The sequence below is a fragment of the Chenopodium quinoa genome, unplaced genomic scaffold (genome assembly GCF_001683475.1).
Source record: "Chenopodium quinoa cultivar QQ74 unplaced genomic scaffold, ASM168347v1, whole genome shotgun sequence".
Lineage (NCBI taxonomy): Eukaryota > Viridiplantae > Streptophyta > Magnoliopsida > Caryophyllales > Amaranthaceae > Chenopodium > Chenopodium quinoa.
In genome coordinates, this window is record NW_018743575.1 from 23592 (window position 1) to 95680 (window position 72089).

Below are 72089 nucleotides of genomic sequence, written 5' to 3' on the forward strand. Positions count from 1 at the left end.
ACTTCATAAACATGCTTAATAAGGTTTATTATTGCAGTAGATTAGTGATGCAACCATACATATAATCTACCGTTAACATGTCATAATTAATCAAGGATTAAAGATTTAAAATTTTTCGTCAAAAACGAAAAACCCCTCGAAAAACATGTTTTTAGGTGGATTTTGGCTTCTGGACAGTCCTCAAAGAGAGACAAAAACGATTTAGAACATCGATTCCACCCAAAAATCACTATTTTTTGAGTCGAAATCTGGGTTCGTTGGCCAAAATTAGTGTAAATAAGAGATTAAAATTAATTAAAACGAGCTTCTAATCTAATTAGAAAGCAAGACTAGAAATTTAAATCCATTTTAAATCACCTCAATTAATTATTAGTTACAATAAATAAAATGAGCACGGCTCCGATACCGCTGTTGGGTTTCGTAGTATCCGACACTACGCGGAATGAAATCCTAAGACCCGCACACTAACTAATGTAACTAAACATGCAATCACATAATTAGACAACAAAAGAGAGAGAAAGAGAAAAGACGATCTTACCTTCGACGCGTGCTTCGCTCGCTTACGAGCTCTTACTTGAAAGCTCTAGCTTCGCAAGTGAGTAAGCCTCCGACGGCTCGCACCCTCGACTTGACCCGAGAGGTCTCTACCCCGAAGGTTAGTCGGGGCTAGACCAAGGAAATACTAGAGTATTACGAACTTAAAGGTTTTCTCACTTACAAGGAGATTGCCTTATTGAGTTCAACTCAAGTGCTTCCTCCCAAACCCAAAACATGGGTATTTATAGAGAAGGGAGTCTTGTTTTGTAATCCCCCGTATTTTTAAATATTTTGTAAATGAAATTTTATTTTATTTATAATATTTATTTGTATTTTTCTAGAATTTAATTTTAAAAGTTTTAAATTATTAATTTGGGTCAAAAATTACTTTAGGCTAAATTATTTTATGAACATATATCCTACAATCAATTATCATAAAAACAAAGACTAACCCATTTGTTTATTTAATTGGCCAATTATTTTCATGAGGCCCAATTCCACCATACAATTCTCTCCTATAAATACCACATGAATCCCCAAATTTTGCCACACAAAAAAGTTAGTCTTATTTTCTTGCTCATTTATTTCTTATTATTTTCATTAAGCTTATGTAATTGATTTTTGGGTTTTGGTTTTTATTGCTTGAAATTAGTTTATTTAGTATCAAAATCATGTTTTTGATGTTTTAAACTAATAATTTCATATTATAATTGTTGTTTTAATATTCATATTTTGTAATTTTAAACCTAGGGTTTTAATTTAGTTAAATTAAGATTTTCGAGTTCTAATGAACAATTAATTTGGGGCTTTTGTTCCTATTGAATTTCTAATGATTATTTAAGCATAAAAACAAATTTTCAGTTTTCTGTAATCAACTTTGATCTCCGCTCTTAACTTTTTTTAATCACGTTTAGATTCTAACTCGGCTAATTTTACAAAAAAAAATAGTGTTTTCGTGTGTAAACGACGTTGTAATCAAAACTTACTACCTTTGGTAGTAAATACCACCCTCGCGTGGCCAATTTCAGCCTGTAAATATGATTTTCGGGCAGTTTTTTATTTGTAACGAAGGTTTAATGTTTAAAATAAATTTTCAGATTATTAAAGTTTTAATCTTGGGTTTAAATTGTATTGATTTCATGTGTTTCAAGTCTCTAATTTCATTAAACAAAGGTTGTGGTTATTTTATGATTATAAAGTTTGGAACTTTAAAGTTTAATTGCAAGAATAAATTTTCACATTTTTTGTTATTGTTTTTGGAGTCTTTAATTACATTAAATTGAGGAATTTTTGGGTTTAAAGTCTACTAACTTTCTCTATAATGTATGTAGTGATAATGATTTCTATAATTTCAAGATTTCATGAGTAAAATAAATATTCAGATTTTTTATAAAGCTCTAAACTAGCTGTAATTTTATGAATAAGTATGTATTTTAAGGTTTTTATGAAGGAAATTTAAAGAACTATATATATATGCTTTTGATTTTAATTAAAAGGAAGGTTTTAAAGAGTTGTTTAATTGAATTTTGAAGGTTTTATTGTAAGTTAGTATTGCTGTAAATTATATTGCTTGGGTATTGATTGAATTATTATTGCTTGGTTTAGGAGAGGACTTTGTAGAAGGCGATTTCTAGTTCCTAAAGTGGCCAACAAACTCGTTTACTCAAGGTACGTACAAGGATAAGAAAACCTTGACTTTAGGAGCATGTTTAAGGACTTGGAAAACTTAGAATCATGTTAGGAAACTTGTAGATTGGATGAAAATTGTTTGGTAGTGAGTTTGATTGATGATTAATGTGATGATTGGTTTGATTCATGTATGATAAATGCGTATTGATTTTTCTTGTAAGTATTATTTATGCAATAACTTGAAAGATGAGCTTAGAGGCAAAGGTACATGGATATATGGAATGAATTATTTTATTAATCGTTCATTATTATTGAAATGGAATGAGTAAAGGAAAAATTAAAGTCTTACAAGACGAGGTCAAGGATTTGACGTGCCTTATGCACTTAAGGTGTTTATACACCGAGGTAGTTAAAGGATTAAATAATAACTATTAATTGTCACTAATAAATCAAGAATTGAATTGGAAATTTGAATTGGTTGAATGATTAATGTTTGATTGGTTGTATTATTTTGCATTAGAGTCATCACCAAGTTTAAACTAGTAAATCACGTAAAGTGCAAGAAGGATGAGCAATAAAACTCTAGATTTGTGCAAATTTAGAGTATTGACAAATAGGGGTTGGGGTTCACGGGGTATTAGCCGTGTATTTTCTAGAGGTCGTCTGATCTACGAGTCACTTGTTTTCAAATACTTTTTAAAACTATAAGGATTTAGATGAGATCTCATACTAGCTATGGCGACGGAGTCGCGCCCGTCTGCCACTAGATGTTTATTAATGTTTCCGAAAGGAGGCATAGGGTTTTTCTTAATTGATGTTCTGAAATGGAGCATGGGGAGACAACCTGGTCTATTGCTTAATCCAATCAATGAATGAAATGAATTATTATTTAATTATTGAAGTCTTAGTAATGTTAATAGTTTAGGCATGTGTTAGAGTCAATAAAAAAATTGTGCGTGCTGATTGATTTTTAGTAACATGCTAGGGACTCTTTGATATATTTCGCACCTTGTATGTACTCAGCGTTGGTGATTGCGTGCTTTTGTGTGTCTTTTTCTTGGTCATGGCCTTTGCCTTTCAATGACCCTGTAATGATCCAATTTTTACACTTGTAATATTGGGGAGCAGATTAATCACAGGTTTTCACATAATCAGAACTTGCATGAAGGTGGTGGGATTTTGAGTGGAGTGTTGGATATTTCCACAATTTATTTCGTTTCATAAGTTTGGATTTAATTAAACTCTGGTTTGATTTATTTACTACTTTTATTGGGTTTTGAATAAGGGTCTTAATGGTTCCAACTTGTAAGACTAAATTTGGTTTTGAGTATTGGTTTTGAAACTTATTGATAATTGAGTTAATTTTTCCGCTGCTAAATTCTGAACTAGCCTTAACGTTTAAACACGTGGCGATAGCACGTCAGTAATTCTCTTGCAGATTGTTAAAGGTATTTACAGGTTTTTAAAGAGAGAATTATTGGGGTGTTACAAAGTGGTATTTGGGAGCTTAGGTTAGATTTAATTACCACTAAAGCCAATTAGTATGTCTTAGGCGCCTAACTAATCGATAAAGGATTTTGTGTTTAAAAGTCAAAAGTGATTTTAAATTTAATAGTGTTTGAACTAATTGTTTTAAATGTTTATAAAATAACTTTGAAGCTTGAATTTTTTATTTGGTGGGATTTGGGTAGAATTAGAAAGGGCATGCATGCATATTGATTACCTTGCATTTATTTAATTATTTTGCAAGTTGCTTAGTTAATAAATTGTGTGTTGGTGTTCTAATTGAATTTTTTTTTCATGATGTGTTCATGTTATGCTTTTCGAATGCTTGTTATGTTGGGATAACGTAGAGAGATGGATAAAAACCCAGTGAAGGTGACTCAGCATAATCAGGAAGTAAAAATCGATTACACCACAGACTCTTGGGATGAGTGGACCTTACATCCAAACCCAATTTACAAAGTTGTTATTGAGGATTCCGAAGATGAGAATGACCCTATTTTTTATGTTAATACTTATGAGGAAGAGAACTCTAATGTGGTCCCTTAAAGATTATGCTTATTAGAATAGAGTTAGTATTAGCTAGTAAGGTATTTGCTATCAATAATGGTTATTAGAACCTCATTTTAGTTTTCCATTGACTATTGGATTTTAATAAGCAGCTAGAGCTACAGAGTTATGGATTGGGATTAATATTTTTATTTGAGTTATAATAAGAGCTGTTATTTTATTTTGAGGATTCCATTTCTGATTATATTTTGATTCAAGACCAATATAAGTTTTTGTGATTACATATAATTTTGAGGGAAACTTCTTTGTTTATGATTAAGTAGAGTAAGAGTGGCGCGGGATGGGAATCATTTTCTTAACATTATTCGATTCTGCGTGTGGATTGTGATTATATTCGTTTGATTTTGCTTGGGACAAGGGGGTGCAAAGACCAAAGTACCCTTTTGAACCAATTTATGTGATAAAATGTAATATTGTGATAGAATGAATATATATGCATGATGTTTGAATTATGTTTAAGTTGGAGTGAATGTTTACCTTCTTTTAGGCGTGAACTAGAATGGAAAATAATGCTGCTTTAGCTGAAGCCATCCGCATGTTGGCTGAGAACTTGAATCAGAACCGAGCACACCAACCCGATCCCCAAGCTGAAATGTTTAAGAAGTTGGCTCAAGTTAGGCCACCAATTTTCAAGGGAGGTGCCAATCCTACTTTCTTGGAAAACTGGATTCGAGAGTTCAATAAGTTATTTGTGGCACTGAATTGTCCTGAGGGTATGAAAGTTGACCAAGCTGCTATGTACCTTAAGGATAAGGCTGATATCTGGTGGAGAGATAATGCTGAAATAGTTAAGGCTAAACCAAATTTTGGGTGGGAAGAGTTTAAGACTGCATTAAGAGACAAGTTTTACCCCCCCCCCTATTTCTGAAAAAGCAGAGGCTCGGGAGTTTATAAACTTAGAGATGGGCCGAATGTCAATTTTAGAGTACTATAATAAGTTTATGACCCTTGCTAGGTTTGCCCTTAAGGTCGTCCCGACTGAGGAACTCTGGGAAAGTTTTTAAGACCCTAGATAAGGTATATGAGAGAGCTGCACACATGTGTCATCTGAACTCTAGGGATGTGGGAGAGAATGCTAAGGTTGGGGAGAAAAGGAAGGACTATGAGAATTCTGAAAACCAAGGTAACTTTAAGAGGTTTAGGAATGGGAACTCATCTGAGAGGGGTAACCAGAATGTTAGCAATTCTTCTAATGATAGTAATGGGGAGAGGAAATTCTTTTGCAAGTGGTGTAGTAAGAACCACCCTAGGAGAGACTGTGATGGGAATTTAGTGACTTGCAGGTTTTGTAATAAGAAAGGGCATAAGGAGTATGAGTGTTACACCAAACAGAACCAACAAGGAAATGGTGGGAATGGTGGAAATAACGAATAGAGGTCTAGTAATTCCTATAACCAGGGAGGAAAGAGTAATGGGCAGAGTAGTCAGAATGGGAAATCTGGGATTGGTAACAATAATGGAAATAATGGTAATCAGGGAAGGAACAACACTCCCGGGTGTTTGTCCGTAATGGGCAAAGGAGAGGCTGAGAGGTCCTCAAATGTGATTACTGGTACTTTTTCTTTTCACTTAACTCTTTTCTTAAGGTGAGTTACGGGGGCGTAACTCTTTTCTTTAAGAGGGGTAGAATGCGATATAACTTCACGCTTTTTACCTCATTTATGCCATTTATTGCTTAAGTTTGCATGAGTTTGCTTGTAATTGAACATTATTGTTGTGTTTACATGCTATTAAAGTATGTACACTTTGGCCAAGTACGAATTTATCGAGTATATGTTCAGTTTTTTGAGTATACATGTTGAGAAGCAAGCAATTTACTGCAATACAAAACACAAAAGTTTGAATAACTTTGAGAAATTATGGATTTTGGGTTAAGTTCCGGGGAGAAAACTTCTTTTAAAAGGGGTAGATTATAATCTCCCGTATTTTTAAATATTCTATAAATGAAATTTTATTTTATTTATTTGTATTTTTCCAGAATTTAATTTTAAAATTTTCAAATTATTAATTTGGGTCAAAATTTATTTTAGGTTAAATTATTTTATGAACCTATATCCTACAATCCATTATCATAAAAACTAAAGCTAACCCATTTGTTTATTTTAATTACCCCATTATTTTCATGAGGCACAATTCTACCCTACAATTTTCTCCTATAAATACCCCATGAATCCCCAAATTTTCCCACACAAAAAAGATAGTCTTATTTTCTTCCTCCTTTATTTCTTATTATTTTCATAAAGCTTATGTAATTGATTTTTGGGTTTTGGTTTTTATTGCTTGAAATTAGTTTATTTAGTATCAAAATCATGTTTTTGATGTTTAAACTAATAATTTCAGATTATAATTGTTGTTTTAATTTTCAGATTTAATTTTGTAGTTTTAAACCTAGGGTTTTAATTTAGTTAAATTGGGATTTTAGGGTTCTAATGATTAATTAATTTGAGGCTTTTGTTCCTATTGAATTTCTAATGATTAATTAAGCATAAAAATAAATTTTCAGTTTTCCGTAATCAACTTTGATCTTCGTTTTTAATTTTTTTTTTTATCACATTTAGATTCTAACTTGTCCAATTTTTACAAAAAAAAAATAGTGCTTTTCGTGTGTAAACGACGTTGTAATCAAAACTTACTACCTTTGGTAGTAAGCACCACCCTCTCGTGGCCAATTTCAGCCTGTAAATAAGATCTTCGGGCAGTTTTTATTTGTAACGAAGGTTTAATGTTAAAATAAATTTTCAAATTATTAAAGTTTTAATCTTGGGTTTAAATTGTATTGATTTCATGTGTTTCAAGTCTCTAATTTCATTAAACAAAGGTTGTGGTTTTTTTATGATTATAAAGTTTGGAACTTTAAAGTTTAATTGCAAGAATAAATTTTCAGATTTTTTGTTATTGTTTTTGGAGTCTTTAATTACATTGGATTGAGGAATTTTTGGGTTTAAAATCTACTAACTTTCTCTATAATGTATGTAGTGATAAAGATTTATGAATAAGTATGTATTTTAAGGTTTTTATGTAGGAAACTTAAAGAACTATATATAAGCTATTGATTTTAATCAAAGGGAAGGTTTTAAAGAGTTGTTTAATTGAATTTTGAAGGTTTTAAAGCAAGTTAGTATTTATGTAATTATATTGCTTGGGTATTGATTGAATTATTATTGCTTGGTATAGGAGAGGACTTTGTAGAAGGCGATTTCTAGTTCCTAAAGTGGCCAACCAACTTGTTTACTCAAGGTACGTACAAGGATACGAAAACCTTGACTTTAGGAGGATATTTAAGGACTTGGAAAATTTAAACTTGTAGATTGGATGAAAATTATTTGGTAGTGAGTTTGATTGATGATTAATGTGATGATTGGTTTGATTCATGTATGATAAATGCATATTGATTTTCTTGTAAGTATTATTTATGCAATAACTTGCAAGATGAGCTTAGAGGCAAAGGTAGGATATATGGAATGAATTATTTTATTACTCGTTCATTATCATTGAAATGGAATGAGTAAGGGAAGAATTAAAGTCTTACAAGACGAGGTCGAGGATTTGAGGTGCCTTATGCACTTAAGGTGTTTATACACCGAGCTAGTTAAAGGATTCAATAAAAAAAATATTGATTGTCAACTAATAAATCAAAAATTGAATTGGAAATTTGAATTGCTTGAATGATTAATGTTTGATTGGTCGTATTATTTTGCATTAGAGTCATCACCAAGTTTAAACTAGTAAATCACGTAAAGTGCAAGAAGGATGAGCAATAAAACTCTGGATTTGTGCACTTCTACAGTATTGACAAACAGGGGTTGGGGTTCACGGGGTATTAGCCATGTACTTTCTAGAGGCCGTCTAATCTACGAGTCTCTTGTTTTCAAATACATTTTAAAACTATAAGGAGTTAGATGAGATCTCATACTAGCTATGGCCACGGAGTCGCGCCCGTCTTCCATTGGATGTATTAATGTTTCCGAAAGGAGGCATAGGGTTTTTCTTTTATTGATGTTCTGAAATGGAGCATGGGGAGACAACCTAGTCTATTACTTAATCCAATCAATGAATGAAATAAATTATTAATTAATTAGTGAAGTCTTAGTAATGTTAATAGTTGAGGCATGTGTTAGAGTCAATAATTAAATTGTGTGTGCTGATTGATTTTTAGTAACATGCTAGGGACTCTTTGATATATTTCGTAGCTTGTATGTACTCAGCGTTGGTGATTGCGTCCTTTATGTGTCTTTTCCTTGGTCATGGCCTTCGCCTTTCAATGACCCTGTAATGATCCAATTTTTACACTTGTAATATTGGGGAGCAGATTAATCACAGGTTTTCACATAATCAGAACTTGCATTAAGGTGGTGGGATTTTGAGTGGAGTGTTGGATATTTATACAGTTTATTTCGTTTCATAAGTTTGGATTTAATTAAACTCTGGTTTGGTTTATTTACTACTTTTATTGTGTTTTGAATAAGGGCCTTAATGGTTCCAACTTGTAAGACTAAATTTGGTTTTGATTATTGGTTTTGAAACTTATTGATAACTGAGTTAGTTTTTGTGCTGCTAAATTATGAACTAGCCTTAACGTTTTTGAACATGTGGCGGTAGCACGTCAGTAATTCTCTTGCAGATTGTTAAAGGTATTTACAGGTTTTTAAAGAGAGAATTATTGGGGTGTTACATGATTTCCCATTTCCCATCAACGTGGGAGAATTGCATTTTGCTCAATTTATTTTAATCCAAGAACAAATTAAAATGCAAATGAATCAACAAGCGCCAAGTGGCAAATGGTGAGCAAGGGTAGGTGAGGACCACTAAGGAGGGGGGACCAAACACCACTTGCTCCCAAGCAAGCCACCAAGAACGGTCCCCACTTTGAACGGATGCTAGCCCACGCACAGCTGGCTGGCAGCCTACCTTGGCTACCAAGGCTGCCCAGCTGGCGTCTAGCACCAAGGCTGGGCTGGTTGGCTAGCTCGCACTCGCATGCGCGCATCAAGCAAGCCACGCACGCAATGCGGGCTGCTGCTGCTGCGATGTGTGTATTGTGATGGGCGATGCCCAGCTACGAGTGGCTGGGTAAGAGGCCCAGCATGCTAGCATGCTTGCGGCCATGAGCACCAGCCCCGCAAGCATGCTCGGCCAGTAAGCCTAGCACGCATATGCATTCTTGGCTTGCGGCATGCCTTGCGATGCGGTTGATGGCCTAGGCTAGCCTAGCACCCGCATGGCTAGGCCAATGTGAGGCTACGACTTAGCTCGTACTTGTCGCTTGCTTGATTTCTCGTCTCGTCAAATCCTAAATCGACTCGACTTATGACGCTTGGTTTCGACGCTCTAAGCTCGATATCCGACGTCTTTGTTCGTAATACTCTAATGACTCATCTAATCCTTCGGATTGATTCATCGTCTCGGATCGATTACTCGATTGGGGTGCGACTTGAAGGGTTCAATCAAGATTAAGCTGTAATATTAATTATACATTAATATTACTGATCGGAAGCGGCCCCCACCTAGGTATTTCGATCACTTGACCTCACTGAGTGATTAGCTTTCTAATAATTTCGAACCCTCTATCGGAATAATACAATTGTTGGAAGGACACCATTCCTTTCACATGATTCATGAATTTATTTCTCACCCATTTATTATTGGTGTTGAGTCAAGAAGTTAGTTTATTTATTTATTCACTCATGTAAGTTGAGTTTGGTCAAGGAAGCTTAGTAGTGCATCTTATGCACCAAGGTATTAATCGTGCAATTTTGTTCACAAAATTAGGCAAGGAACCTTAATTAAAATAAATAGTATGTGCTCACTAATTAATTCAAGAATGAATTGGAAGTTTGTATTGAATGTTGTTGTGTTTATTCTTGATTGATTGGTTGGAGTCATCATATGTTAAATTGGTAAATCACGTAAAGTGTAACAGGATATGCACAAAAACTCTTGGAACGTATATACCTTGAGTATGAACATATGTGGGGAGTTATGGGGTTTTATATAACTATAGCTTCTACAGGGGTACAAGACGTTGTACTTTCTTTTACTATTAATGCGCTGGAATTCCGTCACAAGGTGATATAGTAGGTGTCAATTGGGGTAGCTCCCTGATTGGAAGCTCAATATTTAAATGGGCTATTTTCAAGGAAGGAAACCCGTTCGATGCGTAATCCAAAATTATTATTAATAATTAATATCGCTAGTTATGAGTCAAAATGTTTTAATTATTACATTTATTTTGATGCTAGGATATTCATGTTAATAGTAGGTGTCAATTGGGGTAGCTCCCTGATTGGAAGCTCAATATTTAAATGGGCTATTTTCAAGGAAGGAAACCCGTTCGATGCGTAACCCAAAATTATTATTAATAATTAATATTGCTAGTTATGAGTCAAAGGTAAGTTGACTTGTGATTTTATGGCAAGCATGTTTTAATTATTAAATTTATTTTGATGTTAGGATATTCATGTTAGTGTGGTGCATATGTACTCAGCTTTGCTGATTCGTACTTTGTTGTTTGTGTTTGGGTTTCCTTTTGGATTGACCCTACTATGACCCATTTATATGGTGAGTAGAAGGTTGAATAAAGAGGAAGTAACAGGTACTTGAAGCATGAAGAGCATGATGGGATAGAGTGCAGAGCGTTACTTGTTATGTTTCTTAGTTTTGATATTTTTGAATTATTATTTATTGTTTATGGACTAACAATATTATGTTTATTTTTAATTGGTTTTTAAGAAGGGTCATGTTTGAATTGGTTCCAACTTGTGAATGTTTTATTCTACATTTGTTTTGAGGTAGTGAACTCAAGTTTTATTTTTAAAAGTTGGTTTTTGTTTTTAGACTTCCGCTGTGTGACTTTGAAAATTTGCCTTAGCTGTTATCACAGTTGCGGTAATATTTTAGTTATTTCCTAAAAAGGGTTTTATTTTGAGTAAAATGAGTATTTTATAAGAAGGAAATTTCCATGGTATTAAAACAAACCACTTCCTTCGTCGGCTGCCACCTTCTCCGGCCAGCCTTGATGCCAACCACCAGCAGCAGCCAACTGCCGGCGTGCTGCTGCCCCTTACTGTTGCTGCCCCTTACCGAGCCTCTCCTTCCTCCTCTTCTCGGTTTTCTACTTCTTCTTCTCTTCTCCTAATTAATTATAGTATTATTATTTTTATGGTTTTAAAAAAAATTATTATAGGTGTATTAAATTAAACAAAATCATTTTATTATTCATGTTTATAAAAAGGAATTTGATAAGGTTCATCTACATATAATTAGGGGTTTTTATTTTAATTGTTGTGATTATTTGATGACCTTATATTATTAATTAAGGTTATATTTAATTATAGGGTGGTTTTAACAAGATTTCTTAAGGTTCTTTGTGTATTTGCTAAGCGAAGATCAAGGTACGTTTAAGTGGCTAGATACCTTCAAAAATTGATTGGATTGAATAATCATGTTTGTGTGATTTTAATGATAATTGAATTAAATTGTTTTGAATTATGATTTATAAAATAACCTTGAGAATTCATGTGTTTAATAACTATGTTTGAGAATGGATTTTTATATCTCGTTTTTGAATGGTTTGGAATTATTTACCATATTTAAAAGGTTTGCTTTTGAAAACATGTTAAATTAAATAAAGAGGAGTTTTGAGTTGATTTATTATAAGGGATTGAATTATTGAGGAATTATTGTATTATTGAATTATTACTAAAGCTTTACAAGCATGATTATCTTAATCCCACTATGCGGATTTGGTTGATAAGACTTTGGACTTTGTATGACCGAGTCTTTCCTCAAGGATAGCATTTTCTACATAAAGAAACTAACTTGGAGGGTGTGCACACTTAGGAGAGGAATTGATTTTAATAATCGTTATTATTAAATTATTGAGTTATTGGATTTATTTTGAGAATCTTGAGAATTGGTTTTGAATTATGAGGTTTAAGTTATTGAAATAAATATTAGAATTTCATGATTGGTTTTAAAAGCATGTTTGAGTTTACTTATCTTGCACTTGAATGTTGTAATACCCCGTATTTTTGAAACGTATTTTCTAATTAATTAATTAATTATTATTTTCTAATAAGGTTATTTATTTTAGTAATTTATTTGACTATTTGAATTTTGGGGCCAAAATGATATTTGAATTTTGGCGCCAAAAGTATTTTAAAACTTAATTATTATTTTTGGATTTTGGATAAGATTTATTATCCATTTGTTTTATTTTAAAAACTGGATTATTTATATATATATTGGATATTTTAATTAAGCAAAATTATATTTTAATTATTAATTAAGAGGTCCGAAAATTTCTAAGTGATTGGCTAATAATTTTGGATTTTCCTAGCATGGAAAATCTGATTTTCTTAGTTAATTTATTTAGTGAATAATTGGTATTCTCTTAATTAATTATTTTACACAATATATATTATTTAAACAATCATTTTTAATCCCTTAAATCTAGCAAAATAATTTCCTAAATTCTATATAAGGGGTCCAAAAATTTGAGCTATGGAATATCAAAATTTTTGGGCATCTTGGTTGATTTTTGGGTGATTTATTTTGGTAATTTGTATTTTTTAATTATCTCCCCTAAATCTAATTATTTTTTCCTTAATTCTTATTTGCCATCTCCTAAATATTTGATCATCTTATTTTTCCTACCTTATATCATCCTTGATTATTCTCCAAACAAAGCCACTTGCCATATTATTTTTCATGACAACATACTTTCCATAAATTAATTATTTCTTACTCACCTTAATATTAAACTTTCCATAATTCTTTAGCTCTCTTTTCCAATTAATTTCCTTAATTATTTTTACCATAATTATTCCTATATTCTCCTACCATAATTCTTGCATGAACTAGCCTATAAATACCCCTTGAATCATAGCTAAACACACACACCAAATTCTCTAATTTCTCTCTAATTCTCTTATCTTCTTCTTGTTTCCTTGCACCACCACGACCACAATCACCACCTCCACCGCCGGCTGCCACTTATCGTCGAAGCCGTCCACCACCGTCGACCACAGCTGCCACCCCTTGCTGCCACTTCTCTTCTCCTTTTTCCTTGGTTTTCTATCTCTTCTTCTTCTCTTCTCTTAATTAATTAATTATTATTATTGTGGGGGTTTTATAAAAATTATTATGAGTGTTTTATTTAAATAAAATCAGATTTTTATTCAAGTTTATGAAAAATAATTTATAAGGTTCATGTACATATAGTTGGGGGTTTTGTTTTAATTGTTGTGATCATTTTTTAGCCTTATATCAATTAAGGTTATATTTATTTGTAGGGTGTGTTTGATCAAAGTTCTTGAAGTTCCTTTTTGTGTTGCTAGCAAGGATCAAAGGTACATTTAGGTGGCTAGATACCTTTGAAATTGATTGGATCGATTTAATGAGCATGTTTTATATAATTTTTATGATAATTGAATTAAATTGAATTGAATTATGATTTATGAAATAAAAGCATGTTTAAAGAATTGGATTTAATAAATAAATTGAGGATTGATTTTTATATCATGTATTGAATGATTAAATTATTTATCATGTTTTAAAAGGTTTGAGTTTGAAAGCATGTTGAATTAAATAAAAAGGGGTTATAAATTGTTTTATCATAAAGATTGGAATTATTAATCTAAAGAGGAGATATTAAATTATTTATTAAAAGCTTTACAGCCATGAATATTACATTAACCCCACTATGCAGAGTCATTGAAGACTATGGACTTTGTATGACCTAGTCTTCCCTCAAGAATAGCCATTCAACATAAAGATACTAGCTTGGGGTGTGCACACTTAGAGAGGAATTGGGTTTTTGAAAAGAATTGATTTTAATAATCACTATTATTGAATTATTGAGTTATTAGAATTATATTTGAGTATATTGAGAATTGAATTTTAAATCATGAGTTTGGAATTATCGAATTAATTATTGGAATTGGTTTTAAAAGCATGTTTGCTAATAAGTTGAATTTACTTGTCTTGCACTTTTCGTACTTAGCATATTTTGCTAATTTGTATTTCCTATTTGTTTTGTTTTGCCCTGTTTACCTTAATGGTAAGCAGTGTTGACTATTTTCAAGTGGAGTCAATAAGTGAGCATTTGGGAGTCCTAGAATGTTCTTCACCTAGTTTAGGAATGTTGGTCCTTGTTTCTATTTTGAGTACTCATAACAATGGTTACTATTTTTATTAAGTATTAATAAAGAAAGAGTTTGAATTTCCACTGCGAAGTTGTAGTTTTAACTAGAAGTTTGAGTAGCCTTGCATAATCATGCGGCGGTAATACGCCCAAGTCTATCTCTACGGTATAATTATACATATTATACTAGTATTTCCGTAGAGGGAGATTTGTGGGTGTTACAAATGTGCTTGGCATATTTTACTAATTTGTATTTGTTTTGGTTTTGGTTCGCCCTATTTACCTTAATGGTAAGCAGTGTTGACTATTTTCAGGTGGAGTTAATAAATGAGCATTAGAGAGTCCCGGGATTTGCTTCACCTAGTTTTAGGAATGTTAGTTTTGTTTTTATTTTTGAGTACTCATAACAATGGTTACTATTTTTACTAAGTATTAATAAAGGAAGAGTTTGAGATTTCGCTGCAAAGTTTTGGTTTGATTTAGTGGTTTTGAGTAGCCGTGCATAATCACGTGGCGGTAATACGCCTTAGTCTAACTCTACGGTATAATTATACGTATTATACTAGTATTTTCGTAGAGGGAGATTTGGGGGTGTTACAACAATGCTCGACCGAGTTTGAGCAATGGCTTGATGAATGTGTTGGATGTTTGATGATGACGCTGAGGGGGGAGAGTCGGGATCCATTAAGAGAGATGTGGTTTGAGAAAGGGGGCAGGATAAATTCAGAATGATTGAGAAAGGGATTAGGGTAAGGAGAAGAAGGGGCGATGGACGGTGTAGATGAAATATGACTTTTTGGAGGGCCGGGAATTAAAGCTAGTTGGGTGGAGGAGAATGCAACACGTCATTCGTGTCTTGAGAAGAGGAAACAAGGGTTTGACTTGTTTAAAAATTAAATAGGCGGGAATTGGAATCAGATTTTTTTAGTGAAGGATTTTGTGTTAACTTTTGGAGAGAATGGGCCTTCTTTTTTCTGTTGACTGAGGTCCAGCTGTCAAGGCCCTGGTTGGATAGTTCTGGAGAAGTGGAAGCCGCCGCTTTAGGGCGGGGCTTCGATTAGACATGGCTCTTATAATTTGAAATTTCATGGCCAATTGAACAACATTTGGAGCAAATCAGGGGGAGATCTTCCCAGATTAATGGTTGGTACAAATGACCAATCTGTACAAAGGCTTCCAAGGCATGGTTAAAGGAAGGGGGTTGATCAGAAGAGCAGAAGGAAGTTGAGATTTGAGAGGTGGAGCTATGGGAGTTCAAAAGGGCAGCTTTGAAGGATGGAGATGAAGGTGGTGAAACAGGGGGGAGGGGGATCAGGGGGTTTTCTTTCTCTACCTCATTCTCTCATATTCTTTTCCCTTTGATTATTAACCCCAACCAAATGACCTAGAGGATGTTTGTTTAGGGTGATAAACATGGTAGGATAAGGATAAAAGATGAGGATAGAAGAAAAGTAGGGTTTGTTTAGAGGGATGGAGGTTAGAAAAGGATAGGGGATAGGGATAAAAACATCCAATTACCTCTCCATTTCTATAACTAAGGGGTGGTATAAGGGGAAGAGATAAGAAATGGGTTGAAAAGTACAATTACACTTAATGAAATTGAAAGGGTAAAGAGAAGGGTAGAAGTTAGTAAAGGTATTTTTATAATTTTATTATTTATCCATAATTTATTTCTCATACTTATCAAACATGGGATAAGAATTATTTATCCTTGTCCACCTATCAATTCCCTATCTTTATCCTCCATCCTTATCCATCTTATCACTATCCTTCCAACCAAACGCCCCGTTAGTGTATTACCTATTTGACATTTCATGACCAAACTAAGGAATAATCGAGGGTTGACCAAAGCACATCTATGAAGGAAAGCACCAATTTTGTTTTGGAGCCAAAATAAGACAAAATCACAAAAGAAATCACCATTTCCGCAATTACGCTCATCACCATTAAATTGAACCCGACAAAATTCCCACCTAAATTCTTCAATTCTTCAAAAATGTCTATACATAAACTTGTACAACAAAATTTGCTCTTCAATTGACATATCCCATTTCCAATACAAAATATGGCAACTTCATCATTCAAATCTTCCTCAAAACGACCCACTACTTCATCTTCAACCTCTTCAACTTCCATCAATAAGCAGCCATTGCAGCAGCATTCAAGAAAGCCACAAACTTCGACCCAGAAAGCCCTTCCTCGAAGATCGAGAAGTGTGAGCTCATTTCCGAGGACCCAATTGGATATAACCTCGGAATTCCAGAACAAAAGGGACAATCCTCTCTTCTGGGTAGATGGGTCACCCAATAATTCCGAGGAAGATATTGATATGGTGAAGTTGTCCAATTTTGAGATCCCTAAAATTGTTGGGGTTGATAATTTACATAATTTGAAGGGTGATTTTGATGGTGGTGGAGATAGCAGGAGAGGGAGGTCAGCTTTGAGGAACTCCAGCGGCGAGCCGAAGTTCTCTAATGGTGATTTTGGTGGAGGTAGGAAGGATGTTGGCCGGAGCTTGTCTAGAGTTGATACTGGACGGCGGCGGCGGTCTCCGTCTCGAGGGCACTATGGTAATTCTGAGGTTGGTGACACATTTTATATCTCTTTTATTTAATTTTTTCATATTGATTATGAGAATTTTTTGTACCTGTGGTTAATTATGATGTTTTGAGCAATTTAGATGAATTAGTGTTGTAGACTTGTGTTGTATTGTAGGAATTTATGTAATGTAGACACTCTATTTTCGGCTTTTTGACCGGAGTTATGATGTAGTATTACCATGTACTTGTTGAGGGATTGTTATGAATTAGGTGATGGAAGGAGTTTCATCTGTATAATTTTATGATGGATGATGAATTGGATTGTGCAAGGAATCTTGGTTTTGTTGCTAATTTAGAATATTCAATTTTGGGTGTATTGATTCTTGAATTTTGTATGAGTAGCTAGTAGCTATTGTGGTTAATGGTTGATGCCTGGTGGTAGAAGATGAGAAAATTGTGTAATGTCAAGTTGTGTATAAGGCATTAAGCAATTGATTGTATGAAGCTTGATTTCTACTTTGCACCTCACATGTTATGCCAAGATGGGAATTGGGATAGTGCTGTCTGCATGTGTTCGCGAGAGCGGACAGTTAGGACACAATAGATCTTATAGTTTACCTAAATTTCTTATGGAGTTAAGTTGGGGAACACTTGAATCTTGTTTGAGGGTTAGGGGCTTTAACACATCTCTAATTCTTACAATTCTTTTCTCCACTGCCAAATCTGGATATATCTGTATTTTAGCTGTGACCCACAAGGTTCTTGTTCTGTTAATCAATGTAATAGTATAAGACAGTATTACACATAGTTGGATAAGTTTGTGTGGAGCTGAATTTTGCAAAAGAAGAGTTTGCTTCATTTTCCTGTTTTCCACTTGATCCATAGCTCTTCAATTGAAATGTTAAATAATTTTTTGAGCTTCACATGTCTCGAACGTTGCTAGCATATATGCCTGAAAATTTAGTTTTCTCTTTGAATTTCAAATGCATAATGTTGTATATTTGTTTATTTGTTCAGTTTGAAAAGGAGCAGGAAAGTGAATTGTTGAATTCTAGAAGCAGAAGTAATATCAGTTCTAAAGCAAATCGTGCTTTGGTTGATAAAAAGAGCAATCTGGCTAGAAGTGCTTCTGATTTCTCTGAATTACTGAAAGGCCGGAATACTTGGTCAAGTCAGCATCCTGCCTCTGAGACTTCAGATGATTCTGCCATTAATCTGGTATTATTTTCTTATACTCTTAGCTATTCATTTCATAACATATATTTTTTTTTTTTTATTTTGTTCTATTAAAGGACAAATCTCATCAGTCTCCTGTGATTGTTTTCTTGAATAGTCTGGCTCTCTAATACCTCATTGGGATGATGAAAGATCAACAAGTTCAATCTCAGAAGCTGAAGAAAAGACCATTAATGCAGTTTCAGAGGAGAAGGTTGGTTTCTTGATATTTATTTCCGTTGAATATTAGACCCTAAGTCCCTAAAATTTGGCTCCTTCCATTCCAGATAACTCCCTTAAAAGACAATAGTCGCACTACTGGTGGAATTTTTGAAACTGTTCGTTCAGAAGTTAGACGGGTTATCTCTGACTTGCAGAGTGACTTAAAACATGTGAGTGTCTCTAGATTATATTTTTAATGTTTTTTCTTTCCATTTTACTTTGCTTTTGCCTCAAGTTATTTTACAATCCAATTGCCTCCTTACTTTCAATGATTAGCCAACTTTAATTACATTACTAACCAGCTGATAAGTATGATCGATTGGAAAATCTGAAGCCAGCTGTACTCTACCAAACAACTACCTGGAATGTGCTCTGTTGTGCAATATGGGGATTAGAATGGGAAAGTTGCAGTGTTGTATAGAATTTCAAATTGTGAGGCAGGTTTGATTTGTTCTGCTGGCCATAGTTGCATAATATACCTTGTCCAATAATAAATTTTCTTCTGGGCTCCAAAGTCTTATTAACCGAACTGATTGTAATAAATTTAATTTGTACCATAGATATAGTGGTATACGTTATAGAATCCATAAACAAGAAAAAGAACTAGTAAGTTTTGTAGTAGAAATTTCTGAAAATACATTATGGCTACTCCATCTTGCTATATTGATCTCAGTGGATCGTTGATTTCTAATGAATGTCATATATATGCAAACTTTTTGACAACCCTGCATCCTTGTCTTAAATGAACTGAATAGGCAAGATCACCGTAATGTGTGTTTTAAAACAGACGTTCTCAACACATTGTTTGCTGACGTCTTAGTGAATAATGCCAACTTTAAGATGCCATGCTTTATGAATTGTTGAGGTCATCTTTAGTAGCAATTTTATTTTTCATTCTTCAATGCAATGCGATTAGAAATTATGAGTTTGCTTGTTTTGCTCATAAAATCATGTGCAACTATTATAGAATGGATTGAACAAGGTTGTCTTTTGACCTGTGCAAGGATTTAACTGAGTAAAGGAGGTAGCTGTAACTAATTGTCCCAAGCCTCCTATCCTACAGACGTATGCAAGATTTGTTCCCAAATAATATAGGAAAGTTTAATGAAGATCTGTTCGGAAGTAGCTGAGGTGGCAGTTTTTTAAGAATGCAGAGCTGAGATATAGTGAATGGAATAAAAGAGATAGCACTAGAGAAAGAATGGAGGTTGTTTGTGTGATGTAATTTCTTTGCTTGGGAGAGAATATAAGCCTCTCGAGTGCTTAGAGCCCCTGTAATCTTCCTTAGTGGATAATTATCAATTATATATCCTCTTCTCTTAACTCTTCCTAACTGATATTATTGTTAATTACTGGTTGCTGGATCCGATTCATTACTGTAATATTTAATATTATGATGAAGTTGAGCATTTGATCTTATATCAATTCTAACCTTTTTCATCTAATACCAAACTACCAGTGTCAAAACTTTTGACAAGACTCCCCTGCTTCAACACTTTGCTTTGTTCTACCACATTAGATTTCTTAGACACTCGTAGGCTAATAACACTCTTTAAATGGGCATGTACAACCTTTTCAGCCTTAATGATTTGTGCTTTGTTCAAAGGGCATGTCCACCCATTTCAGGTTCTACCATTTGTTTTGTTCATAGTGCTAATTTCTCTACATTTATGGTGGGAAGAGGTTGATTAATTTCTTGGAACTTCTAATTCTTGAAGGATCTATCGGATTAGGGAGTTAGGGACTGGTTGAGCTTCCTAGCCGACAAGTGTCCTTAAGATGATTTCCTTAATAGATGCTTTGGCAGGCGAGTTTCATTGGTAGATTTTTTTTCTTGTAAAATACTGCAAGGAATCAGCCCAGGCCCATAATCACTTATGCTCGCAGGAAGGCCAAAAAGAACTCCCCAGCAACTTTATGCTGAGGTGGAATTCTGTTATGAGGTTGTTAGTGGGTTTTGGGGTAATGTAGTAATTTTGGGAATTAGTTTGTTATTCCTTCTTAGCTGTAAAAGTTTGTTAGGGAAGGGATTATAAAGAGGAAGATGGTAGGAGGTGAGGGATAGGCAGAAAATTGTAGTAACAAGTTTTGGAGAGCTTCCTTCCTCTCGAAAGAAGGAGAGTTGTATTGTTGATTTCACTGATTAGCAATACATCATACCATTAGCTGGCCTCTTCCCTCTACTGTGCTTGTGAATTTGCTCTGTTTTGTTTCCAGGTCCTAGCAAATACTTCCTCCGTTTTTTTTAGTTGACATGCTTTGACTTTTTGCACTATTCACAAGCTATATTTTTACTAGCTTTGTGATTTATAGCTACGATATAACATTATCATGTGGGATCTTGTTGAATCGTATTAATATAAATTTTATTAATATCCACTTTTTATAATTTTACAATGTTGATAATTGGAGATGTTAATTGTTAAAATTGAGCGTTGGCAAATGTGATAATAGAAACGTGTCATCTAAAAAAACAGAGGAAGTATCAAATTAACTTTTGGTATTTTTTTACTTTTCGTTGTTGGCCAAACTTAAGACTTAAAATGAATCGACCCCCATATCACCTTGGTGCTGCTGATTTCCAGCAATAAATTCTCTATGGGATGAGGGCCTGAGGCCTGAGCTGTATAGATACAACAGTAAACTTTAAATAAAAATAAAATCAAAGAAGGAGAGTGGTTGGGAGATCTATATCTTATGGAAAGCCTCTGATCCACATATACTCTTTTCATGGACGAAGGATGAGCTACTGGATCCATATTGTCACTGAAGAGTACACAAAAAAAGTGCCTTTTGCAGTACTGGTAAATAGACTTGGTTTCTATAAAAATTTGAATTGTTCTGATAAATCATGGCACTATAACAAAACTAGCGGTCAATATCACGTTGCAAGACATGTAATAGGCCATTGGATGGACTAAGTAAAGACCATCAATTGGCATTTCCTTCTAAAAGCTCTTATAATGAGATGCAGAGCTGCCTTTTAAAGAGTGAACTTGAAATTGATATGTAAATTAGGATTACATGATTCGGTGGTAACCATTTTCTTAAGCAATCTTGTGCCAAGCAATCATACACCTGTCACATGCTAAACTACTAAAAAAATTTGTAGGTCAAATTAAGGAGTGATTCTGATGTAACTGATAGCGGCATCAATTCTGATGTTATTCATGAACTGGAGGATCCTAATGCAGTTGAACTAGTAGAAGATTTTAGAGAGGAATTTGCTAGGGAGCTGGAAGAGGTAATTTATCTTTCATTTTGTTGGAAACTGATCTTTGTCGGTCTCATTTCCTTTGGACTGGTTGACTACATGATTTTAAAATACAGTTTAAACAGATATCTAAGCAGCTGCTACAAGTTTTGTATTGTTTTCCTCCTTTTGTGTTCCTTTTCCTTTCCTTATTTCCTTGTAGACAATTTCCAAACTATTAGAGGAGGAATGCATTATATTGCTGGCAATCCGGCCTGGTACTTGGGGCTTTCTTGAATAAATTATTAAAGATCTTTGTAAGGAAAAAGATTCTGTCAGATAGCTGAACACTTGTTTCTTTTAAGAATTTTGCTTGTTTGGGCTCCCGTAGTTGTTATAGACCTCCTTTCTCATTAGTGCCATTACCATGTAGTTTCATGTGAAGTAGAAGTTGTACACAATAAATATCTCTGCAACTCTGACTAAAGGTTTCTCCATGATGTCTGGAGGTTCACCACTTTACCTTTCCTCAGAAAAGAATTCGAAAAATTTGTAAAATTAATGTCAGGTTTACAAGTACTTTTGTTTACAGAGTGAATCTTTGCCACGACATGCAAGGGGGAGAGATAATAAGATGTCATGTATATTCTTTTGAATCTCTTTTTAAATCAAACAAATGCTTTGTTTTTGATTCCAGCTATGCTTTTATATCCAAAAAAAAAAAAAAAAAATCCCCCTCTGGTCCACTCTGGTATATTTTATGTCCTTTTGGCACCCTTGGAGCATACTCATATAGTCATATGTAACAAAACCTACACCAACATTATTCTTTTAATTCACCTCAATGGTTTTTGGTCCACTTCTTTTGTCATCATATACTGTGATGATATGTTTGGCGTTGATGAATGAGTGATAATGTTACATGCTGTGTCATGAGACAATTGTCATCCTGATGTCATAGCTATCTTTCTGTCATGAAGTAAATGTGTTCTTTTGAATGTCTTTCTTGCTTCAGTGTGAAGAACGTACCAGGAAACTTCGAGCAGAATTAGCTGTTGAAGAGCATCGTGAGAGTGAATTATTTAAAATTCTTAACGACACTGTTCCTGAGCCAAAGACTCCTGTTGTGCAGAAAACTCGTGCAGTAAGAAAGGTGATACTCTATTTTATATTGTTACTGGGTAGTGATGGCGCCTAGGTTGTGTTTAGTATCATGGACTGGTGACAAATAGAGTTGGAGGATGTCCATATTACTATTCTTTTTACCTATTGATTGTTCTGTATCTTAGTCCTAGCGAGTTGGATTAGTCATGCAGCATTTTTCACTAGCTGTGAGTTTCTCTTAAATCTCTACTAAGGGTCTAATCCACTCTACATCGATTAGGTTGGTTAGTTTGTTGGAATAATATCTTGCATCTGAAAGCTTCTGTAAAGTGCTTGAGATATGTTTATAAAAATCCTCATAGCCTCTTTTATTGATGAGTCTTTTACTTCATTATTACTAAATCTGCTACCTTGAATTCATTCTTGAATGGCTAATGTATCTTCCTTGATCCTTCCTATGGTTCTGCTAAATTTCATGATATTAAATTTGTGCAGGCTAGTTTTGAAAGGAAGAAAATGTCTAGGCACCTTGAAGAAGATGCACTGGCTTTTTTTGATGAATGTGCTTCAATATCAACATTTGATCAGTCGGACTTTTCATCTATAGAGGATATACCCTCCATGGTTAGTGTAGATGGCCCAGGCAGTGAAAGAGTAGGTTTACCTGGAGTTCCAAGCAGATTTAGTGATGCTTACTCCTTTGAGACCCAGGTCTGTTCCTTACATTGACTGTTATCCTTTGTGTGTTTTCTTGCCATATTATTTGATACTGGCCTTTACTTCTATATCATAATCTATCCTAATACTGTTAAAATTCATGCCTCTGTTAGACTGGTTTTTCTGCTCTTTATTGCTGCATTTTTGCACACATCAAATGGGTTCATGGCTTAGTTGTAGTTGTGACTTGTGAGTATGACTATAGTTTTGCCTCTTTGAATTGCATGTGTTTTTCCTGCAACGAGTGGTACTGTTTTTAGAGGGGGGGGGGGGGAATCATATTTGGGATTATAGTTCTTATTAACATGGCCATCCTAGTGAGAAATTTTAAGCAAAGTTGCACATAAATTTGTCGACTTTACCTTAATTTATGGACAAATTCTGGATGGATCATCAGCGTTTAGCTGTATGCTTCAATGAAGTTTTGATAGAGCTATTGCACTCATGCATGATTGTACTTAATGAAATCTTCTTTCTAGCATGTAGGAGTAGCTACATAACCTCAATTAAGTCCTAATAGTCAGGCAATGACTTAATGTCTTAATTGTGATGGATGGTATATATGCCTCCTGTTTAGCATGGAATCTGATTTGTCTTCAGACAGTATCTATCTGCCTGAAAATATTTGAATAATAAAACTGTCTGTTTGATAAATCCTTAATGTTCGTTGTTCCTGTTGATATGCAGAGAACTCCATTTGTGGAATGTCACGAGGGTTCTCCACTTAAAAATATTCATAATAGTTCATTGTCAAAATCTCCCTCCATTTCACTTGAAGAAGACATAAGAAACTATGTCAAAAGTTTTTCCAAGGATAGTGGAGGAGAAACCAGCAACTCTGATAACACTAGAACTAGTACTCGAAGAATCGAAGACTACAATTGTGAAGTACCTGCAGAGAAACTTTTGCTGGACCGAGTAACGTTTAGGAGCAGAATAGAATCTGGGGGAATGTTATTATGTGGTGGAGGTGCTGGTTTTTCAGTGGCTCCCTTTTCTTCAGTTTTATGGTAAATAGCTCTGCAAATCTGCAATTTTTTTGTGTACAGATTTCCAAAAACTTCTGAAGAACTTGTATACACGGTAAGCCTTCTGCAATGAAATATAGAAATCATTTATGAAAACTCCGGTGCAATTTTGAAATCAATCCTCATTCTATCTTAGTTATGTTCCTATATATCTCCCCATTAAACTGAGGCACATATGGTGCAAGCGAAGTGATGTCATCAGGTTAACACAGAAACTCATATCGGATACAAGTACTTAGATATAAAATGACGAATCCGAGTAACATGGCGAAGTTTGTTTATTGTTTGTCAATGGGAAAAGGGAATTTAGGTGCAGTGTAAGAATCCAAATTCCATACAGCATGAAATTGGGCCAGAAAAAGAGGGCAAAAGTGAATACAAAAGAGCCCAAATGAAATGGTAATGTTTTTGCATGCCCTGTAAATCTGGGTTTGTTTTGTTATAAGTGAAGTGGGTGATGAGAGTTTCTGTACAAGTTTGCTGGCATAATTGAAAGTCATAAGCAAATTGCCAAATCTCTTTTTCACTCTTCAGATTTGATCTCACACGTGTTCTCTCTTTCACCTGCTTTTTCATGTTTTTTGGGCAACAAATATTACCCTCCACAATGTAACTGACATTTCCAGCTCCCCTTAACCCACAATTTAAAAACAAAAACTAAAAATTGTTTTCTGCTTAAAAAAATCTACTCTCTCCTAAAGCTGTCAAAAGCTGACCCGACTCGAAATATCAATTTGAATCTGATTATTAATCGACTCGTTTGAACCCGGAAAAATGGTGACCCGAATTTGATATGACCCGACCTGAAACCAACCCTAGACCCGAGTTAACCCGAGAATTTAATACCCGAACCTGAACATGAACCGACCTGGAGATGACCCAACCCGAATATGACCCGTAAATTATTGACCTGAACCGAACCCGACCTGAACCGAGATTGACCCAAACTCGTTTTAACTCGTCAAAACCCGAATTTAACTCGACCTATTACTAACCCGACCGAACTCAACCAACCCTATTACTAACCCGACCCGAATTCAACCCAACCCGAATTTAACCCGATATGTTACTAACCTGACCCGAATTTAACCCGACCTGTTACTAACCCAACTCGAATTTAACCCGACCTGTTACTAACTCGACCGAATTTAACTCGACCGGTTACTAACCTGACCTGAATTTTACCCGACCTATTATCAACCCGACCCGAAATTCAACCCGGTTTGTTACTAACCCGACCTGAAATCAACACGGCTTGTTATTGACCAGACCTAAATTCAACCCAAATTGATCCTGACCCGATTTCAAATCACCTTAAAGTCAATTTAGACCACCTTATTAATATTGATCAAAGTATAGTTATATAGTTACGTTGTCACTTGAGTTAATTGTGTGCTTGTGCAAACGAGTTACTATGATAAGTTCAATAGTGAATAGTTCAAAACATACGACTCCTTACATAGACTAATTGTAGCTATTTGCTCATTTCTAATTATTAGAATATATTTAGCATATATACTTCCTCTGTTTTTTTTTGCTTGACCCGCTTTGACTTTTACACTATTCACCACCCATCTTTTGACCGTCTTTTGTGAATAATATGTAAGGAAAAACATATTCATATATGATCTTTTTAAATTCGTCTCAATAAGTACTATCATAATATATAACTTTTATAATTTTTACTTATGGAGGATAAAGTTATTGTTTGTTAAAGTTTTGCACTGGCAAGCGTGATAAAAGAAACTGGTCATGTAAAAACGAACGGAAGAAGTATATAATAATAAGAGAATATATGCTAAATATATTCTAAGCTACTCGTAAAGTCGTAATTTCGTAAGCCTAAAACTACTCTATCTTAATATTGATCAAAGCATTTTGTCTTGGATGCAGGGAGACCAAGTCGGTCCAGGCTAGCAAAAGAAAGAAGCATCATCCCCAAAATAAAGAGTTAGATATAGTATATATTTGTTGCTTGGTCAAAGGAGATAATTAACTTCCTAATTATGGGCTATAGTTCCCTAGTATGTTGCCAGATATATTGTTATATAGTCAAAGCCAAAGGAAATAATTAGCTTGATAAAAATGATAATTATTTATTTATAGTCAAAGGAACCCGAACATGACCCGACTTGAAAATGACCCGACCTGATTGTAACCCGTAAATTATTGACTTGAACCGAACCCGACTTGTATCCGAGAATGACCTGACCTGATTATAATCCGCAAATTATTGACTTGAACCGAACCCGACTCAAACCCGAGAATGACCCAAAATGATTATAACCCGCAAATTATTGACTTGAACCGAACCCGACTCGAACTTGAGAATGACCCTAACCTGTTTTAACCCGTGAAAATCCGAATTAAACCCGACCCATTATTCACCCAACGCGAATGTAACCCGACCTAAACCCGACCCAAACCTGACTCGCTTACTCGAATTGACAGCTCTACTCCCTCTGTCCCTTATTTATATGCCTACTTCTCATTTTACACAGGAATTAAGGAACTTAAAAGGCATGGTTGAGAAGTACAAATATGCATGTGGGGTTAGAGAGTGATAAAGAGAAAGAAAAGGTAGTTGGTAATTATTGTAGAGATAGAGAGGAAAAGTATTGGAAAATGATGTTAAAAATACAAAAAAAAAAAAAAAAAAAAGTTAATGACAACTTGTCAAAAAGAAGAAACATTATCAAAAACATATATTTTTAAAATAGAAAATAAACATGTAAATAAGGGATGGAGGGAGTATCAATTTTTGTGTAAACTCAAAATTTTCATAATTTTGCACTTATTATTGTTTTTATTATATACTAGTATGAAGCTAAAGTTATCTTTTAGAGAAATTTTTTTGGTAGGAAGTTAGAAATTTTTTTAATTTTTTTATTTGGGTGTAGAAAAGTTAGAATGATGCAAATAACATAAACCTTTTTTTTTTTCTTAAAAAATCTTGATCCAATTTTGTTATTTGTTTATTTATTTATATGTGAAAGAAACAAAATGCATCATAAGCAGTTAAGTACTGTTGACTTATAGTTTCATTCAAACTAAATAGGTCATTACTCCGTAATATTTTCCAACATAACACTGTTATTTTATACTTTTATATTCCTATCATTTTCAAAGGTTTGATTCACTTAAATTTAGAATATTTAGATTTATACAAACTTAGCGAGATCCTATTTGATATATTTTTTTTATAAAATATAAATGATAATGTATGATTGAAATTATCTTTTTTTTTTTTTTTTTTTTACCACGTAAATAGTACTATGATTTAAATCTTAGGAACTAAGATAGTATAGGGAAGAAAATAAGGTTGACGATATGAATTATTTATACTTCGTGTGTGTGTGTGTATATATATATATATATATATATATATATATATATATATATATATATATATATATATATATATATATATATATATATATATATATATATATATATATATATACTTCCTCTGTTTTGTATACTTGAGAAAGCCAATAAAAAACGTAGGGAAATTCTCTTTGGTAGTAGCACTGTAGTTGTTTTTAATTTTCTCACTGATAAATTGTAAAAATTCTTATTATTCATGGTAAACTCTAATTTGTTATACTAATTCAATGGTGACATTAATGTTGTATGCAATTATGAGTCTAACTCTAGTTAAATTTTTAAAACATGATTAGTTTTTAAAATTTTTAATTATTAAATTATTTTATAAATAAATTAAGAAAAAAAATCGAACCAACCCAGCCCAAACCCTACCGGCGGCAGCCCCCCTCCCTCTCCCCTGCCAGTGCTCGTCCCCTACTGTCCGACCATCCCCAAACCCTGCGTCGGCCTCCCAGAGGCAACCTCACTCCCTCCTTCCCACACCTCAACTCTCAAGTCTCAACCCCTCACCCCGATTCACATCATCCTCTTCCTTCACCAATTTCTCTGGAAAATTATCACCATTAGCATGAATTCAACTTCAAAATGGTGATATTCAAGCTCGCGAAACCTCTTGAAATAATTAAATCGGCCGAAAATTGAACGCGAAACCCTAATTTCTGCTTGGGCTTGAGTGAGAGCTATTGAATCGGAAGTAAATGAAAGTAAACGCGAAACCTCTTGTAGTAATTGAATCGGCCGGAAACGAAAGTAATTGGATCGTCGATAGGGCTTGGGCGAGACAGCGGTGATGCGTTGACACGTAGGTTGAGGCTTGGGACTGGTTGAGGTTCGTCGCTTCAGCGAGGTTTCAAGACTAAGGTGAGGAAAGGTGGCTAGGACGGGGGAGGAGTACGGGGCAGGATCGAAAAAAGACGCCGACGATTGAAGGTAAAGGTCGAGGGCGAGGAAGGTGGTTGCCTGATTGATGTTGCTGGCTGTTGTCGGTTGAGGGGGAAGGGGAGGCCGGCGCGCCGGCGTGGGTGGGGGCGGAGAGTGGTGGGTTGATGGCTGGTTGGTGGGGGAAGAGTGGCTTTTTTTGTTTAAAAAAAATTATTTCTTTTTTTGTAAAGTAAAAAAATAATAATAAAATAAATAAATAAACTAACTCTAGTTAAATATTTAACTACAATTTATCATTAATGTCATGGTTAGCTTAATATAAAAAATTCAGGTTTACCAAAGATAATAAATTTTTTCACAATTCACCACTGAAAAAATTAAAAACTACAGTGTTACCAAAGAGAATTTCTCAAAAAATTAAATGTATGGATTAACCGAATAAGTATAAAGTTTAAACGTTAATAACACTTTCTTCTTATCAATGATATAATTTCAATTAAATCATTCATTTACCTAATCTAATACAAGTATTTTTTTTTAATAGAAGAAAATAGTACTAACAAATATATATATATATATATATATATATATATATATATATATATATATATATATATATATATATATATATATATATATATATATATATATATATTAGAAAAATATATTAAAACAGAGGAAGTATGTATAATCTAATCTAATATATATAAATAAAGTAGGCATATTTGGAGAGCATTAGGAGCGCCATGTAAGAAATATACTTATTTCGACCAATAAGAAGAAAAATTTGTATTTTATTCTTGAATTAAAAAACTACGTCGCCACCTAGATAAAAGTAACGAATTAGATTTGATATATCTAAAATTTTAATGCTAGATTATAATCCACGAATTAAATTATTTTAATGAAAAAAATAAAGTAAAAATATAGGAAAAGATAAATTTATTTATTCAATACTACGAGTATAAGAAATCCAAAAAAAATATACTAAAAAATATTTAAATGATAAACTCTTATAATAAAGTTTGATACCTATCATTATAACATATATTTATTTGTAATTATTAGTTACATTGTATTTATTTAGGATACTTAACGATTATTTGTTTATGTAATGACATACGATCAGATGTTGTATACTTAATATATGGATGACTTTGGTTATTTTTGGAGATGATGAAAAAATTCCAATGCATAGATTTGATTTTATATCACAACAATTTTTCATTTATAGGTAAATATATTGATTTATTTTATATAAATGTAAAAATTTAACACAAATTCTCTAAAAAGACGGGTGCACGTTAATTTATTATAAAACGAGTTAAAGTTGTGTTAAAAGCACTTAAAGTTACCCTTTATACTACAAAAGTTATTATTTTTCTATTAATAAATTTTATCTTACAAAAAACTTGTAATGTATTAGATTAATCATATTAGTTTTTATAGTATTTAATCACGAATTTATAAGAAATTACAAATTAAAATAAAATTCAAACCAACGATAAATTAAAAGTTACCATAAAAATAGTTAAAGTTATGCTCAAACTGACCGTTTTACAATAAACTTAATGTACACTCGTTGTACACAAGAATTATTCAAGATTTAATTTATATCAATTTCAGTTTGGCTAACATTTCACGGTTCAATTTATCCATTGATGTAGTAGGTTGGTTGTGGACGAGGTTGGTGATTCTATCGAAATAAAAGATATGGTAAATTTAAATTATTAAAAATTTATCATTTCACATTCAAGATTATATATAACGAAAAAAAATATCATATTTACCATTTATTTATATTTAATAAATTCATTATAAATTATAGTAAAAAAAATAAATATTAAAATTTTAATTTTGTCTGAAATAAATACAATAAATCAAATAATTAAAAATCTTAGATGAAAAAACCGTACATCGCACGGGTTTCCATCTAGTTCATATATATAGAAGAAAAAATAACGTTGATGATTTCATTTATTTTTATATCTTTAAAATATAAATAAAAAAAAAACCAAAAGTGTTTTATTATTTGTATTTTCGAAAGGGGTAAAAAAAAAAAAGGCTTAAAAGAGAGATCCAAAAGTTACACACTGTATATAGCAAATCCTGATTGGTAGCATGGCTGAAACAACTTGGAGCCATTAAGCCAAGTGTTTGGCTTGACTACACCTAATTCTAAAACCCATTACATTTAATTTTATAAAATTAAAATTTAATTAAAAAACTCAATACTCTAGTTAAAAAAAAAACCCTTAAACTCAACCATAGTTAAAAAACCCCTTCAGCAGAAACATCAGGAGAAAGAAAAGAACAAGTCTCAAAGTCTGTTTTACACAATCTTTCTTTTCTCTCTCACTTCACTCTCCCATCCACCTTACCTTGTTTTGGTAAACAAACCACCCTTTTCTTCACCAAATTTCTCTTGCTAATTTATCACATTCAAACCCATACCATACATTACTCTATTTGTTTCACTTATTCTTTGTTGTTGCGAAACAGCGGAGGAGGAGGATGAAGACTAAGAGGTGTCATTCACAATCCCAGCCTCCGCCTCCGCTTCCGCGCCGTCGCTGTCGTGTTTCTTCTCCAATTACTAGTAATGCTGCTATTGCTGCTGACTCCTCTAATGGGTCGCCTTCGTCTCCGTCGTCTTCTTCGTCGTCGTCTTCGTCTTCCTGTATAGTTGATTATCATAATCATAATGATGGTGATAATGATAAAAATAAAAATGACCAAATTAAAATTGATGACGACGAGAAGCCGGCTAAGCCTAAACGAACTAGAAGAAAGAGAGCACCAATTAATCCTAAAACTGAGAAATGTACCAATCGTCGTAGCTCCATTTACAGAGGTGTTACAAGGTAATTTAATTTAATTTACAATGATTTTTTTTTAATTTCCACTTGTCAATTTTAATTTTTTTTTTGTTGATTTGTGAAAATTTAATAAGAAATTAGAGTTGATCAAATGCTGATTGAATTTAATTTGAATTTTATGTCTATTAATTAATTTGCATGTCTTGGCAATTCGGTTAGTTTTAATTTTTGTTTAATTTTTGGGTGAAATTTGCAGACATAGATGGACAGGAAGATTTGAAGCACATTTATGGGATAAAAGTTCTTGGAATAGCCTTCAAAACAAAAAAGGAAGACAAGGTAATTTCTGAAAATCTCTTTATTTAATTAAAAAAGATATTTAATTATTTATTTTTGTTAAAAAAAATTAAATGGTGAGTATTCTCATGGAGATCCGTAATCTCGGTTAATTAATATTTTGATTACTGTATGGTTGGTGATAATGATACTGTAATACTCCTACTTAATAATTAATTAATAAATTTAAATTTGTCCTATTATTATTGATTTATTTCATTATTTTTTTAATTTTTTAATTTTATTTATGGAGTATTCGTATAACGTTATTTGGAGTTTGTTCTGCCAACTTGCTGACTGCGTGCGTTTTCTTTGTCTTTCTGACTATCTCACTCAACGTTCATCTTCCGCTTCCTGTTCAAAGTTTATTTGGGTAAGTCCAATTCATTCGTTTTTTTTTTTTTTTTTTTTTTTTTTTTTTAAAAAATTTAATCTCATCCTCAAAAATGAGAGCAACAATTTCGTAAATAAATCAATAATAAATTCTAGTCAGCATGACTTTCGATGCATGGGTTAATAAGTTGTTGATTTATTTACAAAATTGCCCATCTCCGACATAAATTAGGATTTTCTAAAACAAATGCATCATAAATAGCCGACTCAAAGATTATATATTTGTCCGTCTCTAAAAATTATTCCTGTTTGAACGGTAATTGTGACAAAAAAAAGGTCAAAACACGAAGAACTTTAGAGACGGGGGATTAATGTCGTAACAATCTTGAAATTGTTTTGTTTTGGGGTGATTATTTAAATGCAGGAGCATATGATAGTGAAGTAGATGCAGCTAGGACATACGATCTAGCGGCACTTAAGTATTGGGGACCAGAGACGACATTAAATTTTCCAGTGAGTAACCTAAGTTTGTGAGCAATTATAAGTAAAACTATATTATAATTTTTATATCCCAAAGTCTTGTCAAAATGAAATGCAGCGGTGTTTTATTGCTAATCTAATTTTGCGACTTGCACCACTTTCTTTCCACTTGTTGTATGTTTGACACACACAGCTGGGTCATGCTTTCAATGTTAATTTTAATGTCGTGCTTTAATGTTGTTACAAAATTAAATAATAATAATAAAGAGGAATTTGACTTACAATATGGTATGGTATGTATTGATTTATGTAGATAGAAAATTATACGGAAGAGGTTGAGGTCATGCAAAATGCGTCCAAGGAAGAGTACTTGGCGTCATTGAGACGGAGAAGTAGTGGATTTTCGAGGGGTGTTTCGAAATATCGTGGCGTGGCTAGGTACATTTCAATGGATTTTATTGCCCTGCTTTGTTTTTTGAATCAAGTTAACAATAAATATCAGTAGTCCGAACTTTTGACCATTTTAATATATTTGTCGTCTTTTTTAGATTTTGGAGGATGTGTTCTTGTAATACTTGTAAGTCGTTAGAGGCTTAAATTTTTGGGAGATTTTTGTATTATTATGAGAATGTATCTCTGAAGGTAGAATTTATGTAAAAAGATGGTCAAAAGTTTGAATATTCATTGTTTTTTCTTTAATTTTATGGGTCATGTGACATCTATGATTCTTTGAATGTCTCATTAAAATTTATTTTTAATCAATTTATTTTTTTGTAGGCATCATCATAATGGGCGATGGGAGGCACGAATCGGGCGCGTTTATGGGAACAAATACCTCTACTTAGGCACTTTCAGTAATGTCCTGAACTCTATTTCTCTTGTGCTCGCTCTCGTTCTATGTGATTTAGGATCACGAGCACACACGCAGATACGTGGTCGGACAAAGTGATTATCATAATCACAGGGACAAAGATACTTAATATTTGGACTGACCCTTTTGGTTTGGTCACTTTCTGTGATCATCATGTATAGTATATGTTGTATGTATTCCTGTCCACTATAAACAATAAGATATAAAGGAAAGGGGGTGAGTACGGTACAGTAGATCTGCCATTAATTAAAAAATTGCCCTTACGGACTCACATGGTGTCACGTGAGTCAAATATTGTGAATACCTTTTAGGAATGGGTTGCTTGATCTGATTTTATGAAGAAAATTATTAGTATGATTAATTAATTAGGTAGGGTTTTGGTGAAAATTATGATCCACTAAGATTCCTACTCTTTGCTTAAATCCCGTCACACCTGACTATTACATATGCAGTTATGCACCCCCCACCTTTACCTATAAAGATATGTAATAAAGTCAAAATTGATCAGAAAAGAGTACAAAAAGGGGATTAAAGAAAGGAATCAATCTTATGAAAATAAATTTGAGATTTACTGGTATTTTCGGTAGGCCCTTAATTCTGTTTTTCTTTATATAGGGGATGATCTAGAGTTGTTGAGAAATTAGTTTTATGAGAGATTAAGATGAGCGCTGAAAATTTAAGGAAGAAAAGCTATGTAGTGAAGAAAAAAGAGAACTTTTTTATGGGAATAAGGGGTGTGTTTACTATATAGGGCCACTTCCATGCATGCTAGTGTTGTCCTACCATCTTCCCTTACTCAAAACTCTACTTGTGCACATGGGAACTTCATGTACAAATTAAAGCACTGTAGAGTATCTTGTGACTTTGTTTTGGTCAATACTATTACAACATTCGAAATCACTTAAAAACCATGCGTTATGCAATTGATCAATTTGCTGTGAATCTTGACCTCGTCTTTTTAACTGAGTAATATTCTTTTGAACTGAAAGAAAGGTCTCTTACCTGGGTAATTAGGGAGTTAAATAGCTCGTAATCTTATTTATACACAAGAGAATTGAAGGGCATCAAGGTAGGACAAGATTATCTCATATTTCCACCTATTTTTAGGGACTTTTGTTGCTTGTTTGGCCCCTCACCCATGTTTCATTTGAGTTGGCAAAACTCCTGCCTTAAATGTTAAGGTGTATTGTTAGTAGTTGGGGAATATCATGCTTAAAAAATATTAATAAATAAAAAAAATCTTTTCTTAATTTTGTCCCCACTTAAATGGTATGGACTTCATAATTCATATTGAACTATATGCTTGCTGATTTTATTTATTTATTTATTTATTTTTTCCAGAAATTTTTCTATAATATTTTGTATATTTTTATATTAATTTAAATATTAGTTTGTTTAATTTTTCCCCCTTTTCAGGAGGGCTAGGAAAAAATGTGTTATGGTCAACTAAATTAACCTAGTTGGATGTGTCACATGTGGTCTGCTTTCATGCACATCTTATCTTTGGAGTTCACCTTCTGACTAGATCTTGTCTTACCGGCCAACTATTAAATTGTTATGATGATTTGTGATTTATACATCCCTACCTGGTTTGATATTATCCTTTAGAAAAGCCTTGTTTCTTTTTAATTAAATGAGAAGTTGTATCCTAGTTTCTTCTTGCTTCTTTTTACTTTTATTGGGGCCCTAAGTTCTTGTATAAAATCAGATACCATAGACTGTCCGAGTGCCCGACATATCCATCACTTCGTTGTTTGTTAGTCTACTCGGTTAAAGTTTTCTAAAATGCCGTGACAGATTATATAGGCTCTATAGTATTTGAATGTATATTCCTGCTACCATTTTAGAGCTTTTGTTTGACATCATTCTTATCAGCTCTTGAAACAAAGCTTTAGAAGAAATAAGTTTCAATTACAGGCTATACAATCTCAGTTTACAACTAAAATAAGTATCGATAGGTTCCAATAAGTTGAGAAAGATAATTTCAGGCGAAAAGAACAAAGCCTAAGTCAATGACCTTTTAGCTGTGGCCATGTACTGAAATATAATTCTCTGTTTCAACAGTAATTTTAAACATGAGATTTTTATTTGATTTCTCTATGTAATGAAGACTTGCTTGTCGTGAATGCTTTGGCTCATCTCCATTTTGTAATGGAGCTTGCTTAACAATATTAGCAGAAGGGAAATTATATACTGTATATAAATTTGCACTCTTCTTAGTTGAGTATAGTTTGAATTTCACTATCCTCTATTAACACAAATTTGTATCATTTTTACTTTAGGTTCACAAGAAGAAGCTGCTGCAGCATATGATCTGGCTGCAATAGAGTATAGAGGCCCAAATGCGGTGACTAATTTTGATATTAGCAATTACATTGGTCGTGTGAAGAGTCTTATGCCAAAGGTTGAATCAGAGGAACCAAGTCCCAAACAAACAGAAGTTGCAGTGCCAAAATTTCAGCAACAACAAATAAAACGACAGAAAGAGGAAGAAGAGCTACAAGATGAAGCGCCACTAAAACAGCAAAATTTGGTTGATGCTGTACAGCGGGAACAAGATCAACAAATGGGTATTCCGTCTCAGCTTGAGGAGTCTAAACTAGTTAACTCCATTGATCACCACCCAGCTATGATAGGGATGGAGGGTGCTGAGGATGCAAGAGAAAACCCGTGGAGTTTTTGCTTGGATACAGGGGGTTACGACCCCCTCTTGGTTCCGGATATTCCCTTTGATGAAGATGGCGGGCTGCTTGATTTATTCAATCAGACCAATTTTGAAGAGAATATTGATATGATGTTTGAAGGAGAAGGAAATTTGATTAGTTTAGATGACACCTTCTTCGATGGCACAGACGTCATAGGTTGTCAAACTTCCGAGGAATTAGACAAGAAGATGGAGATTGTGCCAAAGGTAGAGGAGAATTCACTTTCGTTTTCATCGTCCTCTCCATCATCTCCGTCTTCGATTACTAGCTTAGACTCATGTCAGCTGTAACGCTCATACAGCGTTTATGCATTTTAAGAACTGTTTCTTCTTCTTTCCCCCTCTTTTCAAATTTTAGTTTAGTTTCTCGTTTTCAGGCTCTTGTTTTAGCTTTGTGTTTGTTTTAATTTGTCTGGCTTTAGTTTTTCTTTTCTTTTTTATAAAAAAAAAAGGTTAGTTGTTGAATTGAAGATCTTATGAATGAATAGGAAGAATTCCAAACATGTCATTAATCTTCTGTTGTAGGAAAATCAAAATTTTGTTTCTTGAATTTGAGGTTTTTTTCATGTGGGAGAAAAAAAATTATTCACTCCATTTCATAATATAGTGCCTATTCCATTTTACATAAACCTACATATTGAGACGTATTTAACAATACACTTCTACTTTTTTTTTCTTTTTTTTGGCATTGAAAAACTGTGGAATGAAAAACTGTGGTCAAAATTTGATTGAATGGAAATAGACATTACTCATAGATTATGAAACGGAGGGAGTAAGAAATAAGCATAATGTTATGAATGTGAGGCACGTTTTTTCTAATATCTAACCTCTTTTTATTTGTGAAAAGCAAACTAAAGTCAAGATCATTAAGTGGATAATGGATTATCAAGGTCAACTGAATTTAACTTTGGAAGCTGTTTTTGTGTGGGTGGAAAGTGGATAGGGAAAGTACATTGAATATCTTTCTCTTTTCAAAAATCACAAAATTTGAAGATTTTTGGCCCAATTTCAATTGGACTGTACTGAATCGGAACTTGGGACCAAATAAATAGTGACTTGTTGGGATAAGATTGTAAGTTTGTAACGCACATACGCAATAGTAATCCTTTTTATTTTTTAATTTGTTTTGGCAACGTAATATTAATCCTTATAGATTCATAACATGCTCGATAGAGCATGATGTGCATCATCCTTACATTTGTGTGACAATGTCGTACGACATTATGATGCGACTCTATTTGTTTTTTTGGTTCCTTCAGACCTTAATGGTACCATAGAAATTGGCTTAGGGTACCTAGGGGCTATCCCTAAATTTATTGATTACTAATATAACAATGCGAATTTATGCGAAACAGATAATATATTTATGATAGGAGAAAATCAAATATACAACATTTGCGATTATAAACTAGCGTTTGATAGCTTCAATACATTAGCTACTCTTATTAAAACTAAGGTTTGACTATTAATTCAAGGTGAAACTACATAAAACACTAAGGGTGTGTTTTGTCCAATGTAACATATTTTCATGAAAAATGATTTATTTAGTTTCCTTCATTTTCCTTTGATTAGTTGTGAAGGGTGAAAAACCAGTTTTACAATAATGGATAATTACTCTCTCAATGGTCGAAATTTACTCTTTTTTTTTTTTTCAAAATAAAGAAAGCCACAATTTTCTCCCTCCTCTATTTATTTATTATTATTATTTTTTTAAAGACAACCGTGGGAAATTAATTTATTAAATCAAAGGTCCGCCAAAGTTTGAAAACTTTGGGGGAAAAGATCCATACTAACAAGTTTGTTACTAGAACCCATATCCCTTCTAACCGCTAAATGCGCAATAGTATTTCCTCCCTCCTTATCTCCTTTTTTTTCTTTCCTCTTATCCATTTTCACCTTTTCACTCCTACTTTTGATTTTTCTACTATTCAACTATGGTCCTTTAAATTATGTTAAATGGCGTTCCTAAAGATGTTTAGGTGTCATGTGGCACTTTTCTCAATCAATCGAGTCTTTCATTCACGTGCTTAAAAATATAGGTTGTACAATATTTGAACCCACGACTTAAAGTTTTAAATTAAAAGTATAGTACTATTATATGTCATTCGGTTAGATTAAATATATATAAGGATTTCAATCATTGAACTAATGCATTATCTCGGGACATCACCCACGCCGAAAAACTATTTTTACTTTAAACCAAACAAACCTCGGAGAGCCCCTAAAGAAATTATTTGTACTCCATATTGATTTGAAGTTTTATTGATGCCTTCCTTAGAGAATCCTGACATTATCCTTCGTCAAGAGTAAGTGTTTTAGGAAGTTGTCATGCGGTCATCATTGATATGATTGGGCTTATTTATTTGGCGCGTTTTGAATTTGTTTACTTCAAATTTTGGGTCAAATGACGAAGTGAGTCTCTGGACTAGAACCAGGCCCAGGCCCGGCCCAAATGGTGTTGTTCATAGAGTTATAAATTTGTACTTGTACATCCATAGCTTTTTTTTTTTTTTTTTTTTTTTTTTTTTTTTTTTTTTTTTTGTGGTGTGTGTGTTCCTTTGATCTCTATATCATGAAGTTACACATATTATTATATGTGGTCAGTTCTATGATATTTCCGCTTTACATAAAAGATGAATAATTGAGTAATCGGAGTACTCTACCCCCTTCATCTCTGTCTCTCTCGTTCTCTCCGCCCCCCTTCATCTCTCTCTCTCTCTCTCTCCATCCCCTTCATCTCATTCACACGACCATCGCCCACCACGCGAGAGAATAATTGTTAAAGTGGCTATTCTCGGCTACCACTTTAATTTGTTGGGAGATTTCATGGTGTTTGCCTTTGTTAAAGTATCTGATGAAGTATTGTAACTTTGCAAGCTTTCTTCAATTTTTTTTTTGGATTTTAGCCTACTGTACTTGTGATAGTCAATAATTGTGGATTTGTGGTCTAAAAAGGAAAATGATACGGAGTACAATGTTAAATTTTTTTTTAAAAATATTTTATTTTTTTTTTTTTTTTGTAAATTATTTTGTTTTAATTGATTGTAATTTTGTATAATGACTTTTTATAAAGTTAAGCAATAAAACTCACATGAAAGTGATTAAACTATGAAAGATGGTAAGTTTATGTAGAAACAAAAGAGTTGGTGGATTAATAATCCAGGAATCCTATGACCCGATTCGAGAAAATCGGGGCATGGGCCGATTTACAAACTACCCGAAGATTCGGGTACCCGGATCTAAACACCCCTACTTGAGTGTATGGACATGAATTAGACTGGAAATGTAATACCCCATATTTTTAATGTATTTTATACATTATTTATTTATTTATAAATTGTATTTTTGGGGCAAATTATTTTAATTATGAAATTTAAATAAAATGTGTTTTATATTTGATCAATACTTAACTCCACCAAATTATAGCTTGTGTTCATATTAAGCCTAATCATCCTTTTATTTAATTTGGGCCAAATATTTCTGCATCATATTATTTCTTATAAGCCCAAATATCTCTATTTACCATACTCTATAAATATCTCTTCAATCTCCAAAATTTTGCCAACCAAAAAGTTAAATTGTCAAAGTAAGTATTTTTCTTTCTCTTTCTTTTTCCTTTTTCCTTTTTCCTTTTTCTTTCTCTTTCTTTTCCTCTTGTTTTCCCCTTCCCGTGAAATTCATGGGTGGGTTCCATGAACCCACTGCCAAGTCACCCCTCCAACCGGATGACCTCAAACCGCCGGCCACCTGCTGCGCTGCCCCTGCCGGTCGGATGTCCACCGCCCATCACCGTGGCTAACCCTCTTCTCTCTCCTCTTTTTATTTTAATTATTTTGATGATTTTAATTATGAGTTTTGATTTTAATTGTTCAAAATATGTTTAATTGGTATCAAAATCATGTTTTAATGATTAAAAAGTGTGATTTCATATTATTTAGTTTGGTTTTAATTTTCAGATTTTATAATTCATTAAGTTAGGGTTTTAATTTATAAAGACTTGATTTTTAGGGCTCTAATATCAAATAAATTTGGGGCTTTTGTGTTCTAGGTGTTTCTAATTGATAATTGAGTATATAAGTGATGTTTTGATTAAGTTTTAGGGGGTGTTTGGTATGGAGTTAGTATAGGAAACAGAATGGAAATAAATTAGGAGGGGAAAGGGTAACAAATAGTGTTACCCTTACTAGTTGTTTGGTACATCAAAGGAAATGGAAACAATTATCACCATTCCGTTTCCTCTTGTTTGGTATAACAAACGGAAATGAAAAATAAGAATGAATAATACAATGTTGTCTATGCTCATATTTTACGGGTAAAAAAAAAAATAAAAAAATAACCTAGATAAAAAATATTGTCTATGCTACATATTTTACAGTAAAAAAAAAAAACAAAACAATATATATATAAAGCAAAGTTGGCACTCATTAATTTTCCAAACATTGACTAATAATATGTCCATCATCATATGAATAATCCCAACACATAACTTGTATTGCTCAAGTTGCAAATGTTCAACAAAAAAACAAAGACATGGCAGCAACCAAATGCTACTTCTTCTTAAGAAGATCAATTGCATATTGTTTTTTTCATGTTAAATGGTGCTTGATAGAAGATATGAAGCTTATATTCTTCCGCCATGAGAATAGTAGCAACCTCTAAAGCTTCGGATGGAGAAATGCCATCTAACTTCATCACCTCGTCCAATACCTTGTTCACCTTTTCATCCATCCTTTGCTCCCTTTCTTCCGCTTTAGACCATGCACTAGCCATAGTCCCGAGATTAACATTGATATTTTCAAATATCTTCCCAAAATTGTTGGAAACATCATGGAGGGAGGCCACCAAATCATCATCATCATTCCTACACAAACTCTTCAAATTTACCTTGTTCTTTCCTTTCACCTTAGCCTCCTTCGCCTTTATAGAGCGTTTTCCAAATTGAGTAGTAGAATCACTTGCAGAAGAATGAATTGTAGAAGCCTTCACTTTTGCCATTTTTGAAGGAGTTATATGATCATCCTCTATCTTCACGGGGCGTTTTCCGGATTAACTTGTAGAAGAATAAGTGTCCGAATTAGTAGAATTCACATCATCTTCTTCATCACTCTCGACAATGAATGGTTGCTTATCAATCTCTTGATCAATACCTTCTATGGCATCAGCGAATGACTCACTTACATCTCCGGTAGCTTTGTCTTTTGCGTATATTTCTGCTAGAGTTTTATAATGGATGAATGGAACTCCAAACAACCCCTTAGCTTTCTTATGAGTTTGCCATATAAGAGAATGTACATGAAATTCAGAACTGAACTAGGCAACTGATAAACTTGCAAAAACAGCTAATAATTAGGCAACATACTAATAATATGTACAATATATTAGTGCATGCAAAATAGTCAAATTATAGTTAATAATCTATACAATATATTATGGTTAATAATTAAATTATAGTTAATAATCTGTACAGTACTTTTTAGGGTCTTTCTGAACTAGTCCTCTATCCAAATTGATGTACAATATTACTACTTACATTGAAGAGCGTATACTCTTAAAATGCTCTAGGCTGAGCAATATCTACCAACACCAGACAAACTATAGTGGAGTAAACAAAAATAGGGGATGTTTTAGTCAGTCATGTCAAAGGGGCAATCTGTCTCAACATCGGCTAACTAGTTTAAACCAGAAGTCATCATAGAATGTAAGAGAACCAAGCGTCTGATTAATTCCAATAGTAAACATGCCTTCAAGATCTTGGTCATATGATACAGGGGAGAAACCAGGGGTGTCTAGTATGGGCTGTCTGATAGTACATGTATATAGTAATGTAGGATGTTAAAGAAAATATTAGCTTAGTGTGTGACAGAGATCAAGTACTGTGTAAATGTTACTAAGCATGTAGAAATTTATACTTTAGTCACTGATTACTTGGCTTCCTAATCAAAAGTTTCTGGCTTTGTCACTAATTATTTATGTAGTCAAGGCATCTCACTATAACTAGTCAATAATTAGGGCAATATGGTCACGATCTCAAGAAGACATCAGCAACTAGGGTGTTTAATTAGTTAGATAACCTAAATTCCAATTTGTCTGGCTCAATTGAGCTTCTATGACCAATAATCCAATGTATACAAATGTGAGCACAGCTCTGTGCAGTTCAATGAGATGAACAAATGCAAGTCTTGATATAGGTAGCTGGACATATGAATGATATTGCCAGGTTTATTACAAGTAAAGAGTGTCATTAATTAACCTCATATAACTGAATAAAATTCAAAGAACAGTCTGATTTTACCAACAACAGTAAGTTTAGCAGTGGCAGTGAGTTAACAGCAATTTCAGAAGAAGAAAAAAATGAACAAAGAGGAATGAAATAGCAGTTCATACCTTCACCCATTCATCGTACACGGCCTTGTCTACTTGCAACAATTTCTTTTCAGCATCCCATCCAAATCCTGAGGTGGATAGCATTTCTGCAAATGCACTATATTTCTCCGACCAATGCTTGATCCTCGACTCAATGTGGGGAACCGCTCTCAAGCCACAATTAGGAAGTACACCATTGATCATCTCTTCCAACTTATTCATGTAACCATTCTTAAACCCATTCTCACATTTCCACTTCGGATCGCAACTCAACTCATGCAAATATCTTATTAGAACCGCATCTTCTTCATACGTCCAATACCTTTTATTTTTACCTCTTCCTCGATTGCTAGTCTCCATCCTAAACAAATTGTAGATTAGAAATTAGGCCAAAGTTAGAAAATGATCCTATAAAATATAATCAATTTTTCAAGTAATAAAATATAATTTATTGTTAGTTACACTAATTGAAAATTCTGCCGGGCAGTCAACCATTATGCACTTAAGACCATCTTGTTTGTAGGTAATAGTTTTGAAACCAGGAAATCATTAATTTAGATATGCAATCCAATATTCAAACTCACTAAAATCAATGACATGCGAGTAATTAAAAAGTATGCCAAAAATCAACAAGTTATTTCCACTCAAATTGTTGATACATAGATGACAACATCTTGCAAAGCCACTAGTCAAATAAAGAATCAAGACACGTCAGATCATTCCTGTAAGTTTCAACAAGTAGTAATATAACAATGTAATATCAGGGAATCATGAAGGTAGTATTATAAACCAGAAATCTGTGGCAAGTAATGTTGCATTTTGAAAACAAAACTGAAAAATACATGTACTAAAAATGATTGAATGTTTTGAATATACAACTGACAGTAACTTGGTGCTGCAGGACAGGCCTGATGAATATCAATGAATCAACTACAGCAGCAGCCTTGGCAGGGCAGCACTAGTTGCCCCTTACCAGACCACCTGCAGCAACAACCCCGGCAGGACATAGCAGAAGTAGCAGTAGCTCTAAATGAAAAAACAAACAGAAAATACACCTATATATATAATGTAATCGAAGGGAAAAAAAATCATACATTTTTTGCTATTGACCATGTCTACCTCTCGCCCTCCAATCATTAAACATATCTTGGGCTAATTTGTTTCTAAAATTGGTCCAATGATCCGAAGTAGCAACACTTGTAATAAATTCCCTTTCATCATCGGAATCACTTTCGGAATCATCATCGGATTCATTCAATTCATCTTCGTTTATATCATCCGTAGGCATGAATTTTCTAATTAGATTATGCAATAAGCAACAAGCCATCACGATATGTCCATGAGTTCTAATAGGAAAAAATGAAGGACTTCTAAGAATACTCCATCTTCCTTTAAGTAGGCCAAAACATCTCTTAATCACATTTCGCGCTCTAGCATGTTTCATGTTATAGAACTCCTCGGCACTTTTGGGTTGTCGATCCGTCCATTCTTTTAAATGGTATCTTTGACCTCTATATGGAGCAAGAAAGCCCTCACAATTCGTATATCCCGCATCAACCAAATAATAATTACCTTCAAAGTTATTAAAGAAAAGGATTACTACCTACCAAAACTAACAAAACTTATACACTCACAAAAGAATGAGCTTCACTTACCTCGAGGTACCCTAAAACCGTTTGGTCTAGAGAGAGCATTGCGAAGTACACACATATTATGGGCCGAACCTTCCCAACCAGGAAGAACATAAATAAATTGCATATTGGGTGCACAAACACCCAATACATTCATAGCAATTGTTCCTTTTCTTGTTCTATACTTTGGTCGTTCTTGTGAAGGCACATTTACGTTAATGTAAGTCCCATCTAATGCCCCTAAACAATTCTACAAAAATAGGAAAAATATTACTTACAAACAAGCAAAAATAAGAAAATCCTAGCAAAATTTAGGGGCTTAGAAAAGACCAATACCTTGAAAGATTTCCACCTTTCATCTTCACAATCATCCAATATGGGTGTGGGATTGTAAAGTAGTACTTCATGCAACTTGAGAAAAGCCCTTAAACAAAGGTGAATTGTCGGCTCACGGTTTCTCCACTTCTAAAGAAATATTGTCCAATAGACCTATTCTTCTTATGGTGAGCCAACGTGTATAAAAACATGGCTACGATCGCTTGAAGCGACATGTTTTTTGTTCCACTTAAACCCCCAATGTCTCTAAGCATCTCACAAATAATATTGAAAGTTCTTCTATTAATGCGAAGCTCACTCTTGCATTTCACATCACTCTCTCTATAAAGCCCTCTCAAAACTAACATTCGTAGCAATTTTTTGTTTTTTTTTATTTTCTTTTAATTGAACACCCCTTATTGAAACAACACACATCATATGCCACATCCAATACATCATCAAAATAATAATAACCATTGAAATAACTAGTTGTATTTGTTTAAGCTTTTTTTCCTTATGGAACGCATAAGTCGAGGCATTGTAGAAACCTTGAAAAATCAGTCCAAAAAATGTACAATAGTATCAATCTACACTTTCACAAACAACATCATTAACTAGCAAATAATTTCTCATTTCAGAGTATCCTTCTGGAACAGAGTATCCAGTTCACTACTCTAATGTTAATATTATACACATTATCGCCTATATTAGCAAGATTAAGAACATCATAAGCAGTAATTTCTAATCACAAGACTAGAACAGGCTACACACTTTCCATCAGAGTACTATGATTCAATTCATGATACCCAGAAATTTAATCTCACTGTATATATACTTGGTTAATATTTTCACAAATTCATTTGGAAGAAAATCGAAATTGATATCAACCACCCTAGAAATTGACATCATATTAACCCTAGATATTAAATGAGAGCAATGACAGGTAATTATAAAATCGAAATTATGGAAATTAAATAGCAATCCATGTATTTCGAGATATAAAATCAAAATACAAACAATCAGAATGAAAATATATACAAATTCAACACATAATCAAAATCTAGGGTTTTTTTTTTTTAAAAAAAAATGAGAGAAACAAACCTGAGATTGAGGATTCTTGTTGATTTAAAGTAGATAATTGAAAAAAAGTGAGCGAAATTTGGAGAATTGCTGTTTTCTTAAGAGAATTATCAGGAAATTTGTAGAAAAAATTTGGGAATTCTGATGAAAGTGTCGAAGGAGAGGAGAGAGGAGAGAGAAGAGTTTGGTTTTTTGTGTTAGAGCTCAGTAACGTAATTTGTTTCCCCAAGATTTACCCCGAAAACAGAAGGGTGGAAACAGTTACCATGAGGTAACGGCATTTGTTTCTTTACTCGTGAACCAAACGCATTGTAAGGGTAACGGTAAGCTGATTCCGTTTCCACCTCTTCCAAAAACCCATACCAAACACCCCCTTAAAGAGTTTTGATTATAATATATTGCTGAATATTGTCCCTATATACTACTTTTGTGGTTTTTATGAAGAGGGTTAAATTACTCATTAAAAAGAAGATTAACTAAAGAGTTTTTTTTAAAAAATAATTTTCAGATTATTATAAGTTATTTAAAGTGAGTTTAAGTTGCTGGAAATTATGTATTCAAGGGTAATTAATGTAGTTTTATTGTCCCTCTATGTAGGAGACCTTGTTCGGGAAATGTTCAGGTATATACAACTTTAAGAGCTTATTCGAGATATGTACGCGTACTCGAAATTTATTAAGCGTGTAGAATCATGTAGGGTTTATTTTGATTAATTCCAAGTTAGTATTATGCTAGGTAGTGGTTGGATTTGGTAAATTGATTTGGATGGTTGAATTAAATTGAAATGGGTTAATTGTTTATAAAGCACGATTGGTTGGAATGAATTATTTAATGGAATTGATAATGATGGAATATTGTTGTTGAACCGTACTTTTATTATTGGCATGATTGAGAGCATGTTTAATTAAACTAAATGTTTAATTGAGTTTGGATTATTGAAAGGGAATTTTATTATGGTTCATGTGATTTTTATTGATGGGAATTGAGGTATTTAAGTGTCTCAGTACACACGGATAATTTATATTGCGGTGCCTACGTGCATTTAAAGTGTTTTTATATCGAGGGATAGGATTTGTAGTACTTTATGCACTTAAGGTGTTTTTACGCCGAGGTAGTTGTAAAAAGGGTTCAACATTAAATTAAATGTGACCACTAATTATTCAAGAATTGAATTGGAATGTTTGATTACTTGAATGATTCATGTTGATTGATTGTGTTGTGGATTAAGATTCATCACTAAGTTTAAAATAGGTAAACAGCGTAAAGTAAAAGAGATTACGGACCAAAACTCTTGGAACGTATAAACCCCGAGTATGGACATATGGGGAGAGTTATGGGGTTTTATATTTAACCATAGCTTCTACTAGGAGTACAAGACGCTATTATTATTGTTGTTATTGTTGTTATTACTATTATTGTTGTTATTGTTATAGTTGTTATTATTATTATTGTTGTTATTGTTATTATTGTTGTTATTATTATTCATATTATTATTATTATTGTTATTATTATTCTTATTGTTATTGTTGTTATTATTGTTATAATTATTCTTATTGTTATTGTTGTTACTGTTGTTATTGTTATTATTGTTACTGTTGTTATTGTTATTATTGTTACTGTTGTTATTGTTGTTATTGTTGTTACTGTTGTTGTTGTTGTTGTTGTTGTTGTTGTTGTTGTTGTTGTTATTACTATTGTTATTGTTATTATTGTTATTGTTGTTGTTGTTGTTGTTGTTGTTGTTATGCGTAGGACGTTTGTCACTAATAAGTGACATTTATGCCTACTCGATTAGCTCCCTGGGTAGTGTACCCCAATTCTTAGGGGCAGTGATTTTGTTGGAAACCCGTTTGATGTGTAACCAAATTAGAAATAAAGTAATGAGTCCGTGTTGTGTCTATTGTTATATGTTGAACTCTAACGAAAGGTAGGTTTTGTTGTTATTGCTAGGATGTTATCATGTTAGTGTGTTTCCATGAACCCTTATGTAGTCAGCATTGCTGATTATTGTGTTTTGTGTGTGATTAACCTTGTCTTTTTATCTTGGCCCTACAACGACCTATTTCTTATGGTGAGTTGTAGAGACAGTTTAAAGAGAATGTTTTTCAGGTATTGCAACATATTCATGTTTGGGATTGAGTGAAGAGCGAACCTTGTTCTAGGTTGTATTAGAATATGAATGATTTATTTGCTTTGAATGTTTATTAATTGATTGATGACACTAACACATTGGTTTTAAATACTCGTTTGGTTTTGAAAGGGCCTACGTTCCAAGTTTTAGGTTTGATTTCGTTTGACTTTGGTTTGATTTTACTTTTGTGTGGTTGGACTGTTGGACTTTGACTTTGTTTTAAAAGGTTTTGAAAATGTCTTCATTGTGTGTCTTTGATAAATACCTTAGCCGTTATTACGGTGGCGGTAATGCCTTAGTTGTTTCCTATTTCGTATTTTAAAGGGGGTAAAACAGGTATTTCAAAAGGAGGAATTTGTAAGGTGTTACAAAGTGATATCTTGGAGTTTTGGTTGGATTTTAATTACCACTAAAGCCAAAAACGTGTTTTAAGGTATCTTTGTTTTAAACTTGGACTAGTGTTTATTTTAAAAGTTATTTTAAACTTGAATTGAAATTATTTTATTTAATTTTGAACTGTGATTAATTTATTTAAATTATTTTGAAATTTATTTATTTATTTATTTGGTGAGGTCCAAAATAATTTTTTGTTTGAAATTATTTTTAGAAAAGAGTTTGAAATTTTATTTATTTATTTATTTTTTTATTTTTGATGGAGGTTTGATTTTTTTAATTTTTTTTTTTTGGGGTCCGAAATTTTATTTTTGGGTCGAAATTAATTCCATTTTTGGAATGGGTTTTCGAAAAATAATTGGAAAAAGGGGAGTGAAAAATGTTTTAGTTTGTTCGTTTTGCAGGAAGCAAAGATTTAGGTATTAATTATGTGTTAAACGCCTTTAAGCATGTGGTGAGATCGGGTAGGTAAAGAATTGGGCATATAAATTCGAATTTAATGTCTTCCCTATGTGCATATTGATTCGTTGTGTGTTCAAGCATATTTGTATGACTACATGAATGATATGAAAACATGTATTATATATAAATTATATTATATGCAATTGAAAATTGTATGATTGAACACTGAACTTAAATTTTTTGGCAAGAACTATATTTTTCTTGTCATGGGAAGGGTTGTTCTATAGTGAGCTATGAACTCGTTTTCTTGCGAGATGCCTAGAGTTTTGTCTAGTTAGTTATTTGAGACAAGTGTTTTGGAGGAGGATCAAGGGTTATCAAAGTTCATTGCTTAAGTCAGATTGATTTGGGTTCATTGTTCTCATTCTAATTAACTATTTTGAGAGAATTTTGGGTTAACCCAATCATGTCCTTTTAATTATTTTGTGTTGGTTGATTAGTGACACAAATGTTAGTAGTAAGTATTTAATTTTCATTTTGGGAATTAGTATTGATTTCTAAGGAGTACGTTTTGATTCTATTTACGCTTAGCTTCGTTAAGCATGAGTTTGAGACAGATGTCGAACAAGAGTTTGTGAAAATGTATATGATTATAAAAGGAAGATAGGCTATGATCAAGATGATATTTTCGAAATGAGACGTCGAACTCAATTTAATTGAAGTATAAAGTTATAAAGTAAATGATTGAGTATTTTAATCTTATGAATATTCATTTTTAGATGATGAATAAGGTAAACAAAAACTATTTTGAGATCTTGAGGAATTATATTTATAGGGAGTTGTTGAGAATATTGTTTTACTAATTTGAGATTTTATTTTTGGAGGGCTTTCATGAAAGTTTGAAAAAAGGTATTAAATTGGGAGTATTGAGAAGTAATTATTCAATTAATTTTAAGTAATGAGAATAGATTATTCAACTTTTATTTCGAGTTTTGAGGATGGTTATCACTCATTCTTTGTTATAAGGCAATATATCATGTAGCAATGCTACAATTCTTGGAGAAGCTTGTATGATCATTTACCTATTTCTTTGAGTTATTCAACACCATATTTATTCATTTTATCAAGTGATACTCTCTTTCTTCCTTTCTTAGGTGGTGATTCAAGGGAATAATTTTATTTTTATTTGTTTGTTCAACTATATGAACTCTTTAGTTGTTTATTAATCAAGGTATATGGTTTCGAATTATTTGTTGATTGTTAATTCCTTTGTTAGGTTGGTTGGTGTTAGTAATCAGAGTGAAATAATGTATTTCGACCCAACTTTTGGCAACTATTTTGTCATTATGGTGAAGTATGGTGGCATGATAATTCTAATATCGGAAGTAATTTAAATGAGTTGATTGAACAATTAGCCACTGTAGCTCAATAGTTGGCAGGGGGTGGATTTCTAACCACCAAGGATCTTGTAATGGATATGTGTACGAAAGTAACGTAACGCAAAATCACCCATGTGAAGAAGAAAGCATGATTCCTAGGGCTTTGAAAGTTGGTTTAATGAGTTGACAAGTTGGATGGGGACATCGAAACGTCCAAGGAATTTACATAAGAATGGTAATCTAAAGGACAAAGGGCAATAGAGTGAATAAACTGTGAAGGACACGCCTAATTTTAATTGGCAAGTGTTTAAGCCATTAACGTAAGAAATGGTTGCTTGTCCATGTTTGGTTATAGAAAAATGTATAAAAGTTATAATGGATTTGAAAATGATACTTCAACAAGAACACCCATTTGGAGTTTATTGAGTCGCTTGGACTCGCATTTTAGGTAGTGTTTGTTGGGAAATCAAGGTTAATGAGTTTGAAAAGGGGGTTGACTATGTAACTACAAACGAAGCTATTTGGGGCAAGTCTTTGAGACTTTTAATGATCGGTGAGAAAGAACATTCCATATGCATACTCTTAAAGTGAAGGTGTTAAGTTTAAGGATAGAATAAGAAAGAAGGCGCTTGGAAATTCAAATATTAATGACCGATGAGATGGTCAAAGGAATTTTAAGAATATGTACATAGGAGCAATAATATTTTCAAGGCGAAAACATGGAAGAGGTGGCATGAGTTGATTCTTGAACTTTGGGAATTTCTTGAATTGATAGGAAATGGTAAACTTCAATTGACTGGGATGGCTTAGTTATGAATTTGAGATTTTATGGGGAAAAAATTTAATGTCGAATTTGATGGAGGAGACCTTGGCACGATGTTAAGTAAGGAATGGTTATGCATTTACATGGAGATTTGTGGTGAGTAAAAAAAAAAAATTCACCTAATGAGGAATTAGAGGGTTAAGAGGTACAATTGTTAGGAATTGTTGAAGAGAAGTTACATCGCCCTGGGAGCGCTTGTATAGGTGTGCAGAAGAGAGGGATGGAATTGAGAGGTTGTATGAGAGTTGAAAGGAGTTGAATAAGGTAATATTAAGGAAAGAGAATTTCTAACAAGGATGATCAATCGGTTGATAAATGGAGAAAGACAATGATAGTTTTGAGGAAAAACTTGAGGTTGAACATTAATTGACACAACGATTAAATTTAGAATATCGCTTTGGGTTGACAATCGCACTTGCATCGTTTTGACATGAGAAATTGAGTATTGTCATTTTGGGGATAAATTTATTGTAGCTCATTGAGGCGAAATTAGTTGTGTGGGTTCTGATTTGAGTAAATGATATTAGTTGGAAAAGAAGGCACAGAAATGGACCAAGGGAAGATGAAAGTTGTTAAGGATTGACCTACACCTTAAAGGTGTTTGAGGTTTAAAGTTCTTGGTCTAACAAGACATTATTGGAGTTGGCGACAGATTACGTTGTGAAAGCATTATGCTGTGAAGTATAAGTTATACAAGGATTACAATAATTTTAAGTGAAATTTCATGTAAAAAGGATTTGAATACGTGTTAAGAGAGATGGTTGGATTTGGATATGAGTTATGTATGGATTTGAATACAATTTGGACATCCCATATTATGAAAGGAAGCATGTAGAGTTGCGGATGGTCAAGGTCGAGAGTTAAGTCATGGAGTGAATGCAATAATTGTAGCTTAGAAGTTGTTTAAGAATGGAAAAGTTGAACCTTGAAATCGTGGAAAGAGGGATCGTTGAGGAATAAGTTGTGCAATTCGGTTTAAACTTGACATAATTCGAGGAGATAAAGGAGAATTAGTTTCGAGTGTTGGAGTTGATCGAATATCTGAAAAGATTAACTAAAGGCGACTACGTTTGTATCGATGATGATGGAAGCTTGATATAAGAAGGTGGATGGTGAGAACTTCGCAATTTCGAAGAGTTTATGAGAAAACTCGTAGAGGAAAGGCTCAAATACATCGTATTTGGTTGCACCTACAAAGGGATGAAGTGTATAAAGTAGTGAGAAGGTGTATTGGTGGCCTAGAATGTATAATAAACTGGTAAGTATGCGGCCAAGTGGTGAGGCTCCATGGAGCACCTAAGAATGTCATTTTAAACTGCAGGAATTATTCGAAAGTTTGGAGGAGTATACACAAGAACGTTGGGTAAACGACTAGAAATGTGTATAATGATGAAATACTTGTTGAGAGTCATTATTTTCGACTTTTAGGGTGATTGGAAAGGTATCTTGGGTCTAATGGAACTATCCTACAATAATAGTCTCTATGCTAGCATAAACATGGCAATGTTGCAGGCATTGTATGAAAAGAATGAAAAAGTCCACTATGTGGGATTATCATTAGCAGGATGAGAATTTTAAAACCTCAACTGCTGAAATGAGTAGGTTAAATGCAAAGCTTTGAGATGTGCAAAATATACAGAAAAAGGTTACGCATATTTAAACGTATAAAGGACGAATTCAAGGTTGAGGGCAAGGAGTTTGTAAAAGTTCACTCAAGATACGACTCATGAGATTTATCAAGAAAAAGAAATGGAGACCAAAGTATTGTTGCTTATACGAGATTTGAGAAAGAACTGGTGAAGGTGGCTAATAGACTAGCCATGCAACGATCTTGGTAAAGTACAAGTGTTTTCGTATACCCCAAATTAAGAGAGGTATGCTAAGGATGGTGGTGCGATAATAATCTCGAATTTATTGAGTTAGACCAATGTTGGATCTACAAGGAAAACTTGTAAGGATTCTTGACACAAGGAGTACATAGCATTCATCTATTAAAAGGTTGTTATGGATGATTTAAGCAGGATTAATGTATTGATTATTCCATGAGGATATTTTTATTAATTATTGCTCACTCATGACTTCTTAGTTGATTTGAGTAAACGATTGGTTATATGGCGAGTACACGCAACAAGGATGTTAATAAGATGGAAATATTATGGTCTAACCAAAGATTGAATAAAAAGGGAATGCCTTAAGTTGTCTGAGTTAGTTTGAGTAGAGATACAGGGTCGTAACTTGTTTTCTTTAAAGGAGGTAGAGTGCGGAAGAACTTTGCAGTTTTTCCCTTAATTTCAGTACTTTTAGTGTTTTTTCCAGTCAGTTTTGCACTGACTTTTTTGTTATGTTTGAGTATCTTACATAGTAGTTTGTGTAAGTTTGTGTTTAAGGGTGTATATTACACAGTAGTTTGTGTAAATTTGGTAATGAATTCGTTATCTTACACACTAGTTTGGGTAAGTTGGTTACTTTGCACACTAGCTGGTGTGATAACGAGTTGAGGTAGAAATTAAGTATCACAAAAGTACCGCAACTAAAAATATCAAGGGAATTTCCTGAATTTACAAGCATTTATTCGTTTTCAAACGAGTTTTTTTTTCTTCATACCTAAGGTTCGGGGACGAAACTTCTTTTAAGGGGGGAAGAATGTAATACCCCATATTTTTAATGTATTTTATAAATTATTTATTTATTTATAAAATGCATTTTTGGGGCAAATTATTTTAATCATGAAATTTAAATAAAATGGGTTTTATATTTGATTAGTATTTACTCTACCAAATTATAGCTTGTGTTCATATTAAGCCCAATCATCCTTTTATTTAATTTGGGCAAATTATTTCTCCATTATATTATTTCTTATGAGCCCAAATATCTCTATTTACCCTACTCTATAAATACCTCTTCAATCCCTAAAATTTTGCCACCCAAAAAGTCAAATTGTCAAAGTAAGTATTTTTCCTTTTCCTTTCTCTTTCTTCTTTCTTTCTTTTCCTCTTGTTTTCCCCTCTCGTGAGATTTATGGATAGGTTCCATGAATCCACTGCCACGTCATCCCAGCGGACCACCTCAAACCGCCGGCCACCTGCTACGCCGCCCCTGCCAGCCGGATTTCCACCGCTCACCACCATGGCTAACCCTCTTCTCTCTCCTCTTTTTATTTTAATTATTTTGATAATTTTTATTATGGGCTTTTATTTTAATTGTTCAAAATATGTTAATTGGTATCAAAATCATGTTTTAATGATTAAAAAGTGTGATTTCATATTATTTAGTTTGGTTTTAATTTTCTGATGTTATAATTAATTAAGTTAGGGTTTTAATTTAAAAAGACTTGATTTTTAGGGTTCTAATATCAAATAAATTTAGGGCTTTTGTGTTCTAGGTGTTTCTAATTGATAATTGAGTATGAACGTGATATTTTGATGAAATTTTATAGAGTTTTGATTATAATATATTGCTGTATATTGTCCCTAAATACTACTTTTGTGGTTTTTATGAAGAGGGTTAAATTACCCATTAAAAAGGAGATTAACTAAAGGGTTTATAAATAATTTTAAGATTATTATAAGTTATTGAAAGTGAGTTTAAGTTGCTGGAAATTGTGTATACAAGTGTAACTAATGTAGTTTTATTGTCCCTCTATGTAGGAGACCTTATTCGGGAAATGTTCTTGTATATACGGCTACTTTAAGAGCTTATTCGAAGTACGTACGCGTACTCGGAATTTATTAAGCGTGTAGAAGCATGTTAGGATTTATTTAGATTAATTCCAAGTTAGTACATGCTAGGAAGTGGTTGAAATTGGAGAATTGATTTAGATTGTTGTATTAAATTAAAATTGGTTAATTGTTTGTAGAGCATGATTGGTTGGAATGAATTATTTAATGGAATTGGTGATGATGGAATATTATTATTGAACCATTCTTTTATTATTGGCATGATTGAGAGCATGTTTAATTGAGTTTGGATTATTGAAAGGAAATTTTTAGGGAAATTCTCTTTGGTACTCTTCAGTTTTATAAAATTCTCTATGGTGAACAAAGTACTATAAAATTATCTTTAGTTCTCATAAACTTTTTATACTTATTACTTATTGTTTCGGGGCTTTTTGATGTGTCCTGCGGGAGAGTTACAATTCCTAGTATGTGCAACCGACGCCTGTACCTACAAAACCACGAAGACTCCGGTTGATGGGAGCTCCGCCTCCGAGGATCAAGTCAGTAACGTACAGGAGGTGATAAGTGCGGAAATAGTAATTACTCCTCGCTAATACAGGAGGATTCTGCAATTAATATTGCTCGGGGTTTGTGTTTGTATTTTTTGGATGCCCAATAAATGAGTTCTTACCCACTATTTATAGTGGGTGGAGCAGTACCCCATCTAGGGTTCAAAGGACACGTGTCAATAGGGGATTGGCGCCCTGTTGACCCATGGCTGGCTGCCACGTGTCGCAAGGCCATTGGGCCACGTGTCTAGGGTGATTTTTACCCTAAACACTTATGACATTAAATATTACATTTTATTAAAAATTTAAGTATAGTTAGAATTTCTTTTTAATTTTTTTAACAATTAATAATAATATTTAACTATAGTTAGGTCTTTAATTATTTTTTAAAAATTTAATAATTATATTAAAATTAAGAAAACAAACCACCCTCTTCCCCCACCCACTGCCAGTCCCCCTGCCGGCGGTCGACGACCCCACGCCTCTCCCTTTCCCCTTGTTTTTTGGCCCCACAAAACCTTGATAACCCATTCGAAAGCACTCAAAAACCTGAAACCACCTTAATACCCGAACCCTAGAAAACGTGTGTAACGGATTTTAGGGAGGTTTCGGGTTTTTGAGTGGTTTTCGGGTGGGTTATTAGGGTTTTGGGTGGCCGAAAAACAGGGTGGGGTAATTTCGAGGAGGGGAGGGGGGGTTTTGGGGCGATTTAGGGTGGAGGTGGGAGTTAAATCGGAGAGAAATGGGGTAGTGGTGGCTGGGCAGCGGGAATGGGGAAAGGGGAGGGGGTGGCAGACCGTGGGTGTATGGGCGGGGGCGGGGTACTTTTTGTTTTGCTTAGATATTTGTTTTTGTACTCTCTCTAACCAGGCGTCTCTTTGTTATTTTGCAGCTGAAGCCCTAGGCATGTTGCCAACGTACAAGACGCCTGCTAAGAAAGCCTCTGATATCCGAAAGGAAAATGCAGAGAAGAAGAAGGCTGCCTGGGCAGCCAAGAAAGTAAGTCCGCCTGACCTCTTTGCGTATCACTCTTGCTTGTTTGCTTTGCTTTTTCTTCTATTCCTAGTTGTTTCAAATCTAACCGTCTAACCCCTTTTTGCCTTGTTTCAGGATGGGAGCAAGGTTCCTCGTTTTCTTTCCAAACAACTCCGGCAAAAGCCGGTTGGGGAGGAGCCTGCTCTTAAGGTCCAAAAGACCTCTCATGCTGACCGGCTGACTGTCGGCGGCAAAACGGTGAAGAACACCGGAATAGGGTTCGACCTTTCGCACGAAAGGTCGGACATCCCTCCGTCACCCCAAAAAACAGGCGGTATGTCCGCCGAAAATGGCCCACGCGGCACTCAGGAGACCCAAGGTACGGATGGCCTCTTCAATCTCACTTTACTGGGCCTGCCCATGCGGTTCAAGTCTTACTCCCAACTCCAGCCGGAGGACTCGTCATCCAGCCAATAATCTATTGGAGGGGCGTTTGCTCCTTTCTCATTATCTGTTTCTGGTGCAGATAAATCTCCTCGCTAGCCGGACGTGACACAATACGCCTGGGCCATCCTGAAAGCCGTCCCTAAGGACGAGAAGGAGGCGATCCCTGGGATCAACGCCTTCAATGCTGACCATGTGATGGTCAGCCTAGCTGAGGTAATCTTATACATCCGTCTCTTCTTTAAACCATAATCTCATACTTATCCGGTTTTTACTAACACCGGCTGTGTCTTCGCAGTCATTGCTGCGCATGGAGGGGCCGAAGAGAGCCTATGCACGCAAACAAGAGGAGGTAAAGAGAGCCAAACGGGATGCCACAGACGCCTATAATGTAGCTCAGTATTCAATGATTGTGCATGACTTAGAAACTAAATCTATAATCATGCAACAGGTGGACCAGATCAAGACCCTTCAGAAGGCCCTCAATGAGTCCAAGGTTAAGGCTGACAACCTTCAGGTGGTGTTGGAGAACGCTGAGACGGAGTTGAAGAACAACAAGGATTCTCTCCAGACCTTGGAGAAGACACAGACGGAAAACTCCTCCCTTAAGAAGGAGAATGACCGCCTGAAGAAGCAGGCTGCCACTTCAAAGAAAAACTTCGAGGCAACCCTTCAGGGGGAACAGAGCCGGCTCATTGAGGAGAATGAGAAAGACTGCGAGAACCGTATGAAGATGGCGTTCTCCCTTATTCATCCGGATGCGGACTATAGCGCCTGGGAGCTCGCCTATCGATACGCAGATCTTGCCATTCTGGCACAAGAGGAGGGTCAGTTGGAACCAGAGCCCTATGAGCAATGGGTTAAGAAGGAAATTGAGAAGATGCAGGCTTAGGCGGCCGAAGAAGAGGAGGAGGATCAGGCGGAAGTTGTGGAAACCGTCAACCTCCCTGGCTCTAAAGCTGTCGCTAACCAGGCCCAGCCATAACAGACTCAGGCGCCCAGTGCTCAAACACTAACAACCCAGCTGACTCTTGAAATAGAATGAATGTAATTTCCGGCCTGCGTGCCGCGTATCTTTGTATCTTTTTTCACCGGACGGGGGTCCGGTTAACAATCAACATTTTGAATTTTTATTAAATATATCTTGCCGACTGTGTCGGCTTTGCCTTGATTCGATTCTCAGTTTATTTCTGCTTAGCACTTTTTAATTTTGCCAAGTATAATGACGCCTGTTTTTCCATGTATACCGGGTGGGGTTACCGAGCTTGCCCCTGGATGGCTGGTTGTTAACTTCAAAAGGTTAACAGGCAGACGTCCGCATGTGCACCCGGTTAGATAGACAAGCGGTGCTTGATTGTTTGAAGGAAACCGATTGCATTATTAACCGGTTGGGGGGTGCTGGAAGCGCCCCGTTTAGCCATGTTTGTATGCAGCCGGCTAATTGGCCGGCTGTGGATCAGTCGTTCGTTAAATGCTAAGGTTTGGACCTCGCTAGGTTCAGTGGCATAACCGATTGAGGTGCCTTTGTGTAAAAGCTGGTTATGGCATGACCAAGATTTCGTATGCCGTCTGTACTGTTTGGTAGTACGGGCGGCTGTATTTCCCTATTGGGGTACCGGTTGTATTACTTTGAAGTAAAGCCCCGGGGTACCGCTTTGCAGAAATGACCGGTTGTACTATTTGCAGTGAACATCGGTCGCATCTTGGTTACAAAGGATCATTCAAACAGCCGGTTAGAGCCGTTTGATTCATGATCGCCAGAACAATGTACCACCCGAAAAGGAGATGTTCTCTTCGACGAATTCACCCCAAATGGGCGTCGCCGGATGTCTGCTCTTTTGGAGCAGAAGGTTTAATTTTTAGCTGGCCGGTTGGCCTTTAATTTTATAGCTGCCGCCTGCGTATTGCACAGGACATGGCGAATGTATGCAAAAAAGGAAAATTTGGAAATAAAGAATTTTCATTAATACACTCTATTTACAAAAATTTACAATTTCTCAAAATTAGTACTTTTTCAAGTTGTCTACATTCCATGTTCTAGCTAGCTGCCTACCGTCTGGGGTCTCCAGGTGGTAGGTGCCGCCTTTGACTTCTTCAAAAATCCGGTAGGGGCCCTCCCAATTAGGAGTTAGCTTCCCTTACTCATTCGCCCTACCGGTTGCCTCCATTTCCGTAGCACAAAGTCCCCCACTTTGAGGGGCCGTTTGTGTACTCTTTTGTTGTAGGCCCTCGTCATTCTCAGACGGTATATCTCATGACGCAAGGCGGCATTGCCCCTGCGCTCTGGGAGTGAGTCTATTGCAAGACGCATGGCCTCCCAATTAGCCTCTTCATCATAGAGAATGACTCGGATTGTTAGCTCATAAAGTTCAATAGGCAGGACGTCTTCAGTGCCGTATGTCATTAGAAACGGGGTTTCACCGGTTGCCCCTTTTTCAGTTGTTCTGATGGCCCAAAAGACGTGAGGTAACTCATCCGCCCAAAGACCGCCAGCTCTCTCAATTTCCTTTTTTATGCCGTCTAAGATGAGCTTGTTGAAGGCTTCAACTTAGCCGTTTGCCTGGGGCCGACCAACGGATGCGAAATAGTGTGAGATCCCTTGATCCCCCAACCAACTCTTGAGGACAGGCGTTTCAAACTGAGGACCATTGTCAAAGACCATGGACATGGGAACCCCAAACCGGGTGACTATGTTTCTCCAGATGAAGGAAATTACATCTTTAGTCTTTATGCCTTTGACCGCCTCTACTTCAACACATTTGTTGAAATAATCCACAACAACCAAGATGTAAAGGCGACCGCCTGAAGCAGGCGTGTATGGCTCTAGAATATCTATGCCCCATTTTGCAAAGGGAACAGGGCTGTGAATGGCTGTTAGGTCTGTGGTCGGTCGGTGTATCAGCCGACCAAACCGTTGACATTTGTCACATCTCTTCACCAAATTCATGGCATCTACCTCAAGAGTGGGCCAAAAGTAGCCCTGCTACCTGGCTCTCTTAGCCAGGGATCTACCACCTATATGTGTTGCGCAAAAACCCGCATGCAGGTCCTTTAGGACTTCCCTCTTCTTTTCTGGGGTAACACATTTCGAAAACGGCTACAGGTACCCCTTTTGGAGGAGTTCCCCTTGATGCATTACAAAGCTCAGAGCTCGTTTCTTAAGAGCAGCCGCTTCCGAGGGGACATCTGGCAGAGTGCCGTCTGTCAAATAAGCCCAGATGGGATCTATCCAGGTAGAGCTTTGGTCTAGGATTCCAATGGGGTCATGCTCAATGCTTATTTTTTCCATGGCCTCCAAAAAAACCGACCTAGGCGCATCACATGAGGCGGATGATGCCAATTTGGAAAGTGCCTGATTGTTTTTAGACCGTGGCACTTGACGTATATTGAATTCGTCAAGTGTCGTAGCCTCCTCTCTGACCGCCTGCAAATATTTGATCATAGCCGGATGGGTGGCTTCATAGTAACCATGGAATTGGCTGACGATCAATTGAGAATCAGAGCAGGCATCAACTTTTCTTGCCCCTGCCGCCTTGCACATGCATATACCAGCCAGCAGGGCCTCGTACTCCGCCTCATTGTTTGAGGCTTGGAACTTAAACCGTAGTGCATATTCATATTTATCCCTTTCTGGAGAATGACAGATTACACTTGCACCACAACCGTTCATAGTAGAGCTTCCGTATACAAATAACTTCCAAACCTGATCCGTATTTGCTAGCTGTACTGGCCTAGTCATTTCGACAATGAAGTCGGCAAACGCCTGACCTTTCACTGCCCACCTGGGTTCGAAAGTTATCTCCAGGATTTGTATTTCAACAACCCATTTGATCATTCTACCGGATGACTCTATAGTAGTCATTGCTCGCTTGAGTGGCCGAACAGTATACACAATCACCGGATGTGCCAAAAAGCAGGGCTTCAACCGCTTGACTGCTTTGTAAAGATCCAGCCCAAAATTTTCAATCATTGGGTACCGGAGTTCAGCATTTCTAAGGACGTGGCTGATGAAATACACTGGGAGCTGATTACCGTCTCTTTTTGCAAGGAGAACAACACTAAGGGAGTGATTTGAGACGGCTAGGTACATGTAGAGAACCTGCTAGGGCAGGGGGCTCACTAGCCTTGGCAAAGAGTGCAGATGTTGTTTTAACCTCTGAAATGTCGTCTCAACCTCTTCACCCCACTCGAATCTTGATCTCTTCCTGATTGCTTGGAAGAAATAGAGGCATTTGTCGCCTGACCGGCTGAGGAACCTCCCCAATGCCGCCAGGCAACCGGTAAATTTCTGGACTTCTCTGACATTGCGGGGTGACTGCATGTCAATAACCTCCTGTACTTTTTTCGGATTAGCCTCTATGCCTCTTTGATCAATCAGAAATCCGAGGAAAACTTCCCAGACACAACACCAAAGACACACTTCTTGGGGTTAAGCATGACCTTGTGCCGCCTGAGGGTGGTGAAGGTTTCTCGGAGGTCAGCTAGGTGATCTGTCTGTAGCTTGGATCTGACTATCATGTCATCAATATACGCCTCTATATTCCTTCCAATTTGATTGAGAAAAAATGTGTTAATCATTCGTTGGAAAGTAGCAGGCGCATTCTTCAACCCAAACGGCATCACCGTATAACAATATAACCTCTGATCAGTGACGAATGCCGTCTTCTCTTGATCCTTTTTTCACATGGGTATTTAATGGAAACCTGAGTACGCGTCCATGAAACTCATCAGAGCATGACTGGCTGTAGAGCCGACTAGGGTGTCGATCTTTGGAAGTGGATAACTATCCTTTGGACATGCCCTGTTCAGATCTGTGTAGTCTACACACATCCGCCAGGTGCCATTCGGCTTTTTAACAAGGACAACGTTTGCTACCCAATCCGGGTAGTAGCATTGCCAGATGAACCCAACATCTAGCAACTTTTTGACTTTGGCGGCTACCGCCTGAGATCTTTCCTCTCCGTGATTACTCTTCTTTTGCCTAACCGGCTTCTTTTTGGGATTAACGGTGAGTTTGTGGATAGCAAGATCCGGGCTGACGCCTGGCATCTCTTCCACTTCAAAGGCAAAAATGTCTTTGAACTCTCTCAGCAGTTGTAGCAAGTCTGCCCCCAATTTCTCAAAAGCGACCGTCCCAACCTTAACGGTTCGGTCGGGCCGACTGTCGTCTAGGACGACATCAACACTCTCACCAGCCGGCTGGGGTCAGAGGTCATCCGACCGTTCACCGGTCAGTGATTGCTATTGTTTTTCTTTTTTGACGGGTGCCAGTTGGTCCGCCTTTCTCTTTTTACCGGATGCCCTTGTAGCCGGCAATGCCTGATTGCAGTTATCAAACTCTATGAGCTCTTCGGCGTGACCGGCTGAAGCCATAGTTGGTTTGACGTCTGAGAGGTAACACTCCCTAGCCGTCTTTTGGTCCCTATTCAGGGTACCGACTGTCCCATCATCCTTCTGAAACTTGATCAGCATGAGAGACGGGATTATGACTGCCTTGGACTCGTTGAGAGTGGGGCGACCAAAAATCATATTGTAGGCGGTCAGCTCCTCAACCGCCCTTGCCCCTTTTCTCCCAGCCGGATGGGTAGGTCAATCTTTCCCATCGGATGCACCACCCATCCCCCAAAATCGACTAAGGGGTGAGGAGCCTCATGCATGTTGCTGGGCTTGTACTTGAGCTTTGTCAAGCACTGATAGCTATCAGGTCAGACGAGCTCCCGGTATTAATTAGGATCCGGCCAACTCGTTGATTGGCAACCTTGCATTCGATGACGATGGGGTCATCATGAGGCCATCTGACCTGGTCTCGGTCCTTTCAGAAATAAGGACTTCGGGGAAGGTATCTTTCGACACCTGGCCCTCATCCACTGAGTTAACCAGCCACCTGATGTTATCCCTAGCACCCTGAATGGTGGGACCTCCACCCGCAATCCGCTTGCTATGGTGAAGACTGTTTCTTCATCTGTTTCAGAATTAGTAGCCGGTGATTTGGACGGATGCCCCTTGTTTGTCTAGGGGGCACCCTTGGACTTGGGTAAGTAGGACTTTAGAGCCCCCACCTCAGCCAGACGGTCCAACAACCGCCTGAGGCTATAGGAACCGTTGGTGTCATGGCCAACATCCTCATGGAATTGACAGTATTTGCTCTTGTCCCGGCTGCTGACGGGACTTTTCATTGCTGCCGGTTTTTCAAGAGTCAACCGGTCTTTGATCTCCATGAGGATGGAGGAGCAGTCCTTGGTGAACTCGTACTTTGGGATGTACGGTTTTGATTTTCTTCTGCTCTTCTAGGCCAGCTGACCAGATCGATCTGCCGCGCAAACTTTTTCTCTTTTCTTTTCTTCTTTCTTTGCTGGCTAGGATGGCCGGCTCTCTCTCCATTCGGACTTTTTGGGGTCCGACAGGTGCCTCACGGCACAAAGCTCCGTCGCCTGTATATAGGCTTCAGCTTCCATTAATGCCTCTTGGAGAGTGGCAACCCTCTATCTGACCAGGTCGAACTTGAAGGTCGACCCGTCTTTCAGACCCTTGAAGAAGTCTGTGTAGGCAACGTCGTCAGACAACCCTTGAATCTAAATTCTCATCAGATTGAACCGCCTAACGTAGGACCTAAGTCCTTCCTTCTCTCCCTGTAGTATGGCCCCAAGATCGAGGCTCGTTTTCTTGGCGGGATGTTCATTGAGAAATTCAACGTAAACAAGTACGCTAAAGTTCCGAAGTTGTTGATGCATCCGGCTGGCAGGTTGCCAAACCATTGTTGGGCTATGCCCTTCAATGTAGCCGGGAAGCACCGACACCAGGCGACATCATCCAACCCCTGTAAGTACATGAGGTTGGTGTAGGCCATTAGGTGATCTTCTAGGTTAGCGGTACCGTCTTAGGTACCGACTTACACGTTTTTCACCTTAGCCGGTTGTGTCGCCTCGGTAATTTCCCTGGAGAAGGCCGTTGGCTGTTCCCCAAGGTTAAGCAGCCGGAGTTGCTAGTCCATAGGCTGGATTGGGTGTGCCGCCTGATCCCCGAAGAGGGCCGGCTGCATGTATGGAGATCCATGTGGCATGTACGGTGACCCGTACTGTACCAGCTGGATAATTTTGGGACCAGAACGTGCAGACGGACCACACGACTGACTCTCTTCGTTTGATTTCGAATGCTTTATGGAAGCATTTCGGAAGCTGTCTGGGTAGGTCGACGTTGAAGCCGACGCGGACAGCATTAGACTTCTCTTTTCCTGGATGAGCATCCGGGCATCAAAGTAAGTCCTCTTTGATCCATCTGGCTGTACTTGCCGGATGGGCTTCCTTTGCCCTGTCACAAGGAAACGAAGCTTTGAGACGTCGATCTTGGACCCATCCGCCACCTTTGGTTTCGGGTGAGGGGTAGGCACACGATCTTTCAGCGCCTTTTTCCCGGAGGACGGGAGCTTCTTGGCCGGCTGACCCTTATGAGGGCCGGTGGACTTGTTTAGAAGGCTCTTAATCTCGCCCTTGAAACTTGTTATGAATTTCATGAGTTCGTCTCTCGTGACGGGAGCAGCACCTTCTGCTGCCGGGGTTGTCCCAGTCAGCCTGCCGGTTGGGCTACCTGGAGCAGCCTTACTTCCACCCCGCTCCTTTATTTCTTTGGAGCGGATGTGTTTTGTTCTGAAGGACCCGTCTGGGGCCACATAGGTGTCGATTTCATAATCGTCACCACTGTCTTGGTCCGTATGGACCTCAAGCTCGACCGTAGGCCGTTTGCCTTCATTTGTTGGTACAATTTCAGAAGCCATCGAGGAAGTACTCTCCCCACAGACGGCGCCAAATGTTTCGGGGGTTTTTAATGAGTCTTGCGGGAGAGTTACAATTCCTAGTATGTGCAATCGAAGCCTGTACCTACAAAACCACGAAGACTCCGGTTGATGGGAGCTCCGCCTCCGACGATCAAGTCAGTAACGTACAGAAGGTAATAAGTGCGAAAATAGTAATTTCTCCTCGCTAATACAGGAGGATTTTGCAATTAATATTGCTCGGGGTTTGTGTTTGTATTTTTTGGATGCCCAATAAATGAGGTCTGACCCACTATTAAAAGTGGGTGGAGCAGTACCCCATCTAGGGTTCAAAGGACACGTGTCAACAGGGGATTGGCGCCCTGTTGACCCATGGCTGGCTGCCACGTGTCGCAAGGCCATTGGGCCACGTGTCTAGGGTGATTTTTACCCTAAACACTTATGACATTAAATATTACATTTTATTAAAAATTTAACTATAGTTAGAATTTCTTCTTAATTTTTTTAACAATTAATAATAATATTTAACTATAGTTAGGTCTTTAATTATTTTTTAACAATTTAATAATTATATTAAAATTAAGAAAACAAACCACGCCTCTCCCTTTCCCCTTGTTTTCTAGCCCCACAAAACCTTGATAACCCATTCGAAACCACTCAAAAACCTGAAACCACCCTAAAACCCGAACTGTAGAAAACGGGTGTAACGGATTTTAGGGAGGTTTCGGGTTTTTGAGTGGTTTTCGGTGGCCAAAAAACAGGGTGGGGTGATTTCGAGGAGGGGAGGGGGGGTTTTGGGGCGATTTAGGGTGGAGGTGGGAGTTAAATCGGGGAGAAATGGGGTAGTGGTGGGTGGGGAGCGGGAATGGGGAAAGGGGAGGGGGTGGCAGACCGTGGGTGTATGGGAGGGGGCGGGGTTGTCGATGCTGGCGCCGGTAGAGGGAGGGGTGGCTTCCGGGAAAGGGGTGGCTGGGCAGTGGGTGGGGGGGGTGGCTGGGTTTTTTTAAAATTTTTTTAATATAATTATTAAGTTGTTAAAAAAAATTAAAAAATTCTAACCATGGTTAAAATTTTAATAAAATATAATAATTAATGTCATAAGTAGTAAGTATAAAAAGTTTATGAGTATCAAAGATAATTTCATAAAACTGTGTTCACCACAGAGAATTTTATAAAACAAAAGTGTACCAAAAAGAATTTTTATAATTTTTATTGATGATTTTAAGTATGAGAATTGAGCTATTTAAGTGTCTCAGTACACAGGGATAATTTATATTTCGGTGCCTACGTGCATGTAATTAATGTGTTTTTACATCGAGGAATAGGATTTACGGTGCATTATGCGCTTAAGGTGTTCCTACACCGAGGTAGTTTTAAAAAAGGGTTCAACATTAAATTAAACGTGATCACTAATTATTCAAGAATTTAATTGGAATGTTTGATTACTTAAATGATTCATGTTGATTGATTATGTTGTGGATTGAGAGTCATCACTAAGTTTAAAATATGTAAACAACGTAAAGTGAAAGAGATTACGCACCAAAACTCTTGGAACGTATATATACCTCGAGTATGGACATATGGGGGGGGGGAGTTATGGGGTTTTATATTTAACCATAACTTCTACAGGGAGTACATGATCCTGTTTATTTTATTTTATTATTACAATGCACAGAAAGTCCGTCACTCATAAGTGACATTTATGCCTACCCGGTTAGTGTTGGGTTTCGTAGCGTCCAACGCTACGCGGAAGAGAAACCCGCACAAGACCCGCCCCAATAATTAAAGCAATAAAGCATGCATAAACATAATTAAACAATAATTAAGAAAAGGGATAAAGAAGTAATACCCTTGAAGCGTGCTTCGCTTGCAAACCGAGCTCTTACTTCGAAGCTATTAAGCCTCACAAGCGTGACGGCCTCCAACGGCTCGTACCCACGACCCGACCCGAACGATCTTCGTCTCGAGGGTTAGTCGAGACTTGACCAAGTATAAAAGTAGTGTTTTACGAACTTAAAGGTTTTCTCAATAATAGAGATGCCTTTTTGAGTTCCACTCAAGTTGCTTCCCAAATGCCTAATCTTGGGGTATTTATAGGGAATGGCAACTTGCATCCCCATTTCATGATCAATGTGGGATAGTTGAATTTTTCACTAATTTATTTAATTCCAAAATAAATTACAAAACAATGTAATTACAAATCAACAAGTGGCATGAGGAGAGGAGAGGTTAGGTGAGGACCATGACCATGGGGGGACCATTGCCTTGCTCCCCAAGGCATGGCTCTAAGCCTTGGTCCCCAGCATGGAGGGTGAGCTGGCTGCCAGCCTTGTTGGCCAGCATGCACTGCCAGCACGCATCAGCCCCCAGCCAGCGCATGCGTGCTGCTAGCGAGCCACGCATGCTGCTGTGCTAGGCGAGGCATCGCTGCTCGCTGCATGCTGCTTTGCGAGGCTCCTAGCTGCTGCCCGCTGCCTGCTGCTTAGTGCTTCCATGCGAAGGCACGCACATAAGTAAGTAAGTACAACGTGCTGCTGCTGCGATGGTTTGCGTAGGCCTAGCCATGCGATAATGCTGTGCTATGCGTAGGCACGCACGCAAGCACGCATGGTGTTGCGATGGTGCTGCCATGCGAGGCACGCACACACACATGAACCTATAGGTAGCGTTGGTGCTGCCTTGTACGCCTAGCACGCATGGTGTGCCTAGCACACATATGGTGCACTTATCACACACATGGTGCGCCTAGGCTTGCGCCTAGCCATGCAAAGTGCATGCTAGCTCGAGCTAGCCTAGCGTCCACATGGCTAGGCCAATGTGATGCTACGGCTACGCTCAAACTTGTTTCTTGTTGAATTTGCGACGCTCGGTCTCGACGCCCTAGGCTCGATATCCGACGTCTGTGTTCGTAAAACTTTAGTGAATCATCAAATCCTTTGGATTGATTCGTCAGTTCTGATCGACAGTTTGTTTGGGTTCGACCCGAAGGGTTCAGTCAAGACAAAGCTGTAATACTAATTGTTCATTAATATTACAGATCGGAAGCGGCCTCCACCCAGGCATTCCGATCACTTGATCTCACTGAAGAATTAGCTTACTGATAATTCTGAACCTTTTATCAAAATAATACACTTGTTGGAAGGACACCAATCCTTTCAATCTCCCATTTGTCCTTCGGACAAGTGTGCATACAGTGTGTAGCCCATTTCCTATATCGCTTAATGTCTCTTCATGAACTATAAGGTAAGAATCTTTGTCATCCTTATTACGTCCAGAAGTGTTTCTCGATCTCCGAGTTTGACTGTCAATAAGCAGATGATCTCTAAAATTCATCTGAGCACGACCATGCATTTTTCACAGTCTCACTCTTCGAGCGGCCTTGTAAACAACAAAGACATATTCCCTATTGTTAATAGGGGGACATTCCCAGTCTTGTACTGCAAGCCTCTCTTACTAAGAGGACCTAATCTCCCGAGTGTTCCCGTTATAATCCCCAGTTACGGCGGACGTTTGACAACATCAAAGAGACTAGTACTCAAACAAGAGAACTTCCCAATACTCATGGTTGAGGAAACAGGTTCCGATAGCTATAATGAGAAATATACTTATGACGTTCTAAATCTCTTAAAGTACTCTCATCGGTCGATCCAGTGTAGTTCCAAACTAGCACCTGTGCAAATGATTTATAACTACTATGCCCTTGTAGCACAAGAAATGGTGCTGTAAATCATACTACACACTAATCTCCAATGGTCATCAATCGTCCATCAGTTAAATGACCTCGATTAGGGATAATTTTTAATCTAAATATTCAATGTTCACTTAACAGGTGTTTCTTTATCCAAGACGTGGTCTTGATACCCTATTTTGAATATTCTCAGAAATCGAATGGACTCATTATTTAATTACAAACCACAATTAAATAGCAATGGAGTGAATAGTAATTTTGCATGACAAATTAATTACTCCATAAATGAATGGTTTCTACATAGTGTTTTACATTAAGACATCTAGTTTAATTAAAACACATGTACAGGGAATTCAAAGCCAATCTCCAACGTGCTTGATTCCCATTGCCTCGACGTGCTTGTTGTGCTTCACTTGAGGCAGAGGTTTAGTCAAAGGATCGACCACATTGTCATCCGTTCCAATCTTACAAATTCTGATTTCACCATCTGATTTCCATTCCCTTATCATGTGAAATCGCCTTTGGACATGTTTGACCTTCTGGTGCTCTCTTGGCTCTCTGGCCTGAGCAATAGCTCCATTGTTGTCACGATAGAGATCTATTGGACCCTTGATGGAGGGTACAACACCAAGTTCACTGACGAACTTACGAATCCAAACTGCCTCCTTAGCTGCTTCCGAAGCTGCCAAGTATTCGGCTTCAGTTGTAGAATCTGCAGTGGTTCTCTGCTTCGCACTCTTCCAACTAAACGCTCCTCCATTTAGGCAAAATATATACCCTGACTGCGACTTGAAGTCGTCTCTGTTAGTCTGGAAGCTAGCGTCGGTGTAACCTTTAACAACTAAATCTTTGTGGCCACCATAGACCAGGAATTTATCATTGTTCCTTTTTAGGTACTTTAGGATATTCTTGGCCGCAGTGCAATGCGCCTTACCTGGGTTTTATTGGTATCGGCTCGTAGCACTTAAGGAGTACGATACATCAAGCCTAGTACATATCATGGCATACATGATCGATCCAATAAGCGAAGCATATGGAATCTGATTCATTCTCTCTCGCTCAACAGGTGTCTGTGGACATTGTTTCTTGTTGAGAGTTACGCCATGGGACATGGGTAAGTGCCCTTTCTTGGCATTCTCCATGCTGAATCGTGCCAGTACTTTATCAATGTAAGTACTCTGGCTCAATCCAATCATCCTCTTAGATCTATCCCTATAGATCTTGATGCCCAATATGTACTATGCCTCTCCTAAGTCCTTCATTGAAAAACACTCTCTCAGTGCCAGCCCTTTACGGACTCTAGTAACTTTGTGCTGTTTCCAATGAGCAATATGTCATCGACATACAGGACTAGGAATGCGATGTCACTCCCACTGACCTTTTTGTAAACACAAGACTCATTTGGATTCTTGATAAAACCAAACTTACTGATGGCTTCATCAAATCGCAGATTCCAACTTTTGCTTGCCTGCTTCAGTCCATAAATGAACTTCTTAAGCTTGCATACCTTTCCAGTGTTGCTAGGATTAACAAAACCTTCTGGTTGTGTCATATACACAATTTCTTCCAAAATCCCATTAAGGAAGGCGGTTTTGACGTCCATTTGCCATATTTCGCAATCGTAATATGCAGCAATCGCTAGGATGATCCGGACGGACCTAAGCATTGCGACTGGCAAAAAGGTTTCATCACAATCAATCTCGTTGATTTTCCTATAACCTTTTGCCACCAGTCTAGCTTTGTATACTGATACATTTCCATCTTTGTCTGTTTTCAATTTGAAAATCCATTTGCAACCGATGGGTGTGTAACCTTCGGGCAAATTTACCAAGTCCCAGACTTGATTTCCAGACATGGAGTCCATCTCAGATTTCATTGCCTCTTGCCATTTAGCAGAGTCGGGGCTTGTCATAGCTTGTTTGTATGTCCCTGGCTCATCTCCATCCATTACTAGGATGTCCTGATCTTCAGTTAAGACAATACCAAGGTATCTGTCTGGTTGAGATCTTGGCCGTTGCGACCTACGAATGGTAATAGGCTGAGCATTTACATTGTCTATTTGATTCTGACCAATCTTGTCAACTGCTTCTAAAGCATTTCGATTGTCAGTTTTATCAGGTTGACACTGTTGCTCGTCCTCTCGAACTTCGTCGAGTTCGATTTTCCGCCCACTTGTCATTTTGAAAAGGTGTTCCTTATCCAAAAAGACACCATGACGAGCAACAAACACTTTGTTCTTGGATTTATTGTAGAAGTAATACCCCTTGGTTTCTTTTGGGTAGCCCACAAAGAAACACTTGTCCGATTTTGGGTGTAGTTTGTCAGAAATTAATCTCTTGACATATGCTTCGCAACCGCATATCTTAAGAAAAGACAACCTTGGAGGTTTCTTAGTCCATAATTAATATGGAGTCTTTTGGACAGCTTTTGACGGAGCACGGTGCAGTGTTAGTGCCGCAGTTAGTAATGCATGTCCCCAGAAAGACATAGGAAGTTCACTAAGACCCATCATTGATCGAACCATGTCTAACAAGGTTAGATTTCTCCTTTCGGATACTCCGTTCCATTGAGGAGTTCCAGGAGGTGTCAACTCTGAAAGAATACCATTTTCTTTCAAGTGATCGTCGAATTCATGGCTCAGATATTCGCCACCTCGATTCGATCGAAGTGCTTTTATCTTCTTGCCAAGTTGATTCTCAACTTTACTATGAAATTCTTTGAATTTCTCAAAGGATTCAGATTCATTTGACATACGGCAGACATAGCCATATCTACTATAGTCGTCGGTGAAGGTAATAAAATATCGATAACCTTGCCTTGCGGGTTCATTGGTCCACATACGTCCGTATGTAATAGACACAATAAGTCACTTGCCCTTTCTCCCAACTTGGAGAATGACTGCTTTATCATCTTGCCTAATAGACATCCTTCGCAATTTTCAAATGACTCCAAGTCGAATGAGTCAAGAACACCTTCTTGTAGAAGTTTCTTGATGCGTTTGACGTTAATATGGCCAAGACGACAATGCCACAAGTAGGTTTGATTCGACTCGATGGTCTTAGCCCTTTTGGCGGTATCATTAATGTTATAAACTTGTTTGTCAAGAGAAAGCACATAAAGACCATTTTCTGAATATGCCTTACCATATAAAACATTATCGAAATAAAATGAACAACTATTGTTCTTAATTCGAAATTCAAAACCTTTGGCGTCCAACGCCGAAATTGAAATAATGTTTTTGGTAACTCTAGGAACATGATAGCAATTGTCAAGTTCTAAAATAAGCCCAGAGGGTAAAGACAAACTGAGAGTTCCAACGAAGACGACATACATCTTTGCTCCATTGCCGACCGAAGCTCGACCTCTCCCTTCTCTAGCCTCCTATTTATCCTTAGTCCCTGAGCATTGGAACAAAGGTGTGAGCCACATCCGGTATCCAATATCCATGATGTTTTGCTAGCGAATTTTAAGTCTATAATAAAAATACCTGATTAAGAAGCAACGGTGCCGTTCTTCTTATCTTCCTTGAATATGAGGCAATCCCGTTTCCAATTTCCCTTCTTCTTGCAGTACAAACATTCGGAGTCGGATTTGGAAGAGGCTACCTTTCTGTCCTTGCTGCTCTTAGCAGTGTTTGACTTAGGCGGAAAATTCTTCTTTTTCCCTTTAAAGCTCTTCTTCTTGCCCGAGCGCTTGAATGACTTGCCCTTTCTCACCATGAGTATATCATGCTTTCCTTCATCCTTGAGGGTTTGCTCGGCTTGCTTCAACATACCATGAAGCTCGGTGAGAGTTTTCTCCATGCTGTGCATATTATAGTTCATTTTGAACTGATCATAGCCTTTGTGCAGCGAGTGGAGAATGATGTCAATTTCCATCTCGGTTGAATACCCAGCATCGAGCCTTTCCATGTTCTCAAATAATCCAATCATTTTAAGAACATGCGGGCTAACCGGCTCTCCTTTCTTGAGCTTGCTCTCAAGGATTTGCCTGTAGGTTTCGAACCTTTCAGTTCGGGCCTGCTCTTGAAACATATTCTGAAGCTCAAAAATGATCTCAAAAGTCGTCTCCTTTTCAAAGAAAGTCTTTTGAAGGTCCGGAGACATAGTAGCCAATATGATGCATTTGACATCCCGATTGGCACTTTGCCATCGGTTAAGGGCAGCCTGAGTGACCTCCTCATTGGGAGTGTCGGGCATTTCCTCATCAAGGATGTATTCCTTTTTCTCTTGCATGAGAACAATACGCAAATTTCTTT

General features: G+C 36.2%; 3 protein-coding genes across 4 annotated transcripts; 2 read left to right on the forward strand and 1 right to left on the reverse strand.

Annotated features, from left to right (window-relative positions):
• The first annotated feature begins 16272 nt into the window (after positions 1 to 16272).
• Positions 16273 to 24521, forward strand: LOC110682651. Of its 2 annotated transcripts, XM_021858983.1 has the most exons (8): positions 16274 to 16964; positions 17941 to 18141; positions 18257 to 18352; positions 18426 to 18530; positions 21473 to 21604; positions 22569 to 22706; positions 23153 to 23368; positions 24062 to 24521. In XM_021858983.1, the coding sequence occupies exons 1-8, from the start codon at positions 16449 to 16451 to the stop codon at positions 24386 to 24388; spliced, it is 1731 nt and encodes a 576-aa protein (XP_021714675.1). In that variant the 5' UTR covers positions 16274 to 16448; the 3' UTR covers positions 24389 to 24521. The 2 variants fall into 2 exon arrangements, with proteins under 2 accessions (XP_021714676.1, XP_021714675.1); XM_021858984.1 differs by lacking the exon at positions 21473 to 21604 and having other exon boundaries at positions 16273 to 16964.
• A 6174-nt stretch (positions 24522 to 30695) lies between these two features.
• Positions 30696 to 37394, forward strand: LOC110682653 (ethylene-responsive transcription factor WRI1-like). The gene is made up of 7 exons (XM_021858985.1): positions 30696 to 31535; positions 31747 to 31829; positions 32191 to 32199; positions 32584 to 32672; positions 32953 to 33077; positions 33417 to 33493; positions 35793 to 37394. Exons 1-7 carry the CDS (start codon positions 31186 to 31188, stop codon positions 36503 to 36505), a joined length of 1446 nt encoding a protein of 481 aa, XP_021714677.1. The 5' UTR covers positions 30696 to 31185; the 3' UTR covers positions 36506 to 37394.
• Positions 37395 to 41260: 3866 nt separating this feature from the next.
• Positions 41261 to 45666, reverse strand: LOC110682632. The gene is made up of 3 exons (XM_021858967.1): positions 45625 to 45666; positions 42599 to 42938; positions 41261 to 41485 (listed from the first exon to the last, which is right to left on the reverse strand). The coding sequence occupies exons 2-3, from the start codon at positions 42935 to 42937 to the stop codon at positions 41261 to 41263; spliced, it is 564 nt and encodes a 187-aa protein (XP_021714659.1). The 5' UTR covers position 42938; positions 45625 to 45666.
• Positions 45667 to 72089: the final 26423 nt, after the last annotated feature.

What these genes read in the sequence shown, in the direction of transcription:
- LOC110682653 (XM_021858985.1), top strand. Translation starts at nt 31,186, where the DNA reads ATGAAGACTAAGAGGTGTCATTCACAATCCCAGCCTCCGCCTCCGCTT. An exon ending in ATTTACAGAGGTGTTACAAG is followed by an intron (nt 31,536 to 31,746) that starts GTAATTTAATTT and finishes TGAAATTTGCAG; the next exon opens with ACATAGATGGACAGGAAGAT. An exon ending in CCTCTACTTAGGCACTTTCA is followed by an intron (nt 33,494 to 35,792) that starts GTAATGTCCTGA and finishes TTTTTACTTTAG; the next exon opens with GTTCACAAGAAGAAGCTGCT.
- LOC110682651 (XM_021858983.1), top strand. Translation starts at nt 16,449, where the DNA reads ATGGCAACTTCATCATTCAAATCTTCCTCAAAACGACCCACTACTTCA. An exon ending in ATGCAGTTTCAGAGGAGAAG is followed by an intron (nt 18,353 to 18,425) that starts GTTGGTTTCTTG and finishes CTTCCATTCCAG; the next exon opens with ATAACTCCCTTAAAAGACAA. An exon ending in TTGCTAGGGAGCTGGAAGAG is followed by an intron (nt 21,605 to 22,568) that starts GTAATTTATCTT and finishes TTCTTGCTTCAG; the next exon opens with TGTGAAGAACGTACCAGGAA.
- LOC110682632 (XM_021858967.1), bottom strand. Translation starts at nt 42,937, where the DNA reads ATGGAGACTAGCAATCGAGGAAGAGGTAAAAATAAAAGGTATTGGACG. An exon ending in TGTACGATGAATGGGTGAAG is followed by an intron (nt 41,486 to 42,598) that starts GTATGAACTGCT and finishes CTTATATGGCAA; the next exon opens with ACTCATAAGAAAGCTAAGGG.